We start from the raw sequence: 70873 nt of genomic DNA, 5'->3' as shown, positions 1-70873 counted from the left end.
GCATTAATGCTGGTATGCGTTTCCCTGTCTGCTTGTTGCCTATTAGCATGTCTTTTGGGGAGAATTTTCTATTCAGATCCTATGAGGATTTTTGCTTTTGTTTTTGGAGATGGAGTATGCCTGAGTTGCTTAGTCTGAAATCATGCTTTTGGTCTCAAACGATCCTCCTGCCTCAACCTCCAAGTGTTTCTAGATCTTTGATTTTTTTTCAACTTAAAAATTTAGCTTTATTTTTATATATGTGTGTGTGTTGTCTGCATGTATGTCTGTACACAAATGATGCAGTGCCCACAGAGCTGGAGGAGGACACTGGGTCCTCTGAAACAGACATTATAGAAGTTGTGAGCTGCCTATGGATGCTGGGAACGAATCTGAGCAGCCAGTGTTCTAACCATCATCAAGCCATGTCTCCAGCCCCGCTTTGATCACTTTTTAAAACTACATGTGTGCATCTGTGTCCCACAGTGGCCACAACTTGCAGAAGCCCAGTTCACCCCTTCCACAGGGTGCATTTAAAGTCAGGTTGTCAGGCTTGGCAGCAAGCACTTTTACCCATGGAGTCATTTCAATGGCCCTCTTTGTCCATTTTAAACTCGGGTCAGTTATCTTTCTTGCTACACTGTGAGTTTTTCAGAAATACTAGATACTAGTTCTTTATCAGGTAGAAGATGCTAAATCTGGTTGGGTACTCTTCCAATTTGTTTTTCTTCTTTTCTAGACGGGGAGGGGGGTGTCTCATGTAACCAGGCTGATAGCAAACTCATTGTGAAGAATGGCTTTGAGTTCCCAATCCACTTACGGCTCTTCCCTAGTGCTCGCAGTACAGCCAAGTACAGCCGAGTACCACCATACCAAGCTGGCTTTCCATTCCTTGATAGCATCTTGTGAAGTACAAAACATTTTGAGAGTAGCTGGAAAAGTTACTCAGAGGTCTCAGGCAGACGTGGTAATTCCACGTCTGTAATTCCTGCCTGTAATTCCAGCCTCCATTTGCCAGGCAAACTGGCTAGTCTTACTAGCCATATCTTCTGCTGAGCTTCCGGTTTGATTGAGAGACTGCCTCAAGGGCATCAATCTCTAGCCATTACAAGGATGCAAACACATGTGCACCACATAATTATACTCCCAAACATGTTAGAACATACAACACACACACACACATTTGGGGGGGGGAAGGAGGGAAAACACTTGGTAGGGAGAAAAATAGGTTTATTGAGTACCAGGTAAGGGGCAGCGAGTGGGTTGACAGTCCTGTAACTTGAGGTCCCTCTGCCTAAAAGTTCTAATCTGCTGGACCCCAATACCTTTTATCTCTTCTTCCTTATGCTTTTGTTGCTGAATCAAAAAAGTCATTGCAGAAGGCAAGGCCACGAATGTTTACCTCTGGGTTTTCTTCTAAGAACTTCACAGTTCTAGTTCTTAAATTTAGGGTTCTGATCGATTGTACACTGATTTTTTTTTTCCTATGGAGTGAGGGTGGGATCTAGTTTTATACATATGGGTTTCTGGTTATCTTAACATCCTTGTAATACAGTATGTTTTGGCCCAAACTGAATAATGTCTATATACTTGATGAAAGCAATTGCCAACACATGGGTTTACTTCTAGGTTCTCAATTCCAACGCACTGGTCTACATGCCTTCTGTTATGCTAGTACTATGATAGTTTTGTTTTAAAGATTTATTTTATATATGTGAGCACACTGTATCTTCAGACACACCAGAACAGGGTATCAGATCCCATTACAGATGGTTGTAAGCCATCATATTTGCTGGGAATTGAACTCAGGACCTCTGGAAGAGCAGTCAGTGCTCTCAACTGCTGAACCATCTCTCCAGCCCCTCCCCCACATTAGTTTCTGTTGCTGCTGTTTAACAGAACATACATTTTAAGAACAGTTTAATGTTCATCAAAAAGCTGAGCAGAAAGTACGGATTTCCTCTTGCGCTAATACTTTAATTGTTGCTGGGACAAAATGTCTGACAGAAACCTCTGAGGAAGGGTTTATTTTGGCTCACAGTCGGTGCCCGTGGGGAAGGCAGCTGGTTATGCTGCATGCAAAGCCAGGAAGAGATGAATGACGGCATTCGCATTGTTTTCTTCTTTTGATTCAGCTTGAGAGTCCAGCCCATGAAATTGAGCCACCTAATCAGTGTGAGTCCCCCCCACCCCCAGTTAAACTTTTCTATAAACACCCCACAGGCACATTCAGAGATGTGTTTCCACGGTGATTCTGAAGTCAGTCAAGTTGACAATGAAGATTAGTCACTGACCTGTGTAACCCTCTTTATCAACATCCCAAACTGGTGTGTCAGAGTTGATATGATTAATGAAGCAACACTGACATATCTAAGTCAGCGGTTTCCATTACTGTTCATCTGTAACGTTTTGTTGTCTTTTGGGACATGTTGTGTAGCTCTCAGAGTCCTACTCAGTTGCCCAGTGTTGCCCCTGAGCTCCCTGTGTAGCCCGGGGAAGGCTTTGGTCTTGTAACTTTTCTTTCCAAGAAGCTGGGATTACAACTATGTCACTGTGGATGGCTTGCCGGTGCTTCTGCTTCTTCTTTTTCTTCTTGTTCTTGTCCTTTTCCTCCTATTCCTTCTCTTCTTCCTCCTCCTTCTAATTATTTTATTTTGGGGAGGCTGGAGAGCCAACTCAGTGGTTAAGAGCACTGGCTGCTCTTACAGAGGACCAGGGTTCAATTCTCAGCACCCACATGGTGGCTCACAACTATTTCTAATTCCAGTTCCGGGAATCTGACGCCCTCTTTGGGCCTCCGAGGGAAATGCATGCATGGGGTACATTATAAATGTGCAAACAAAACACTTGCAAGCAAAAAACTTCAAAATTACTTTATTCTTTTAATGGTGGCGAAAGTGATAAAATGTATTAAATAAAAAACAATTTTTTCCAGTGCAGGTAATTAAACTCAGGGTAGTATACATCCTAGAAAGGCTCCAATTCTGAGCTGCATGCCCAGTGCCCTATCTTGACCATTATTAAGTTCATAAGCTGAATGATAGTAAATATACTATCTATCCATCTATAGTATTTTAAAAAAACAAAACTTCTAAAACTCAAATTCTGTACCCATCAAGCAATAGTTCCTCATTTAACTATGTTGGGGTCCACACTAGCCCCATGTTGGGGCGGCCAAAAAATGTCTCGGCTCAAGCAAAATGTTGAGACCCAGGCCGACCCACGTTTGGGCGGCCACTGTATCCCAGCCCAAGCTGCCGCTCCGGTCCGAGGGTCGGGGTTCAGCAAGAGCGAGAGTGAGGACGGACTCGAAGAATGCAGACCAGACAGTGTGTTTCAATCCCATTTATTCTTCAGTCTAAGTCCTAAGTCTTGAGTTCCTAGTGCGTAGTCCCTAGCTCCTAGTCCCTCCAAGTTCCAAGTTATTTCTTCCAAGTTCTCTTCCAAGTGCCTGCTGCCTGTCTTCTCTCTGTTGTGTCTGGTTCTCTATTCTGTTCTGTCTCTGCCTTTTATATGTCTTACTTCTAAGCCATGCCTTTTGGTCACACCTTTAATCATGCCCTTAGGTCTTGCCTCTTAACTCTGATCTCTATACTTCTAAGTCATACTCTTAAGTCACACACCTTTAATCTCACACACCTTTAACCTCACGCACCTTTTAATCTCAAGGTATCTAAACCAAGATTATCGGAGTGTGCTCAGCTGTTGTAGGCTATTGTAATCCAAGTCACATGTCAGGGCATATGGCTCAAGATGCTGCAAAGCTGATAGCCACTTTCTGCTAAAAGTCAGCCCCCAACAGGTCCCCCTTTTTAATTTTTTTTTTTTCAAAAGGGAAGGCTGGGAAAACTTACGGAAACTGTGTCTGTCCTAGGTTAGAGCAAAGGACCCCAGCCTCCCTTTCCCGTCCTTGGATATTCAACAGCCATTGGTTGAGTTCCTGTCTTAGGATGGTGAGGCCTCCCTTCTTTTAGGGGCAAGGGTCTCCGTATGCTCTCTTACCCATCACTGACTATCCGGCTTAGTGTGTAAGTTAGGGGTTAATCCTCGTCAGTCTTGATGACAGAGGTTTCAGAGTCCCCTACTTCCAGCCTGTAATAGTGGACCTGTGTGGGTTTCATTTGAATAGCATTTCATACAAAAGCCATCAGTTTGTTGAACCACATGGACCCAAAAGACAAGAGACTTAACAACACCTGAATAGTTAGTATGACAGTAACACTCTTTTTTAAGGGCAACATATAACTCCCTCTATCAGAGGAGTAAAAAGTGTAAGCCTCTTCTATTCTGTTTATAAATGTCTTAGATCAGAATCTAAATCTATAGAAATACAAAACTGATCATAGCTTTGATCTAAAGAAAACTAAGGAATTCCCTGTTCCTGCTCTAGTCAATCTCAAACCCAAAAAACAACTATAGTAACTGTGATAGTGTGTTTTCTCCTGTGTCTAAACAATCTAAATTCCCACTAAATCTAAAACAATCTAGTTCCCCACTAAATCATAAGTCAGGGAATCAAGAGTCCAATAGAGCCACCCTGGAGATTCAGGTGGTGATGTCTTCTTCAGCACTGATAACTTCCCAAGTCAGGTTTACTCGTTGATCTGTTCCAGTTTGAAGGCAATTGTGAAGCATCTTCATGTTTCCTGTGAAGAAAAAATACGCTTCTCAGGGGGTTTCTCCTCCCTGGATTTGTTATTGTTGTCTATTTGTTTAATCAGTCTCTCTGGCAGCCAATGTGCAGCATCTGCAGTTTGGGAATATATGCAAACAGAACCTCTTCCCCAGATAAGCACTGGATCTGGCCCATTCCAGGTTCCAGTTAATGGGTCTTTCCAGAAGACTGTTGCAAAATTCTTTTTGGTATCAGGATGCCAGAATCTATCTGCAGCAGATTTTCCTTCAGAATCCAAAGTTAAAAAATTTAAAATAAAGAGTGCATGATGAAGGATATTTCTGGGGGATCCCTTGGTAGGGTACCATTCCCCCTTTTTAATTTTTTCAAATTGACATTTAATGGTTTGATGTGCCCTTTCTACTATACCTTGGCCCTGTGGATTATATGGAATACCTGTTTTATGTAGTATTCCCAATTTCTCACAAAATTGGTGGAAACTGGAGCTTGTATAACCTGGGCCATTGTCAGTTTTTATCTGTTTAGGCACACCCAATACAGCGATTGTAGCAAGCATATGAGCGATCACATGCTTGCTTGCTTGCTTCTCCAGTTTGTAATGTTGCATAAATGAAACCACTGTATATGTCTACACATACATGTATATATTTTTCTTGCCAAATTCATTATAATGAGTAACATCCATTTGCCAGATACTGTTTGGTATCAGTCCCTTTGGATTTACACTCAAATGAGGAACTGGTAAAAGTTTAACACATGATTGACATTGTTTAACAATTTGTCTAGCTTGTTCTCTGGTAATTTTAAACATCCCTTTTAAAGTTTTAGAATTAAGGTGATGTAACTCATGAGCCTTTATGGCCTGATCCAAATTAGATTGCTGATCTGATAAAGTCACTGCAGCTATACGAGTAGCTAGGTCTGCCTTGGTATTTCCTTCAGAGAGAGGACCTGGTAGCCCAGTGTGGGCTCTCAGGTGTCCTATAAGAATTTACACTTTCTCCTCAAAATTAATTGTTGGCACTGTAAAAACAAATCAGCTGCTTCTGAGGAATGCTTTATTTGTGCAGCAGTTTCTAGCAGAGGGATAGACTGAGCTATATATGAGCTATCTGTATAAATATTAATAGTTTGATTTGGAAATGCTTGAAACACCACAATAACAGCATGTAATTCAACCAATTGAGCTGATACAGATGATGTAGCAAAAGAGATTACTTAATCCTTAAAGGCATAAGCAGCTGTTCCTGATGAGGAACCATCAGTGAAAACTAGCAATGCTTCCTTGATAGGTTCATGTGCAGTACGAGATGGAAAAACAAATTCATGATGATTACACAACTGAACCAATTTATCTGGTGGATAATGATTATCTATCTGACCAGCAAATGAAGCACATGCAATAGGCCAGACTTCAGAATTCTGCATAAACCTGTGAGAACAAAATTTGAAAGCAGCATTGTAACAATAACAAAAATTCATGGTCAGCAAAGTCATAAAATAAAGCAAAAGTCATAAAATATTATGACTATATTTAACAATTTGTTAAATATAGTCATAATAAAAATATTAAGCCCCTGCAGGGACAGGATAATCCAAATGAAAAGGCATGCTAAGACGTGCCCAGATAAGCCCAAGTGAGTAATGGGCCATCTGGTGTTTACTTTTCTCTCCCCCTTTCTGAGAAGTCCAAGGTTTCATGGTCAAAATAACTAGTCATCTGTCAGCTCACACGTAGCCACTTCTGCAAGTTGCTGATGTTTGAAATATCCAATCATATGTAAGCGCACCAAATTTTCCCGCTCCCCCCAACCCCTACCCATAACTATCCCAAATTTAATGGGTTCTGGGTCGGAACCTCTATCTCCTGCGTGAGATATGTTCTGGCCCAAGGGCCCTTGTCATTAAACCTCCTCTGCAATTGCATCAAGAAGGTCTCTCGTGTGTCCTTGGGTTCGTGCAGTTCCGGACTTGGGTGAGGGTCCCCTTGTGGGGGTCTTACAAGCCAATCAACGTGATGCCTTGTATAGGGTTATACTATGATATCAGGATCTTTTCCAAAATATTTTTGACTGTTATCTCTGCCTAACATAATCATATCTGCTACAGCTGCATAGTATGGATTAAGAACCTTCTTGGGGGATGAGGGAAGATGAACCCATAATATGGGTGCAGTTTGCCAAAAAACTGCAGTAGGAGTCAGTTTAGTGTTAAATGACTGAACTTAAATAGTTCCTCATTTCCCCTGTCACCGATGTCACCGATGCTGGACAAACACCACCTTCCTCTTTCCTGTCTGAATTGAACTACTTTATATGTCTCATATAACTATAGTTACATTGTGCTTGTTCCTTATGATGTCCTTAATTAACTTAAGATTTTCAAGGTTCACCCATGTTGCAGCATGTGTTAGCATGTCCTTGCTGCGTAAAACTGAGTGGTATGGCTGGTATGAACACCCACGCTTACTGACCTGGCAAAGGTCACTTGACATGGCCAGCAGGAATTAAGCCAGTGTTGCGGCCCGTACTGCCCGGCTTTGTGGGCCAAAATGTTGCGGCCTGCTCCGCTCCACGCTTGGCGGAGAGGATAAAGGGGAAGAGACGCGAAGAATGGAGACAAGACAGAGATTCTGATCAAGTCTCTTACCAAGTCTCTTTTATCAAGTTTCTCTTCAAGACTCAAGTCTCTTTTATTGAATCTCTCTTATTGACTCTTTTCTCAAGTCTCATCTCTTTTATTGAAGGGAAATCTGAGGTATTTATACGCTTTTGCCACGTGCCTTGTAGGCACGTGAATACCATGTGCCTTGCAGGTGTTGATATGACGTAAGCCTTAGAGGTGTCTATAGCGTGGACAGCACGTGCACCGCAATGCCTTGCAGGCGTGGATAGCACGTGCGCCTTACAAGCATGTATGGTGTAGATAGCACGTGGACAGCACGTGAACTGCATGCCTTGCAGGCGTGACTACCACGTGCACCTTGCAGCTGGGGGCAGTAAACAGCAAAACAAGCTATGTGGGATAAACAATATACTTATCAGAGTGTGCTTCAGCTGTTATAGGCTTTTGACAACCAAGTCTTTCGTCAGGGTATATGGTTCCAGATGGCTGCAAAGTTGATCTAGCCGCTTTCTACTAAAAGTCAGCTCCCAACAAACCAGGCTTGGGTTAGAGGGGCGACAGCAAGACTGAGGCTATGACAAGTTTATTTAGAGCAGTCACATTTTTTTTAATACCTTTATCAGAAACAGAATATAATGGCAATTGTCAGGATTGATACAGTTGTGGTTGCCAGGAAACAATGACGTTTACAAGCTATACAAGGTACATAAGATTAATGTCTAAGACCAATTGTCCTGTCAGGCTTCCATGCTTCCTTGGCTATTAAGGGAACATTGTTGGGGTCCATACTAGCCCCACGTTGGGGCGGCCAAAATAATGTTGGGGTCCACACTAGCCCCACGTTGGGGCGGCCAAAAACGTCGCAGCCCAGGCAAAATGTTGAGGCCCGGGCCGACCCACGTTTGGGCGGCCACTGTATCCCGGCCCAAGCTGCCGCTCCGGTCTGCGGGTCAGGGTTCAGCAAGAGCAAGGGTGAGGGCAGACTCTACCTAATGTCTGATGTGTCTTGATTCTCTGATCTCAGTCTGATTCTGTCTCTGCCTTTTATATGTCTTACTTCTAAGCCACGCCTCTAAGTTACACCTTTAATCATGCCCTTAGGTCTTGTCTCTAACTCTGATCTCTACACTTCTAAGTCATACTCTTAAGTTACACACCTTTAATCTCACACACCTTTAATCTCTCGCACCTTTAATCTCAAGGTATCTAAACCAAGATTATCGGAGTGTGCTCAGCTGTTGTAGGCTATTGTAATCCAAGTCTCATGTCAGGTTATATGGCTCAAGATGGCTGCAAAGCTGATAGCCGCTTTCTGCTAAAAGTCGGCCCCCAACAGAACATAACAGAGAAACACTAATTGGTCTGAATGCTTCACTGCCTGGGGAGTATGAAGTCACATAGTACCCCAGGAGCCATGCACTCTAACCTGAAAATCCTATAATGCCTCTCAAGGCAGCTAGATCAGGCCAACTCCATTATTCCCCACAGGGAGTGATGGTGCATGCCTTGAATTCTAGAAGTTGAGGGACAGAGGCACAAGGATCACTGTGAGTTTGAGACCAGCCTGGTCTACATAGTCTACATAGGACTACATATAGACACCCTGTATTGAACAAACAAACAAACAGGATATATGATATGATATGATATGATATGATATATGATATGATATGCATATGCGACATTTACTTTACCATTCCCACCAAAGAACAAACACTTGTAACCTTTTGGCCACTCTAAATAATGCTGCCACCAATACAGGTGTGCAAGCCTCTCTTTAATTTGCTGGAGTTGGAGCTGGTGAATCATACATCAGTTTTATTTTTACTTTTTTGAGGAACCACTGTTGTGCACCAGCTGTGTTTCCATACAATCTCCAGGTGATGGTGGCTCATGCTACAGTTTGAGAAGCACAGTGTGGGTTCTATCTTCTTTTGCATGAATCTAGCTGAGGTCCATATTCCTGTCCCAGCCTACGGGAAAGGGGAAGGAGGGAAAAGAGATGGAAGCAAGCATGGCTCCGCTAAGGCAGGACCGTAGTTGCTCTTCTTGTTCCTAGGAAAAAACACCTGACCAAAGCAACCTAGAGAAGGTCTTGGAGGGGAGATGACAGTGCCCAGCCATAGAACGAACCCCTGTTTTGTATTTCTAGTCTTGTTTGTGGTACTACTATACTCCCAGGAGTTTATAACAGAAATTTGGCAGTCATCTTGGACACCATCTTCTCTTCTTCTCTCCACGTATACCATTAGTTACATCTGGTTGGCTCTATTTCTTACATCTTCCTATTCCCACCGTCACTGCTTTGGGTCACATTGTCTAACATTTTCCTTGTTCATGACATTATTATAGGCTTCTGTGGCTCCATCTTCTCCAAAGCTATTATTCATACTGCAGCTAGAAAAAAACCCTAAAGTCTAAACCAAACTGTTCACATTGTAAACCCATATCTAATATTAATACCTCCTCTTCTTCCTTACCCACTCCCAATCTCTAGCGTTGCTTTTGTTCTGAGATAGAGTCTCACTAGCAGCTTAGGCTAGGTAGAGGCACGGGCTACCATGGCTGACCCGTATGTGACACCCGTAATCACTATGGTGGAAGGTTGTAGATAACTCCAAATCGCATTTTAATACCTGTCAAAATATTTAACATTAGCCAAGAGATTTAATTGCTTACCATTTATTTCTTTGAGACAGAATTTCACTAGGTAGTGCCACCTGCCTCTGTCTCCAGAGTGCTGGGATCAAAAATGTCTGTCTCCATGCCTGGCTATTTTTTTTTGTGCATATGTCTGTGTCTGTGTATGCCTGTATGTGGGTGCCCGAGAAGGACAAAGGCACCATGGTTCCCTGAATCTGTAGTTACAGATAGTTGTAAGCCACCTGACATGAGTGCTTGGAACCAAACCTGGGTCCTCAGGGAGAGTAGCACTCACTCAACCACGAAGCCCTGTCAATTATTTGCTTATGTATTTATTTTTAATTTAAAGATTTAATTTAGGGCTAGAGAGATAGATGGTTCCGTGGTTAAAAGCACTGGCTTCTCTTCTAAAAGATCCAGAGTGTTATTCTCAAAACCCACAAGGCATCTTAACAACCACCAGATCAAGGGAACCTGGAACCTTCCTCTGGCCTCTTTGGGTAGTGTACACAGGAGGTGCACAAACATGCAAAAAGCAGACAAAGCACCCATAAACATTAATAATAATGATAATAATAATAATGATTCAATTTAAGTTTGCTTAGAAAAATTACTGCTAATATTTAGGAATAAACTTACTTTCCACAAATGAACCCCAGCCCCAGCCAAATAACTTAAGTCTAAGTGTTGAATTTACAAAATACATTTTATGACTGAAAAATCCACAACTTTTTCTCTTTTAGTTTGCAACTTAGCTGAACTCTGTCTCTCTCCCTCCTCCCTTTTGTAACAGATGGAAATAAAAGCAACATTACTAGAGAAATAGGAATCTGAGGGACCTAGGACATTAAAACTTTCAAAAGTAAGGAACACTTTAGACACATGGAAGAGGTGTCATCTCACTACCAAGACTTCACTGTTACCAGAAAAATATACAGACAATTCAGCAAAAGCAGCCAAGGGCCAATGAAGCATTTCATCTGTCTCTAGCTTTCTGAAACAGCTGGAATTTACAAAGACAAACTGGTTACTCATACTTCCTATGTAAGGACAGAGATTTTGTACTTTTCTGCCTGCTGTGTTTCTCAAGTCACTTAAGAGGTGCTAATATTGGTTGAATAAGTACATTCTTCTAGAATCATCAAGAATCATTATCATGTCACAAACTCACGTGTTACTAGATGATGGTCAAGGTGATAAAGCAGTAAACATCCACAGGTTAATAATAATTTATTAATAATTTGACAGCCACAGGTAAATAGTAATTAATAGATAATTTTTAATTTGAAGATTTAATTTAGGGCTAGAGAGATGGTTCTGTGGTTAAGAGCACTAGCTGCTCTTCCAAAAGATCCAGGGTTTGACAAATAGGAGAGTACATACTTGTCTTAAGTTATTTTTCTGAACCAGGCTTTAGATAACAACCTCTTTAGCATCTTTTTCTATCACTACAAAATACAAAACAACTTCATTTCCAGGGTAGCTCAATTAGGTATAGCTCCAAGAATGAAACTGAATCTCAGAATCGACCTCATTCCAGCATTCGGTCCAGGACTGAAGATTCCGTCTCCAAATTTGATTTCTGTGGCCCAGATCATACAATGAATGCTTGTGGGAGACCTTTGCAAGATCTTTCACAAGCTCGTTGACAGTCTCCAGACACTGGAGGTCAGGCTAAGTTTAGATTCGGTGGCAGCGAAAATGCGACGCTGACCGGCTTCTGCAAAAGCATTTTTCAGATGTCTACAAGTGTTCTCCGGAGAGAGCGCCTTGGCTCGGGCATAGACAGGGAAAAACGACGCCCAGCACCCTCAAGTCAGTCCCGGGAGCCACCCCTCAATCCGCCATCCTGCTAGCCGGAGCCGCCGACGCGCCGAACTTAGGCTGGCGAGGAAAAGCCTACGTAGTACTGATGCTCTAGACACGACAGTGGCCCACGGGAGAGACTGATTGTCACCTACAGACCCGGGAAAGGGGCGTGGCGGAGGTGTCTTCCAAAGCGCCTGCGCAGAGAGTTGGTTTCCTGGGTATCGTTTGTAGAACTGCGGGAAGACCCGCCCAGCGCCCGGTGTGCGCAGGCGCACACCGCCTTGTAGGAGCTCGGTCTTGTAGGATCTCGGTCTTGTAGGAGGGCCGGTTCCCGAGCGGGTCTCGGGGCGGGGCCGGGGGCGCGGCTAAATGCGGAGGGAGGGTTCGCCTGTCACTCACAGCTCGCTGCTGTTCTGCTGCCACCAAGTTCTCTGAACGGCGAAGGTCATGCTGCCCAACACCGGGTAAGAGGACGGGGATGGGGTGGGGTCAAGGGCCAGTCGGCAGGTCGCCCGCGCTACCCCGAGGGCGCCGAGAGGATCGATGAAGCTGCCGCGCGCTCTGGAACTCCGGTTTGCGGAGAAGATAAGAGTGTCTGGGACCTGCGCGTGCACGGGAACCCAAAGTTGTGTGCTACAGGGACTCAAAAGTTGTCCACTGCAGGGGGCAGCGGTGTCAGATACCCCACCGGGAAAGGTCTCGAGGATAGGTGTTCCGGATGCCCCAGTGTGGCCCCTCCTTGTCTTTAGCTTGGCCTGGTGACAATATTGCTTTCATCTTCTAGGTGAAAGGTCGCTTGGGACAGTGACTTCAGATTTTCTGTTTTTCTGTATGCTTGATTGTAGAACAATTAAAGAATGGTGTTTTGAAAACGCTTTTCAAGTTAATTGCGAGTTAAAATGTTACAATACGAATATTTTGGGGAAGGGGTTAGTTATTTATTTTACTTAAAAATGAAGTGTATTTATCCCAGCCTAGCCAGGTGCGATGGCACCTGCTTTTAATTCCGTCACTCTGAGGCAGAGTCTGAAGGATCTATTGAGTTCAAGGCTATTCTGGTCTATATAGTGAGTGTGCTAAGTCAGCAAAGGCTAAGGAGGAAGAACCCTTCCCACACCCCCCCCCCAAAGCCCACTTATATATTGACACAATTGTGCAGCCAGCCAGTCATCAGGACTTTCCAAAATCAAAACAAATACCCGTTAAACAATGTTCTTCCCATTTCTTTTCGCCCTTAGTTCCTGCCAAACTCAGGTAGGTCCATTATGTTCTGTAAGTTTGTGTATCTTAAGTGGAGTGACAAGTAAATACATTCAGTAATTAGTTTGACACGTATAGACAGCTAAAAGACTTAAATACTTCAAAAGGGTATAAGTCTCCTTAAAACTCCAGTTTCTTTCTGTTTGTATTCTTGGCACTTATAAACATATTTTGTACAACCTTACAGGGACACCTTCTTTTATTTTGGGCTTGCTGTTTTTACCTGACATGTCTTGGGGTGTACTTAGGTTTCCAGTACATGCAGCTTGTCCTTGTCCTCTTGTTTTGTTTTTTATTGTTTTGAGACAAGGTTTGTTTGTGTCCTAGCTATCCTGGACCTCTCTCTGTAGACCAGGCTGGTCTTGAACTCAGGGAGCTCCTCTGCCTCCCCAGAGCTGGGATTAAAGGCATGAACCTGTCCTTGTCCTCTTTAATGGTTGTAAATTATTATTGAAGATCATCATGTATTTAACCTGTTCCCTGATGTTGGATACTAAATCATTTCCAGCTGTTGTGTTATAATTTTGTTGGCCGTGGTTTTATTCCATCTTTGCTTGCATTATTATTCTTTTATTTTGCTTTGGTTTGAGTATAACCCCTGCTGTCTTTGAACTTGTTATATAGACCAGGCTGGTCTTGAACTCACAGACATTTGCCAGCCTTTGCCTCCCAGCTGCTGGGATTAAAAGTCTGTGCCACCATGCCTGGCTTTATTATCCCCCTGTGTGTCTGTTTACACATAGGTGAATGTACCATCTAGGATAAATTCTTGAAAGTGAACTTGCTAAGGGAATATTTTTTTTAATTCTGATATTGCAAGACAGACAGATATTTACCACCAAAAGAATTGCTCCATCAAAACCGTGATTGAGAGTACTGAACCCAATCTAGTCAGTGTCTGGTTCTAAAGATTGAAAAATGGAAGACCCGAGAAGACCCAGAAAGGAAGGAAAGAAGGAAGGGAGGGAGAGAGGGAGAGAGGGAGAGAGGGAGAGAGGGAGAGAGAAAGAAACCCAAATGAGGTGAACTGGAGTTTCCAGATATTAAAATAGTTTATAAAGCTAGAGTAATTAAAAATAGTCCTAATATAGACTAAGTAAATAAAGTATTTGGTAACACAAATCCAGGGGCAGGGTGGGGGCTCCTCATTATTGTTAAAATTTGTATTATTTTTTCACTAGCGAAGGTGAGTCAGTTTGGCCTCCAGAAGCCATTTGGCAATATCTGAGAGGACCGAGTATCACAGTTGAAAGGGGACGCTAAGTGGCGGAGCCCCTAGATGGATATAAGCTACTTACAAGCAATAAACAGCCCCTGATAATGGAACTGTCTAGTCCAAAGTGTGAGCTCTACAGAGACTGAGAAAGTGTGGTTTAAAATCATTTCTGTATCTTCTTACTGACCTGGTTTAACCAGTGAGGTGTTTTTGTCATTGTGCTGTGAGACCTGGGACAGAATCCAGGGCCACGTGCATGTTCAGGCAAGCACCTTTTCAGGCTCCTGGTCCCAGTGGAGCTAGCACCACTACGATTTTTGCCTGATCTCTGAGAACTTGTATATTTATTTGATAAATTTTTATCCTTTATCATGTTTCACAAGTATTTTTTTGAGTTTTCTTATAGCATTTGGCTTTAACTATGGTACTTGTTGAACATGAGTAAATATGCTTCTAGAAAGTCAGAACCATTACTCTGTCCTTTTAAGGCTGGTTTGTTTTTCCGACGTGCCTGTAAGACCACACTAAGATCTTTTATTTTAGGTGGTATTCTGATGTCTTACAATCTTACACTGTCTTTTTTACTTACTTTGTGATGCTGGGGATTGAACTCAGGGATTCACATGCTTTAGACAAGTTCTCCTGAGCTACCTGCCCCCAGCCCTTACCTTTATACTTTTAATACGTATCTCATATTTTATGATGAATGTATATACGTATGTACTATATCCATCTTTTCTCATCCAGCTGAGATTTATTTTGGCCTAGGAAGTAAGTTAGTAAGCCCACCTCATTTTGTTCAGATGGCTTCCCCACCCTTGCAGCCATTAAGCTAATCATCAATTCCTTCTTTTCTATTTGTCCCACCATCATACATGAAGATTTTGTGTGCGTAGGAATCTGTCTCTAGACTCTCCTATGTTACCTAGTCTGTCTACTCATGTATCAGAATCAAATAATTTAAATTGCTCTAGCTTCATAAACCTTTAAAATCCAGAAAAGCCAATTCTCTCCATTTAGATATATGTTTTAGAATCTTCTTGTCTGTTCTTGGGTATTTAGTTTTTGAAACTTTAGAGCCTGAGACTTGCTTGTATATATTTTTAATTATTTTTTATATGGTTAAATTTTTCATCACATTTACTCTAATTTTGAGAGGATCTTAGTGAGTCAAATTATGGGTTGTCTCTGCATTTGTGAGCCCTGGTTACCTACCAATGGCATTGAGAAGAATGCCCTTGCCATTGGCATTCTGATCCTCATGTTAGAGTACCTTCTTAGTAGGACAGATCTGGCTGCCTTTGCCAATCCTGCATCCAATGCCTTGGACTCTGGCTGAGGAAGAATATGCCCTTTATCCTGCTGGGAGTCAGTCCAGCTGGATACCAGGTAAAGGGACATGCCCTGCAAGTCAATAGTTGGCAGACATTTTCATGTGACTACTTAACATTAAAGATCTCTGTATTTGGGTTTTTTTAAATTTTATTTTCATGTGTGTGTATCACAAGTGTTCAGTGCCCTTGGAGGCTATAAGAGGGTGTGAATAATGGCTGATTATGACCTGCCTGATGTGGGTGCCCAGTATTGAACTCTGGCCCTCTGCAAGAGCACAAAGCTCTCTTAACCTCCAAATCATCTCTCTGGCTTCTAAACATCTCTTTAGTTCTATATATATATTTTTCAGAGTCTCACTCCTAGCCTGGGACTCAATATGTAGGCTGGCCTTGAACTCACAAAGATCCCTCTTGCAGTATGCACTACCACGGCTAGCTTTGTATGTAGGTGCAAGGTATGGAATTCGTATCTTGATGCTTGTGTGGCAAGCTCTTTACTGACTGAGCCATCTCCCCTAGGCCTCTACATATCTATCCCTTGTTGTTCTGTCTTATTAACAGAACAGACAGGATCTTTGTTCTTACTTTTAACATGAGACATTCTTTTTATATTCTCCAAAACAGTTCCTAGGTCCTTGTCTTCATTTAGAGGGCCCATGCCTCTGTCAGTGTCTAGATTTTATTATCTGAAATCTCAGTGGTTGGACTTTCTCTCGTCCTTTCCTTTTCCCGCCCTCCCTCCTCCCCATCTCTGTCCCTTCTCTTCCCCTGCCCCTTTTATGTCTTTCTTTCAGGTGGAGTCTCTGACACAACCTGGAACTTACTGTATATCCCACACTGGCCTTGAATTTTTGTTAACTCTACCTTAACTTTCCAAGAGCTGGGATTCCAGGTGTGTAACCACACCAGTATGGGGTTTCTTTTGCCACATGATTAACCTAGCCGGCTTATTGTTTCCCATATGGTACTAAGTATCAAACACCTAGGGCTTCATGCACACTGGAGCATGTCCTGTACTATTTACATATACCCCAACCTTTTCATTTAGACTTAAAAATTATCCGTGTATCTATTTTTTGAGACAGGTTCTCACTGTGTAGCTCTGCCTGGCTTGGAACTTGCTATATAGACCAGGCTGGTCTTGAATTTACAGGGATCTACCTTCCTCTGCCCCCTGCCTCTCAAATACTGGGATTAAAGGCAGGGACTCCCTTGTCCGACAACCTTCGATTGTCTTATATCCTTAATTTCAGTATTCTATTTGGGAACACTTTGTCTGCTAAAGTAAGTTAAGTGTAAGAAGGGGAACGTGTGTGAGTTGGACTGAAGCAAAGGATGCTGTCTCATGTGGATGATATCATTTTCTGTATAAAAAGCTAAAGTAACTTCTGCCATTGACTGGCAAAATTGGACTTGAGTGGATGCTTCATTTATCTATTGTTATGTAATAAACTACCCCATGTTCACTGGATTAAAATGGCTTATTATTCACAATTCTTTGGTATGCTTAGAGTTTTCTACCTCATGTACATTATGTTGAGGTCAAACACACTTCTCACCACGCAGCTTGCCACACACAGGCCTTATAATTGAGTAGAGACCATTGTCGTAGTTAAAGTTCCTGTTTCTGTGATAAAGTACCACTGACCCATGTCACCTCCAGGAGGAAAAGAGGTTTCCTTCAGCTTACATCTTTCAGGAAGAATATGCCCTTTATCCTGCTGGGATTCAGTCAGTCCAGCTGAATACCAGGTAAAGGGACAAGCCCTGTAAGTCATGTGACTACTTAACATTAAAGATCTCTGTATTTGGGTTTTTAAATCAGGGGCCATCACTGAGGAGTCAGGCGGGCATTCGGGCAGGAATGGAAGCATACGCCATGGAGGAGTCCTGTTTTCTGGCTTGCTCTGCATGGCTTGCTCGCCATGCTTTCCTGTAGCACTCTGAACCACCAGCCCAGAAGCGGTATTGAGAAAGAAGGGGCACTTTCTCAACTGCGGTTTCCTCTTCTAAACTGACTGTACCTGACGTCTAGTTGGCATCAACCAGCCAGCACATCGTCTATGTTATGTCTTATGGCTTGGAAGTCTAAGAGTTGGATGGCACTTCTATCCCAGTCTTTTGTTCAACAAAAGCTAGACAACTAAGCCAGAATCTGGGAGGAGAGAATATGTTCCTTTCCTTGATGGAAGGAGTGTCCCAGAATTTGTGGTCACCTCTGAGATTTTTGTTGATCCATAACAGTGTCGTTTAAGCTCAGGTGGTTGGTGTGTGAAGGAAGACACATATTGGCAGCACACCCCTCCCCTTTCTGATGGTGGAGGATGAACACAAGGTCCTGTGCATCTGAGGCAATCACTGCCACTGAACTGTGTGCACTCCCCCCACCCTCCATTTCAATTATTTGGTTGGATTTAGAATCACCTAGAATCACAACTCTGGGTGTTTCTGAAGGGGTTTATAGAGAGGTTTAACTGAAGATGGGAGACCCGTCCTCAGTACAAAGAGAAGTACCATAGCATGGGCTGGGCCTGAACTAAGCACAAAGGGGAAAGGAAGAGTCAAGCGAATTAGCAGCAATGTTTGTCTCTGCTGGCTTCCTAGTTGCAGTCCCACTGTGTGCAATCCCACTGTGACCAGACACCTCACTTTGCCACCACCATGCCTTTCCTGCCATGAATCCCCTCAAACTGGAAGCCCAAATAAACTCCTCATTGATTTAAAACATTTTCAATTTTATTTTATGTGTGTATAGCTGCTTCTATGTTTCTGTGTATCCCTACAGAGGCCAGAAGGGGGAGTAGGATCCTTTGAGCCCAGAGTTAAAGGCATTCATAAGCTGCCTGAAGTGGGTTTAGGGATCCAAATTCTAGTCCTCGATAGAACCCTTAGTGCTATTAACTACTGACCCACTCTCCAACATCCTTCACTGCTCTTAAAAGGCATTTACCAGACTAAGGAGACCAGAAACCAATGTATAAGGAGCAGTCTCACTGGTGGTGTGTGTTCTATAGAAACCCTGGCACGAGTGACTGGGAGATGAGTCCAGCAGCATGTGTGTGTTCTATAGAAACTTTAGTGTGTGTCTGGGAGATGGGTTCAGCAATACTGTAGCTCCATTCTTCCTAAATGGTAGGATGGATAACTTATACATTCATGTGTGGAATTTCATGGATTGATGAAAAATAAATACTTTATGAATCTATTATATAGAATTTCAAAATTAGGCAAAAAAAAAAAAAAAAAACCACCAAAAACCTAAATAGTGTATTGTTCAGTACATAGTTAGACAGGATTTTTCTGTAAAAGGCCAGCTAGTAAATACTTGGTTTTGTGAACCAAAAGGCAACATTGGAGATAGGTGTACTTATGTAAAAGACATGAAAATCAATATTTTTGTTGTAGGTATTCAAAATAATTTGGCAGGATTTTTGTAGTATAGTGTCTGGTGAGAACTTTTGAGGGATTGCCAGAATGATACAACTTTCCAGGATATTATAACAAAGACCACACTCTGGGGCTTAAGATTAGTGTTTTCTGTCTTTAAATTGATTATAAATAAATGTTCATTTGTAAAGGTCGTTCTTAGCTCTAGGCACTCCCCCTACACTCATGGGTAATAATTTGGACTTACTTACTTGTGGGCTGTAATTGGCTGACCCTTGGTTAGTCATAGATGCATAGATATTTTGAGTAATTTCAAAACAATGACTGATAATATTTAAAATCCTTTTTACTTTGTGGGTGGGAAAAGGAAGCATGTAGAATGTTTTAGTTATTTCTTCATTGCCATGACCAAAATACCTCTCAGAAACAAGGGAAAGGAAGGTTTATTTTGATTAATAATTTCAGAGTCTCAGTCCATCATAGTGGCTGGGGGACAGCAGGGACATGTGGAGGCTCTGTATCATAGTGGAACCAAATGTAGAGCAAGGGGCAGAAAGTGGCCAGGCATAACCTTCAAGGGCCTGCCCCCAGTGACCTTCTTCCAGCTGGTCCCCTCTTAAAGGAGCACCCCCAAAAACTCCACAGTTAGGAACAAGTGTTAAAAACGCAAGGCTGTGGAGGATATTTTATTTTCAAACCAGAGAGGTGGGCTGGTGGCTTCTGGAGTATTGGTACTACTCTCTTTCTTGGCTTGGATAGTAAGTACACCATTGGAGAGATGGTTCGGTCAGTTAAGAGCACTAACTGCTCTTCCAGAGGTCCTGAGTTCAATTCCCAGCAAACACATGGTGGCTCACAACCATCTGTAATGGAATCTGGTTCCCTCTTCTGGTGTCTCTGAAGACAGCTACAGTGTACTCATATACATAAAATAAATAAATCTTAAAGCTGTATATGCTCATTTTACATGCTCTTTGTATGTTTATTATATTTTACTAAAAATCACCTTTCTGTCTCTTTCCCACTTCCCTACATTGGTTTCTTCCTATCAACATGATTTATGACTTGAATGGCAGTGTCCCCATAAGCTCAGATGTCTGGCTCCTTGGTCCCCCAGTGCTGGTGCTGTCTGAGTAGGTTTAAGATATGTGGCCATATTGGAAGAAGTGTGAAACCTCAGAGCCAAGCCACCGGTCCTTTTTTGAGCTCTCTGCTTCCTGCTTGTAGCTAAGGTGTGACTTCCCAGCTTACTGAGCAGCCTCTCCATCTCTGCTGAGATGGTGTTGGAGTTTCTCCCTCTGACACCGTAAGACCAAATAAACCCTTCATCTTCTTTCAGTTGCTTTGGTCCTGGTATTTTATCACAGCAATAGAAAAGTAACTAAGACATGATTGTTCCTTATTTCAAAACTACCTCTACCTGCACCTACATTGATTGCCCTACTTCAGGACCAGCTGTTCATTTGTTAATGAAGTCACCTACCTTATTATCACCTAACAGTAGAATAGGTAGAAAGTTTAAAGTTAAGATGGAAAGTGTATTAGTTTGGGTTTCTGTTGCTGTTAAGAGACACCATGACCATGGCAACTCTTATAAAGGAAAACATTTAATTGGGCTTGCCTTACAGTTTCAGAGGTTTAGACCACCGTGGGAAGGATGGCCATGTGCAGGCAGACATGGTGCTGGAGGAAGATCTGAGAGGTCCACATTTGGATTGGCAGGAAAAGAATGAGACACACTGGGCCTGGCTGGAGCTCCTCAAAGCCCACCCACAGTGACACACTCCCTCCAACAAGGCCACACCTCCAATAGTGCCAGTCCCTGAGGCTATGGGGCTGTTTTCATTCCAACTCCCACAGAATGAAATGAGATCTAGGGATGACAGTTTTTGATTCAGGGCCATTTCTAGTCAGCCTAGTCTTGCTCCTTCAGGCTTGTTTAACAGCTTTACTGAGATGTAATTTGCAAAGCAGTTAGTCAGTGGCTCTGCCTCTGCGTTTGCATAGAAAATACTGTCACCACACCCAACTCAGCAACGCACCCAATTAAAAACCTTTTGTTTTGTTTTGTTTTGTTTTGTTGTTTTTCAAGACAGGGTTTCTCTTTGTAGCCTGGCTGATCTGGACCTGTGTAGACCAGGCTGGTCTTGAACTTAGAGATTCACCTGCCTCTGCCTCCGAGGGCTAGGACTAAAGGCATGTACTACCACTTCTATGTGTTTTAAAACCTTTATCAGCTCAAGAAAGAAGCTTCTACCTGAGCTGTCAACTTCCTTCCCTCCTACTCCCGCTCCAGGGAGCTGCTGATTTTGAGTCTGTAGGTTTGACTCTTCTGTCCAGGCCATGTAATCGAGTCTTAATAATGTGATCTATGCGACGGCTTTCTTTTTCTTAGATCGTTTATCCATACTGTAGTATATCTTAGTAACTCCTTCCATTCCATTACTGAGCGCTATTCCATTTTGAGGAATTTATCCACTCATTAGTGGATAATTGATCCATATTTGGGATTTTTCCATTCTGGCTACTATTTTTAGAGAATTTCTTCAAAGATCAAGTGTTACGCATTTATTGTAGAAAATTTGAAATGCACTATAGAATGTAAAGGATAGGAAAAATCTATGTGTAAGTCTGCTACTCGAAAATACACCTTAACAGACATGGTAGTAAGTACCTGTAATCCTAGCACATGAGGATTAAGGGGATCAAGGCTGGCCTGTGCTGCTTGTCTCCACACAGCAACAAATCCAAAAATCTCAAGGTGGGTCCTAAGTCCCTGGGTAAAAGTGCTTGCCAAGTAAGCTTAAGGATCTTGAGTTTAAGTCCCCAGCTCCACTGTAAGAAAAGCTGGGTATGGGTATGCTAACTTGCAACCCTGATACTGTCATGGGCAGAAACAGGAGGATCCTTAAGGTTACAGGTAGTTCGTTGTAGGCTAGGTTACAACCTAACTCCAGGCTCACTAGAGACCCTGTCTCGGGAGGCTTGGATCAGAGGCTGATTAGAGAAGGGAACCTGGTCCTCCTCTGCTCTCTGGGCATCCACTTAGGTACGTAATGCCCACACACATAGATCCTCTATACCATAGCGCCTTCTTAACACTTTTTCTATGGGAAAAACTTACATTTCTTCTCCTTAGGATTTACTCTGTATTTGAGCAGATTTTGTTTGTTAGATCTCAGTAAGATTGCCCAACTGCGGTTGTCATAAATAATTTATCAGTCATGTACAGTGGCAGTATAGTGGGTGGAGGTATAGAAGAAATCCTGAAAATGTGTATGAGCCTGTGTAAATAAAACAGTGTAGTTTCTAATGAGGTCGCCTTTGCTCTGTTTAGGAAGCTAGCGGGATGCACAGTTTTTATCACGGGTGCAAGCCGAGGCATTGGCAAGGCTATTGCATTGAAAGCAGCAAAGGATGGAGCAAATATTGTCATTGCTGCGAAGACCACTCAAAGACACCCGAAACTCCTTGGCACAATCTACACGGCTGCTGAAGAAAGTGAGTGTGACAACTACCATTGCATGGGCTGTCCTCACAGTGGGTTCAGTACATAATTTGCTGTAGAGTTTTATTTAAGCTATTTGAAAGTTACTCTAAAAATAATTGCACTTAGGACCAGTGAGATGGCCCAGAAGGTAAAGAAAGGATCTTCTGCCAAGCCTGACAACCGGAGCTAGGTCTCTAAACCCTCACTGTGGGGAAAATGGCTTTTGCAAATTGTCCTCCAGTCTCAACATGCATGTTGTGGCAAGTACATTAAAACAGACTAAAGAAACAGTGGTGCACATTTTTAATTCCAGCACTCTGGAGGCAAGGGCAGGTGGATATCTGTGAGTCTCAAGATAGCCTGGTTTACTGAGTGAGAACCAGACCAACCAAGACTACATAGACCCTGGCTCAAAAAATTTAAAAAAATTGTACATTTAAAGAAGTATTTATTTTGTTACTTGAGAGAGGTAGTTCTGACGATTTTTCACCTCTAGCTCTTTTGAGCACTATGAGAAATTCTAATTAAATCCTAGCTTAGGGCTGGGACTTTAAGTTAGAGGGACAAAGGCCCTAAGTTCCATTCCCAGCACTGGAAAAAAAGTAATTTCTTAGGAGAGTTATTCTTGCGTGAGAGGTGGAGGTAGATTGGAAGTGAAGAGGAGACATCTGAGGTAGGACCGAGTGAACATGCTAACTGATTTTAGATGTATTTATTTGTGTGAGCGTTAGCATTTTGCCTGTGTGCATGTGTGTACACTGTATTTGTTCCTGATGCCCACAGAGCCCCAGCTGGACTGAAACTATATTTAGTCAGTCTGTCTGTTGTGGTTGTAAGATCTTATGGTTTATCACTATTTCTCTGAAGAGGGGAACCTTTTTACTATCATGGCATCAGAATGAAGGTGTAATCCTGAATACGTGAATGCTTTTTATTTGCTTCTCTTTAGTTGAAGCAGCTGGAGGGAAGGCCTTGCCATGTGTTGTTGACGTGAGAGATGAACAGCAAATCAACAGTGCAGTGGAGAAAGCTGTGGAGAGATTCGGAGGTAATCCCTTGATTCTGAAAGTTATTGAACATTGATAAGATACAGATGTAACAACTTCCAGTTGATGCCTGAAATCACGGGTAGTACCCAACCATATTTGTGCTCTTTCCCCTATCCCTTCATCCCCGAATAAATGTTACATAAATTAGGCTCAGTTAGAGGTGACAGCATCAGTACAATGAGCAGTGAGAACATGCAGTGGAGGGAGGGTCACATGACTGTAGTCTCTTCCTCTCTTGTCACCGACAGTTTGGGGTACATAACTCACTGAAGCAAACTGGTATGTAACAAGTCACAAACAGTTGTTCCCACCCTCGAGCTAATTAGCAACCTCTGCATAGCAGTATTTTCACTGAAGTAGAGAACTTTTACCTTTTCACTGATATTTTCATTTAATCTTATTTTTATTAAGCATATCACTAAAAACAAGATATATTGCATTTACATAGAAACTGGATAGAGTACAGAGAAATTGGGATTAGACAGTGTGTGTGTGTGTGTGTGTGTGTGTGTGTGTATTTTTGTTTGGGATTTAAAACTCAAGATCATTTTCTTTCCCCAGTTTCTAAGACCAGAAAGGAGCCCTTCCCTTTAAGAACAGGAGCTTTGTGGAGCAGGGGAGTAGTATGCTTGGACAGGTCGACCATGAGTCCTGGGTTGTACTAGAGAGAATTCGGCCCAAGGTTCCTGGAGTCAGTTAGAGAAGACTGGTACATAAGGGTTGGAGTTACAACTTGTAAGGACTCAGCCTCCTTGCAGTTTTCCCTGGAGTGCTGGTAATTGGCTGTAACTCTACCATGCCAGTGAGAATCAGAAGCTGCTGTTTTGAAAGAGTAACTGAGTCTGGCATTGGTATATTGATCAGTCATAGAGTCTAACTGTGTGTGTGTGTTATAGACCGATATGACTTTATATATGTATCTATGTGTATGTCTGCATATGTATGTGTATTTGTGAATCAACTGAGGAGTCAACCATACAAAGGAAATGCTTTTGTGTGTATGATGGGGGAAGGGGAGAAGGAAAGGGAGAGAGATCAAGATTAAAAACTCTGACTTGCATTAAAATGGAAGTATTTCCTTTGGAAACAGGAATTGATATTTTGGTGAACAATGCCAGTGCTATTAGCTTGACCAACACATTGGAAACTCCGACGAAGAGAGTGGACTTGATGATGAACGTAAACACCAGGGGCACCTACCTTACGTGAGTCACAGTGGGAGCGTGGGGAAGGAAGTCCCAGTGTGTCCTCAGAGAACTTAACTACATAGAAACAGAAGGGACCAAGCAGTAGTTTAAAATCTAGTTGGCATATTTACCTATCTGATTAAGTTAACGATATTAGTATTTGTCCTAGTTAGGGCCCATTTCTGTCATGAAACACCATGACCAAAAGCAAGTTGGACGAAAAGGGTGTATTTGGCTTATACTTCCACATCACGCTCCATCATTGAAGGAAGTCAGGACAGGAACTCAAACAGGGCAAGAATGTAGAGGCAGGAAGTGATGCAGAGGCCATGGAAGGCTGCTGCTTACTGGCCTTCTCAGTCTGATTTCTTACAGAATCAAGACCACCAGCCCAGGGGTGGTACCACCCACAATGGACTGGGTTCTCCCACATTGATCTTGTGGAGGCATTTTCTTAACTCAGGTTGCTCCCTCTCAGATGACTTTGTTAAGTTGACATAAAACTAGCCAGCACAGTATCTAAGAGTTGTGATGGGAGTTTTCAATAGGATGTATAAGACGGAGCTCGTTTTTATGAACAGTGGGATGGGGTTCGTAATGGTCATGGCCCTCCTCACTAGCAGAGTGCCTCTGGCAAGGTGCTGTCTAATAGACTGCAGGACCACTGATGCTTGCACTGTTCGTGAGAGGAGCTCCTTTCTCTGAGGGCAAAGGTTGGTCTTATTGCCAGAGTGGACTCTATTTTTCCTATTGATTGGTTGAGGTACAGATTCAGTTTTAATGAAAATCAGCTATAATATAGTTTACCTAATTTCACTCTTGTAAAAGTGAAACACCTTTGGGAGAGAAAGTCGACTTACACAAAACTCTGTAGTGTCTTGTTTGTAGTCAATGTGTAAAGTTAAAAAGATGCTGAAGCAGTCAGACCTGGTGGCACTCACCTTAATCCCAGCACTTGGAAGGCAGAGGCAGATGGATTGCTGAGTTCAAAGCAGCCTGGTCTACAGAGTGAGTTGCAAAACAGCCAGGGTGACACAGAAAACACCTGTCTCAAAAAACCAAAAAGGCCGGGCGGTGGTGGCGCATGCCTTTAATCCCAGCACTTGGGAGGCAGAGGCAGGCAGATTTCTGAGTTCGAGGCCAGCCTGGTCTACAAAGTGAGTTCCAGGACAGCCAGGACTACACAGAGAAACCCTGTCTCAAAAAACCAAACCAAACCAAAACAAAAACAAAAAAGAAGGAAAAATGTTGGAATTGGTAACAGAGTTTTATATTTGGAAATTAATAATAATAATAATAATAATAATAATAATAATAATAATGGCTGTAGAGATAGCTCAGCTGCTCTTCCAGAGGACCTGAGTTCAAGTCCCAGCAACCACATGGTGGCTCACAACCATCTGTAATGGGATCCAATGCCCTCTCCTGGTGTGTCTGAAGACAGGGACAGTGTACTCACATGTGGGGAGCCGACAGAACGCAGCTATCATCCTTGCAGCCATCTTGAGCCACATACCCTGACAAGAGACTTGTTTTCAACAGCCTACAACAGCTGAGCACACTCTGATAACATCTTGTTTTAGACACCCAGGATCTTCCCTTGGGTGTGACTTAAAGATGAGACTCAGAACCGAGACTTAAAGGTGTGACTTGAGAAGTCAGACTTATAAAAGGCGACAGGCAGACAGAAGAAGGGGACAGGAAAACTTGGAACTTGGAGGCACTAGGGACTAGGAACTTGAGACTTGGGACTTGGACTAGGAACAAGAAACTTGGAAAGAGAGAAAAAGAGAGACTTGAGAATAAATGAACCACATTCTGTCTGGTCTCCATTCTTCACATCCGCCCTCACTCTCTCTTTCTTGCTAAACCCTGACCCGTGGACCGGAGCAGCAGTATGAGCCGGGACAATTTAGCCCCCAAAGCTTGGGGCAGTGCGGGTTCCAACATTTGGCAGAGCGGTCCCCAACACTCACATATGTAAAATAAATAAATAAACCTTTAAAAAATTAGATTCAGGCAGTGTTGGCACACACCTTTAATCCCAATACTCAGGAGGCAGAGGCAGATGGATCTCTGTAAGTTTGAGGTTAGCCTGGTCTACAGAGTAAGTTCCAGAAAAACCAGGGAAACACAGAGGAACCCTGTCTTCAAAAACCAAAATTAATAAATAAAAATAAACAATAAATAAATAAATAAATATAAAAATTAGCCATCACAGGGGCAGATATGTATAATCTTAATACCCAGAGGCAGATGCAGTAAGAATGCTTCATGTTCAAGACTATACTGGGCTATATAGTAAAGTCTAGGCCAACTTGACCTATGTAGTGAGACTCTTGTCTCAAAAAGCAAAACGAAAAAACAGTAATCAACATGAAACCTCTGGATCACATATTGCTTTCAAAGGCATGTTGCGCTTTGTACTGGTAAAATAACTAGCATATGCAATGGTGCCCATAGCAACTTTTAATTTCACATCCAGCATCTGCACTGTCTGAAGCTTCTCATTTAAATCCTCGGATCAATCCTAGATGGTAGTGGGTAGTCCTCATTTCATAGTAACAATTCTGAGAACTAGAAGGCTGTGACATACAAAGGGGCAGAAGCAGGATTTGAACCTATGACTCACAAGTATATTAACTGCTAATGGAAATTATGAGTGTGTGTTGGGGTGGGAGAATTTGGGACCGTTATGGTTGAAGATATCCTCAGTTGAACTTAAAGCTAATATAGAAAAGGATTTTTTTTCTATCAAACAGATCATGGGGTCAGGACATGAAGCATGATTTCAAAGCATAAAAATCAGTTCCTTTTATTATCCTCATTCTAGAAAACAAAAGTACTCCACAAACAAGTTTTTTTTTTTTTTCTTTTCGAGACAGGGTTTCTCTGTGTAGTCCTGGCTATCCTGGAACTCACTCTAGACCAAGCTGGCCTCAAACTCAGAAATCCGCCTGCCTCTGCCTCCCAAGTGCTAGGATTAAAAATGTGCGCCACCACCGCCCGGCCACAAACAAGTTATACCAGACAGCCAGACAGATCACTGTACAAGTTCAGTTACTCTGAAGAAGTCCCGTGAAATGTAAGCTATTGAATTGACTTGCATTTCTTTCATTTTCAGATCCAAAGCATGTATTCCTTTTTTAAAAAAGAGCAAAGTAGCTCATATTCTCAATCTCAGCCCACCCTTGAACCTAAATCCACTGTGGTTCAAACAGCACTGTGGTAAGTGTTAGCCAAGGGGATATTTTGTCTGGCTTCAGTGGGAGAGGGTATGCCTAGCCCTGCAGAGACGTAATGTACCAGGTGGGGGGTAGCTAGGGAGTCCCCATGCTCTTGGAGGAGAGGGGATGGGGAAGGATTGTGGGAGGGGGTGACTCAGAGTGGGGCAAGATGTAAAGTGAATAAACAAACAGAAACAGAAAATTGGTTGTTTCTACTCAAAAAATTAGTTTCTCAACTAAATTATTATTCTTTGTGATTTCTTTTAGCTTATACCATTGCCAAATATGGCATGTCTATGTGTGTGCTTGGAATGGCAGAAGAATTTAGAGGTGAAATTGCAGTCAATGCCTTATGGCCTAGAACAGGTTTGTACCTAAAAGAAATCACTTAATTAGATTTGCATCCCTTGTCCGTGCCATGCTCAACCCAGGGACTTAGTCGTGTTAGGTGAGCTCTCCACCAGTAGGCTAGTCCCCAGCCCTATCACTGACTCTTGTGAAGTATCTCAGGTCACCTGAATCTTTTGGGAAACAAGGCCAACTGTTAACTGTGCAGCATAGCAGCCTTGCTGTCCATCTCCCCACCTTAACTTGAACTAGTGGCTGACTCTCTGGCAGCAGCCATGATGGAAGCATCACACTAGAACATATGGAGAGTCTCATGAAAGCCAACAGAAGTGGTGTCAGCAAGTTCTGTTAGATTTTTAGGTCAAAAGGCTTATTCAAGAAGTGGTAGTTATAGGTGGGTATGTGAACATGCCTGTAGTTGCAGCGATATTGAGGCTGAAGCAGAAGGATCACTTGAGTACGGGAGTTCATAGTTAGTACGCCAGATGGTAGTAATGCTTGTAAAAATGAGGGAAAATAGCATGTCTCTAACCCTGGAGAGAGACACTTTTAACAAGCTTTGTTTGTTTGTTACTTTTTTTTAGACAGAATCTCTTTATTCTGTAGCTCTGGCTTTCATAGAACACACTATGTAGATCAGGCTAGCTTCAAAGTCACAGAGATCCACCTGCTTCTGTCTCTGAGTGCGGGATTAAAAGGGTGCAGCACTACACCCTTCCAGGTTTTCACTTGTACGAGGGTAGAAAGGTCTCAGCTTTCTGAGAATGTGGCTTTTGAGCATGGAGTTGGAAGTGACTGGACTTAGCCTTGTTGCTGAGAGAAAAGTGTTCAAGGTTGCAGCCTGAGCAAGGATCCTGCGGACGGAAAAGCCCGGTGTCGGGATCCAAGAACAGGAAGAAGTAGAGAAGTGCAGTGTAGCTGAAGCGAGCAAGAGTAGTAAATGATATGTTGATATCAGGGAGGAAATGGAGGCCAGACAGGAGACTTTGCTGAGTGACGTGAGTGCTGCACCTAGATTCCGAAGAAGCAAAAGGGAAAACCACTTAGAGGTGACTGAAATAAGAGTCACTAATGCTGGCGGCCATGACTAGGATGGTAGCAGTAAAGCGCAGGGGGGTGGGGGGGGTTGGGGGGGGGAGGGCCTGATGCTGAGAGCATCCTGGGCAGCACCAGCGGGATCTACTGGTGGATTGGATGTGATACAAGAGAGATAAGACGACGTCAGTGATGACTGCAAGGCTGGAGTAACCAGAGCAGTGGATTACATGACTGGGATGAAGCCGGCTAAAGATGGAGCAAGATTATAACTTAACTAGAGACATTGTGTTAGAGTGTCTAGGTAGAGATTGATGGTAGGCAACTGAGCTTAAGAGTCTGAGGGTTAACTGTAAAGTCTTGTGGACTATCAGCAATGAATGATAATATAAAGTCTCAAGATTAAGTGCCATCTAAGTAGAGAAAGGACTATTGTCATTGCAACATGATGGTTTGAAAAGAAGGAAGCTCAATAGTATGAAGTCTTGAAGGCAAGCCAGCCACAGGAAATGTAACGAGAGCAAACGCTCAGTTGCACCGGTGCTGCTAATAGTTCTTACAAGATCATGATTCACCATTAGTCTCCATAATCTGTCCATCTCCTTATGTCACTTACAACATTCATGATGCATGATAAGTTTATAAGTATGGTTGTCTAGTGCCTTTCTTACTAAAATGAAAACTGGAAGATGAAGATGATGTCTTCTGAGTCTGTCTTACTGTAGTCATTGTAGGTTTCAGTGAGTATGTTTTTAAAGATTTATTTGTGTATTTTATATGTGTGGGTGTTTTGTCTGCATGTACATCTACACACTAGAAGAGGGCATAGGATCCCACGAGATTACAATAATAGACACTTGTCAGCTGCCATCTGGGTACTGGGAATTGAACTCAGGACCTCTGGAAGAGCAGCCAGGGCTCTTAACCATTGAGCCATCTGTCTAGTCCCAGATTTCAGTGACTATTGATAAATAGTAAGTGGTGCTTGAGCGTGTAGTGTGCCTACTTCTGTTAGTTCTAGACTAGACATTCTGCATGAGCTTACGTAATAGATAGACTGGCAGGAAGGATTGAGGGCATTCTCAGGATTGACAGGATTTGCCAAGGCTTTGCTTAGGCTCTGAGGTATTTGTTTTAGGTGTTTTACCTGACACTTCAGAGCCAGTGGTATTATTAGGCCCTAGACATGATAATATTGAATTTACAGTTGAGTTCCTTGTGATGCATGGAATGAGGAATTAAATACAGAGTGCTTTTAACACACAGCGGAGGGCCATGTAGCCCATGTTAAAGAGTTAAGAACCAGTTTCAAATGGAGATATAAATGAAATAAGATCTACAGGGGATGTTGGAGTTAGTAGGATGAAAACTGGGCACAATATTCATGGGCAGCAGGAACAACAGGCAGTGACATGCAGCACAGGAAACCTGTGTGTGTGGTGGACATCAGGAGATTGAGGAGGTGCATTACGATAGGCTCTTGGCTGTCATTTCCCACTGCATCTGGGCTCTCCCGATACCTGAGCTTCAGGTCCGCTGGAATGTTGGGTAGAGGGTGCAGGGATGGGGAAACCCAGACTGTGGTCTAATTTGCCAATTTAAGCAACCAGATTCTGTTCTCACTTTTTGGTGCAGAGGTTTGAACACAGGCCTCACATATGCTGGGCAGGTCCTCTACTGGAGTTCCTCCCCTGGGCTGGCAGCTTGAATTGCAAATTATACTCAGTGGAGAGCTATTGGAAAGATTTTAAGAAGAGTGATAATAAGCAGAGGGAGAAATAGGAGTAATGAAGCCATACCGTGTTTATATCAGACATTTGATTGGCAAGGTGGGTAATTAGAGCGAGGAGGTGGGGCTGTGAGTTAGACTGCTGCATTCTTCCTGGGGGAGGGAAAATGAAAGTAGATTCTGGAGGGAAGTGAAGCTAAAGGCAGGGGTGGGGTGGGGCAGTGGTGGTGAGGTGTCTGGTTCTGTTCTGGTTTGGGTTTTTTGAGACAGGGTTTCTTTGTGTAATAACTCTGACTGCCCTGGAGTCTCTTTGTAGACCAGGCTGGTCTTGAACTCATAGAGCTCCACCTGCCTCTGCCTCCCAATTGTTGGGATTGCCTGGCAGCCATGAGGTATCTGCTTTTAAAAACATCCACTCCTGTGTAAAGACTATGTACGTCAAACCAGGAGAAATCTCCCTCTGTGACTGCCTTTCAAGGAAAAGGAGATTCATCCTAATGGTGGAATGGATACTTGTAACATTAAGTCAGAGCCAGCGCTGCCTGCTTGCCTCTGCTGGACTCAGTGTCGCCTCTCCACACTAGCAGCTGTGCCCTCGTTCCTGGCTTTAGTACTCTGACTCTGATGAATCCAACTCATACAGAGAAGGGACTGGGAGCAGGGAGTCCTTACTTTCCCCCCCTTATAAGATCTTCTCATAGTTTCTTCTGAGCGGAGGGAGCGACTGCCTCTTCACTCTTGGCTGGTCTAGACCAGGGTGGGAATAGGAAAGTTTACTTTGGAGCAGATTTTCCACATGAGACTGTCAGCTACTGATTTGGTAATGGCTGCAGAGAGAGGGTCACCTCCAGCCTTGACATTGTTTTAGACACTGGGAATACTGTGACAATTAAGAAATATCATCTGTGTTTTCTAATGCAGAGAGCAGAGACAAAAACATTGGAAAAGGAGCTTCATATTTTAGAAACAGGAAGCTGAGGCCCAAAGGTGTGAAACCTGCCAAAAGTGACGGCCCAGTTAGTTTAAAAATCCCAGTCACCCACCTTTCAACTCAGTGCTTTTTTGTTAACCTGTAACTGGCTTCTTCAACTTGCAAGACTACTGTACAAATTCTTGAACATTCTACAGCAGAAATCAAAGCAGGTTTTCTGTGCTTCTCATGAAGGACTTCTGCACGTGTAGTCTGTGTTGAGTAGGGGAGGGGTTTGCTTGTCGTCTCCCTGGTTCTGTGTTGAGGAACAGAGTATTTGTTTCTGTCTATAGAACATTTAGTGAGTTTTCTGACCTTACTTTCCTTTTCATCACCTTGGTAATTTTGACCCATGGTACTGGCATGTTGTTTCCATGGTCGTATGGCGTCATGTGTGTGTATGCGTTTTCTCCACAGCCATACACACTGCTGCTATGGATATGCTGGGAGGATCTGGTGTTGAAAGCCAATGTAGAAAAGTTGACATCATTGCAGACGCTGCATATTCCATTTTCAAAAGGCCAAAAAGCTTTACTGGAAACTTTATTATTGATGAAAATATCTTAAAAGAAGAAGGAATAAAAAATTTTGATATCTACGCAATTACACCAGGTAATGCTATATTTGTTGAAAGTATTAATGTTTTCTCACCTTCTATACAATGAACACACCTGTTTTGTATGTGTTTGAGCAATAAAATGACTATATTCTTTTACAAGCTGTTTTCCAATGAGAGAAAACCTCACACTATCTCTACTTTAAGAGATAAAAAACCAATAGAAGTGGGGTCAGGGCTTTTAAAATGATGTGATGATGTAGAAGGTTGTTCCAGTTATCCGCTTCCAAATTAGGAAACGGAACGTTTAAAAGTTAGTCTTAGAAATCAGAGTAGAATAAAATCTGAAATGTAAATATAATATCCAATAAAAAATTTTTTTAAAAAGGAAATCAGAGTGGAGATTTTATTCAGATGTATAACACATGATACTGGAGTAGAGTTCTTTATTTTTTAAAAAGAATAAATTATTTATTTATATATAGGAATGCTCTATTTGCATATATACTGGCATGACAAACAGAAGAGGGCATCAGATCCCAATACAGATCATTGTGAGCCACTGTATGGTTGCTGGGATTTGAACTCAGAACTTCTGGAAGACTGGAAGAGCAGCCAGTGCTCTTAAACACGGAGACATCTCTACAGCCTCCTTTTTATTTGTTTGTTTGGCTGTTTGATTGATTTTTCAAGATGGGGTCTCTCTGTAACCCTGACTTGGAACTCACTCTGTAGACCAGGCTGGCCCGAAACTCACAGAGACCCACCTGCCTCTGCCTCCTGAGTACTGGGACTAGCGGTGTGCACTACCACCGCCCAGCTAAAATGTTTGTTTTTTAAGAGCAATATCTTAGACTATGAAGATGAATGAGCAGCTCTGTCTTATAACTAGTGGTCTGATTTGAGAATTTCTAGAACTCGCCAAGGTTCATTGTTTACAAATAATTTCCTTTGAAATTATAGATGACTATGATAATGGGTTTTTACTTCATATGAAATATATTTAGACTAAGCAGGTTGCAGTGGTCTCCACTACACTCCCAGCTACTCAGGGATCCTGTGTCCTCTTCTAGACTCTGTGGGCACTCACATGCATGTGCACACACACACACACACACACACACACATACACAGATATACACTGAAAATAAAGAAATCTAGCTGGGTGTGGTGGCACCTGCCCTTAATCCCAGTACTCAGGAGACAGAGTAGGGCAGATCTCTGTGAGTTTAAGGCCAGCCTGGCTACATAGTAAGACCCTGTCAAAAAAAAAAAAAAAAAAAAAAAACCCAAAGATTAAAAAATTAAAATAAATGTAGAAAACACTTGGCAGGTCAGCTCAGACTGAGAGTGCCCGTCTGCTTTTCACCAGCTTGGTGGTAGTCAGCATGCCACCTGCTTTCACTGAGCCCTGATTTCCTTATTATTAAAATGGGCAAACAATTTTTTCTATACAGGATTTCAGAACTATGTGCAAAAATATATATAATGTTCTTGCCAGAATGCCTAGCATATGCAATATTCAACAGTTAATATTTGCAAGCAGTAAAAACAAGTTCAAAGCTGTTCTGGTACTGTGCCTGTGGGTAGATGGGTATGTGGGAGAACCCGGATGAGACACACTCAGGTCCTCTGGATTTGGACCACTGTAATAATTCCTTTGGGGCTTTTGTGTCCGTGGGTGTTGTTCTAGGCCCACCTGTAGCCTTGCACATGCTGGCAAGCACACACTCTTACCCTTGAGCTGTATTTCCAGCTCTTGGCTTTCTGAGTCAGGGTCTCACTATGTAGTTCACATGGGTGGACTCATGATCCTCCTGGCTATGAGTCCTTAGCTCTGCACTGCAGTGTATGGCACCACACCTGGCTCATCTTAGGTTTTGAGATATGATGATATTATATATAGATTTTTAAATTTGTGGCTGGCAATCTTAGCACTTGGGGATGGAAGCAGGAGGAACGCAAGTTTGAGGTCAGCTTCAGCTGTATAGCAATATCCCGTCTCCTCACCCCAAAACCCTCCCAAGCATCAAGAACTAAATATAATGGGGTACTGGGATTTGGGGATATAACAAAAATGAGTTTACTTTCCCTAGGTGGGGAGGGGAAGCCTACAGTTCTGAAGGCTCTGTGACCCTCAGATTCCTCATGTCAGTTCTCAGATGTCAGTTAATAGTAAAATAATATTTAGATGGTTAACTTACTGTCTAACCACAACTGTTAGCTGAAAAAAGGCCTAGTGAAAGAAAATAACTTTGCTTAGTTCTCATGATGGCAGACAGAGAAAAGGAGAAAAGATCCAAACACATGGATACTTAGAACCAAGACCTTAATCAGGGCCCCTGCTGTCAACATCAAGGGGGAAACTAACCTTAAGCTTGTTAGAGGGATGTAGGATGACAGGGTTATAAGGATGATAAGCACACAGCCTCCTGGGATTATAAATAACAGCTTTGCAGAACAGCGGCTACTTGTTTTGTTTTATAGACAATCTTAGCTAGCAGGTCAATGAGCGACATGGCGGGTAGGTGTAGTGGTTCACACCTTTCATCCTAGCACTCAGGAGGCAGAGGCAGGCAGATCTCTGTGAGCTTGAGCCTAGCCTGCTCTGTATAGTGAGTTCAAAGACAGCTAGGGCTATGTAGAATGACCCTGTCTCAATAAAGGAAAACAGTAACAGCAGCAGCAACAACAATCATATAGTGACATATAAAGTCATATATAAGAACATAGTCTGTTCTTAGTGCTGTAGCACACTCCCTTCCCCACCACTCTATACAGCATCAAAATTCTCAGGGAAGCACAGAGACCCCAGATAGCAACAGTGCGGAGGTATGACAGCACTGGACCTCAAACTATACTGCAGAACAGTAGTGACATCATGGTTCTGGCACAGAAGCTGACATGTGGGCCAGCAGACTAGAATTGGGGATCCCTGGATAAGACCACATAGCTGCAGTTGCCTAATTTTTGACAAAGGTTGTAAAAATTACGAGTGGAGAAAAGCAGCCTCTTTATCAGATGGTGCTTAGAAAATAATAAACACCCCCCTTAATAAATGGGTTAATGAATTGATCGGACAGTTCAATAAAGAGGAGACAGTTTAGTTTGTACAAGTCAGATCTGGTAGATTGCTGCCAGTTCCCTGATCTTTAGAGAGAGTTCCAGGCTAGGCAGAATTAGGAAGGCTTTGTCAGAAAACGAAGTGAAACAGAAAATTAGATCTTAAGATGAAATCTGTCATAAGGGAAGAGGTAACTTATTTACATAAAAATAATCAAATATATTAGATCAAATATAGTTGCCTAGGGACCAAGGACCTCCTCTCCCACCTATGCCCAACAAGGCCATCCTCCCCTACATATACAGCTGGAGCCATAGGTCCCTCCCTATGTGCTCCCAGGCTACTGGTTTAGACCCTGGGAGCTCTGGTTGGTTGGTATTGTTGCTCTCCCCATGGGGCCTTCAGCTCCTTCAGTCTTCTCTCTAACTCTTCCATTGGGAACCCCATGATCAGTTCAGTGGTTAGCTGTGAGCATCCACCTCTGTATAGGTCAGACTCTGGCAGACCTCTAAGGAGACAGCTATCAGGCTCCTGTCAGCATGCACTTCCTGGCATCCACATCACTGTCTCCCTTTGGTGATTGTACATGGGATGGATACCCAGGTGGAACAGTCTCCAGATGACCTCTCCTTCAGTTTCTGTCCCACACTTTGTCTCCATATTTGCTCCCTTGAGTATTTTGTTACTCCTTCTAAAAAGGGCTGAAGCACCCACACTTGGTCTTCCTTCTTCATGAGCTTCATGTGGTCTGTGAGTTGTATCATTATTATATAATTATTATAACTTGATTATTTGGGGGTTAATTTTCAGGTCATCCCTTGTTACCAGATTTCTTCTTAGATGAACAACCAGATGCAGTTATGGAGGAAAAAACATCAAATGGTAAGAATCTAGAGCATATTTTATTTTACTCTTTCTTTTTATGTGTATGGGGATTTTGCCTGAATGTACGAGTCATATTAGAGTGTATCCAGCACTGTTTTCACAGTTTGTTCTATGTGACTATGTTATCAAGGGAATTAATTTCAAAGACATTTTGAGCATACCTCATTTTTTAAATTTTAACTAAGAGACAATGGGCCTTGAATTGGTGTGTGTGTGTGTGTGTGTGTGTGTGTGTTATATTTTAATCCTTATGACCTGTATAAAATAACACCTGTAGTTTACTGAAATACATGACATGAACCATTTTATAATAAAAAGTTTTTAGGAATAAATTTTTCTCTGTATCTTTGATATCTGTAGAACCTTGATGCATTTACAGGCAATCATTATTTCCAGATTAACCATACCTTTTCTGTGTCTATGCTTTACCTAAATTTTTGAAGAAGTTAAAAAATTAGATGATAAAAGGACATTTTTTTTTTTTTGTACAATGAAAAAAAAAAGCTATTGGAAAAAAAGTAGTGAGGCCTACAATCCAGAGACTGCTGGTGTAGACGTTAGATGTTTAATTCACCAGGAGGGAAAAACCAAGGAAACAAGATCATCAATCCTTGTCTCAAAAGACTTCTTAAAGAATGGCAGAGGCCACTGGAACTATTCAGTCCTTGAGTCTGGTCTTTAAGGGCAAGAGGCTCAAGTCCTGTGTTTTGCCCAACACCCTAAGATTGGGTTTGTCTTTGGAGGGAGATACATAACTTGAGTTTATCTAAGTTCCCACTTTGCAGTAAGAATCATTTAGTTGGTCACCTTCTCTCCAGTATGTACCTCCTGTGTGTCAATGATATGGCAGCTTGCTTATGTGCATTGTTTAATACCGACCTGACCAGAGCTGTGGTCGGTCACACAGCTGCCAGCTAGCAGAACCAGGAGTTAAATTTATGTTCTTCTGGCTCCAAAGCCTGTGTCTTAACCAGTTCAATAACCAGTGTTCCTAAGGTCAGAATTCTTAAAAGCCCTTTAAGATGTTAAAAGTGCCCCAGTACTACCATCTATTAATTTATAAGGAGGAGTTGCCACCTTAGGGACTAGATGCGTAGTTGCTATGTTCAGCACTTTCTCCACCTTTGGGCATCATTGACGAGGAGCAGTTTCATAATGAGATAGTCATGTGTGAGCGTGAAGCAGAGCAAAAGGGGTGAGGAGACTGGAGGGTGAGACCCTGACGTGAGGCTCTGATGGGTGGGGTTGACTGAGCAGCTTCCCTTACAGAAATGCTCACTCTTCTCTCCCTTGAAGTCATTGCCTGTCTCATGTCCTCATGAGCAGTTATAACTGACACTTCCTGCAGGCATGGCTGTGTACGTACACAGCACTGCTTAGTGTGTCTGGCCTGGGGTAGAGTTTACCTATGCCAGATGGGTTTTCATGTGCACATCTAGATCCACTATATGCTCACTGTATATTTGAACTCAAAAGGCTCAGTGTGTAGCCCTGTTTCCTGGTGAGAGGTTCATATTTCTTTTGAATTCTCTACAGATAATAGCCACTGCTAACAGTTCACTGTACCTCTTCTGGAATTGTGTGTGTGTGTGTGTGTGTGTGTGTGTGTGTGTGCATGTGTGTGTGTATGGTGTAAGCATTGTACACAACTTTAAATGAGTTCTACTGTTTACCATAAGTATGGTGCCATTTTGTTGTTTCCTTCTCTCTGCTCCCTGCTGGAACACAGGGGGCCTGCTTGGTCTTTTGTAGTTTCCTTTTTATTTAGTTACAGTTTTGGTTGCTTATGTGTAGTCTCTGAGTTCTCAGAACTAAGCATTCCTAGTGTGGCTTCCCTTTTTCTTCCCCCTCTAGTTAACAGCACTCTTCATTATTTATAATTTTGCATTTTCTTCTGTATTTGGAGAAACTTGTCAAGTTTATCCTCAGTATTATAAAGAATAATGTGTCAAGATATGCTAATTTTATTTCTGGTCAGTTGTCAGTTGTGTACATTAAAACAGTGTCACAGCTGAGTGCTGGTAGTGGTGTGGTGTGCACCTTTACAGAACCTGGGAGGCAGACATAGGTGGGTCTTTGAGTTTGAGGCCAACCTGGTCTACAGAGTTGTTGGGAACTGCACTAGCCCACGTTTGGGCGCCAAAAATGTTGGGAACCGCATTAGTCCCTGTTCGGGTGCCAAAAATGTTGCGGCCCTCTCCACTCTCCACTCTGCGCTTGGCGGACACTGTTTCCCGGCCCAAGCTGCTGCTCCAGTCTGTGGGTCAGGGTTCAGCAAGAGAGAGAGTGAGGACAGACTCGAAGAATGGCGGCCAGACAGAGTGTGATTCAATCCCGTTTACTCTTCAGTCTCTCTTCGTAGTCCAAGTCCCAAGTCTTGAGTTCCTAGTTCCTAATTCCTAATTGTACTCCTTCTAGTTCCTAGTTGTACTCCTTTTGTTCTCTTCCGAGTGTCTAATGTCTACTCCTACTCCTAGTGTCTGAATCTCTGTTACTCCAAATTGTTCTCCTAAATTCTTCTCTCTAAAGTGTCTGATTCTATGATGTCTCTTCTGTCTGCCTCTCGCCTTTATATGTCTCACTTCTAAGTCATGCCTCTAAGTCACACCTTTAATCATGCCCTTAGGTCTTGTCTCTAAATCTGATCTCTAAGTCACACTCTTAAGTTACACACCTTTAATCTCACACACCTTTAATCTCACACACCCAAGGAAAGTCCTGGGTATCTAAAGCAAGATGTTATCAGAGTGTGCTCAGCTGTTGTAGGCTGTTGTAATACAAGTCTCATGTCAGGGTATATGGCTCAAGATGGCTGCAAAGCTGATAGCCGCTTTCTGCTAAAAGTCGGCTCCCAACACAGAATGAGTTCTAGGAAAGCCAGGGCTACACAGAGAAACCCTGTCCTAAACAAACAAGAAAGAAAGGAAGAAAGGAAGGAAGAAAGAAAGGAAGAAAGGAAGAAAGGGAGGGAGGGAGGGAAGAAGGAAGGGAGAGAAGGAGGGAGAGATGAAGAAAAATATGTTTATTATGCTGAATCTGTGTGCCATAGAGTTACTTCCTAGATTCATACAGTAGATTATATGTGGGCCTGGGTAGTGTGTACGTGTGTACATGTGTATGCACATGCTTTTGTGTGTGTGTTTTGTGGTACTACCAAAATTAAAGCTAAGGCCTTGTACATGCTAGGCAAAAGTTCTAACGTGCTGAATCTGCAGCCCTATTTCAGCACATTAGAAATTATTTGTTGGTGTGTGTACAAGCACATGCAAGCATGCAGACATATGGGTATGCATCTTGTGTGGCACACATGTGGAAGTAGGAGACTCCTTGGGAGATGGTTCTCTACTGTCACCTATAGGATTTGGAGATGGAACTTAGGTTCACGATTAGGATTAGGTGAGGGAAGGATTAGGTGAATACACTTTATTTATAGACAAAGTAAAATTTACTTGTGTACTAATTCAAGCCAAATTTTCCAGATCTCTGTCTTTCTTATTGTGGCATCTTTTCTTTCTCATTTGGTTTTACAACTTAGATGAGCCATCCAAAAAGGTGATTAACATTCCTCTAATTGCAGTTACTTTGTGTAAACATTGTATTGTTTAGGTGTGACTTTGTTTTGGTTGTTGTAACCTATTTTAAAAGCCAACCTTTTACTTAGAAGAGATAGCTTTTTAGCATTCACAGCCATAACTGACATGGTTGGCTACTTTTCCTATCAGTTATATTTATGCTTTTAGATGCCACTTACTGCATTGCATTTAAAATCATTTGGCCTTATACTGCCAAAACTTTAATGTTTTTTATGTAAATTATATTTTACAGACCCTGTGCCAGAAGTGAAAGAAGAGAAGCTGCAGCTGCAGGAGCAGCCTCAGCAGCAGGAGCAGCCTCAGCAGCAGGAGCAGCCTCAGCAGCAGGAGCAGCCTCAGCAGCAGGAGCAGCCTCAGCTGCAGGAGCAGCCTCAGCTGCAGGAGCAGCTACAGCAGCAGGAGCAGCCTCAGCTGCAGGAGCAGCTACAGCAGCAGACACAGCAGCAGGAGCAGCCTCGGCTTCAGGAGCAGCCACAACAGCGGACACAGCAGCGGACACAGCAGCGGACACAGCCACAGCCGCTCGTGCAGTCAATGCTACCACCAAAAGCACACTTTGGAGCTGTGGAAGAAACCTTTAGAATTGTTAAGGACTCTCTGAGTGATGAGGTTGTTCGAGCCACACAAGCTGTCTATCAGTTTGAACTTTCAGGTGAAGACTGTGTCTCATGATCTGGAGCTTTTAGGAAGCAGGGGGGACACTTTTTGTTAGAAGAAAACCAGCCTTTAGTACCTAGATAGTTAGCTATATCTAGGGCTATGGAATATAGATACTCAAAAACAACAAGTAACTATCAATTTATATTTTTTGAGTTAAGATTTGTTTACATGGAAACATATATAGAATACATTGTCATGGCATATACTTTCAATGTTAAATAATTGCTTGGCGTATATAATAGAAACATCCTACATAAATGGACAGGTACTGTACAGGTAACATAGAAGTGATGTAGAGGTAAAATACAATAGTTTATCAGTTGTGGATAGCTATCCATTTTTATCTTTGACTTAGGTCAGTCTGAATTCAGTCTAAAACCTCTACATATGAGCTGGGTGCGGTCACACACCCCTTTAATCTTAGCATTCCCTGGTGCAGGGGAGGGGTCAGCAGAGGCAGGTAAATCTCTGTGAGTTTGAGGCCAGCCTAGTCTACAGAGTGAGTAGTCAGGGCTACATAGAGATACTTTGTCTCAAAAACCAAACCAATACAAAGTCCTCACGTTTTCCTATAATAAAAGTAACATGGACTAATGGTAGTTTCAAGAGCTACTTTAGTTCTGTTATGTGCAAACTTTGTCCCCCTTTATGCTGTTCTCTGTCTAATTGTAAGTGGACCTTCGTCCTTTTTGTTTCTGAGCTCATGGTCTGCTGCTTCTTATATTTTGCTGATGTCCTAAACTTGCTGAAGCCTCTGTGCTTATGCCGTGACCTCTTGTCAAAGGCTTAGTTCTGGATGACTCAAACTGCCTGGTTTTCCCAGAGCTGCATCAAGGCTACCAAATCTTGTTAGATAAAAACCAAAGCAGTAACATCAGCTGGACTGGTGGACTCCTCTGTTATCCCTCTTCACATAGGGCCACGCAGCACCTTAGACTTCTCTTTTGTCACCTTACTGCCTCATTTCCCACAGCAGATTGTTTTCAGAAACCTGCAAGTAGCAATGACTTCAGCTTTCTGTCATCAGACGTACATAAATCGGCCGTCATAGGCCCTCCTCTTCCTCCCAGGTAGATGGAGCTTAGCTCCCAGCAGTGCCTCTCCAGCTTAACTAACTATATGTAGACCCTTCCTTACATGTAGAGTTTGATCCAGTCAGTCGGGGTTGGATCTGACGGACAGTAACAGCGAAGTAGTCCATGGGTGACACTAGCAGTATCCGAGTTACAGATGTCGTCTCCTCTGGCCTCCTCAGGAACTGCTCTGCTAACTGTGCCTTTGATTCAGCTTGTGTACATGCAGCCTCCTTTCCAGTGGTTATTTTAATGTTCTCAACTATATTCTATCTTTAGAACAAAATGTAACAATAACCTCAGACCATGCTCCTGTCTTTTTCTTTCAGAGTCACGCATGCTTTTATCTGAAGCCCACTCTATGGAACATAGTTTTCCATATGTTTCCATAGTTTCGCTCCAGTTTTCTTTGTTCCCCAGGGTTTGTTTTCCCAATGGTCCTAGCTGAGGGCTGTGTACCAGTGGGTTTGTTAGTCCTCCCTGTTGCTCTTCCACAGAATCCAAGGTGCTTGGGCACTTCTTCCTTCTGGAAATGCCTGCTTTTCTTGGCTTCCTCTTTAATAGCCTCTGTTTTCTTCTCCACTGTCTGTCTACAAACTGAAGAACTCAAGTGTTGCATCTGATAAACCTGAGCCGTTTCCTTTGCCCCAGCCCTTCCTAAGCACTGCTGTAAGTTCTGTGTGAATCTCACGACTCCAGCTTTGCTGGCCCTATCAGCACACCCACCTCTGTTTCCTCTGTGGAGAAGAACCTGGCTTTTCTTTTTGTTACTGAACGATCTTCAGAACCTAGCACAGTGCTTAGACCATAGTAAGTACTGAGTCTGATGGGAGCCTGAGGATTTTAGCCAGGACAGCATGTTAGGAGATTATTACAACTGTAGTAATACAGTCAATACAGTTGGGAATTTTCACATATCTGGCTGCAGGTGAAGATGGTGGTACCTGGTTCCTTGATCTGAAGAGTCGAGGCGGGAAGGTTGGGCACGGAGAGCCCTCTGACCGGGCAGACGTGGTGATGAGCATGGCCACTGAGGATTTTGTCAAAATGTTTTCAGGTGAGTTTTCAACTCTCTTAGTTCACTTGTTTCAGTTGGAAAATTTTGGATATTCTACTTGTTTCTTTTCTAGATAATCAAGGTTCAGAAACATTCCCAGCAGTGGGAGCACTCTGTGCTGAAAAGCACATGGTCTTGGGAGGCCGCTCTTAGGCTGCCTCTGTCCCACCTCTACCTCATCTGACAAATGGGAGACTGAGGTAGAGCTCTCTTGTCACCAAGAAGCTAATGATGTAACATTGGAAACAGAGAATAATCCACAAGGATTGCTAAGTAGTCTTTATTCTACCCGAACTAAAGTACTGTATTTTCAAAGTGTAACCACTGGAGGCTAGCCGTCAGCAGTACCTCACTCCTGCCTCACCAGATGCCATAAAGCAGACAGGAGACAGGAGTCTCTTGTGCCCTGGTACCCTGCTTTTGTGGGATCTCTATCTCAGGGAATCTCGCATGATTTTACATTCTGCCCAGTTAGCTCTAAAAGTGCCAAAATAATTTTAAGGGTGATTGTTCTATTTTCTTCTATTAGAATACTATTCAAACAGGTAAGTTAACACAAATTCTAAAAATTAGCAACAATACTCTGAACTAAGGCATTATAATATTCTAACCTAAAAATATTACATGTAATGAAATACAAAGTACCACTCATATGTTTACTTTTCTTAAATCTTGTTAAATGGTATCTAAGTATATTCTGTGCCCTCTAAGCCCCCTTTTCCAGTTCTAATAAGGGATGCTAGTGGTCTACACTGTACATGAGGTAGTTTGTGTATGATGTCTCAGTGACTAAAGTGGAACTTGTGTGTGTGTGTGTGTGTGTGTGTGTGTGCTCTCTAGACGTGTGTGCTCTCTAGGTGTGTGTGCTGTCTAGGTGTGTGTGCTATCTGTATGTGCTCTCTATGCATGTTCAGGTGCAAATGCACAAGCATATACACACATGTAGAAGCCAAATGAGGACGTCTGGTATCCTGGTCTACTATGCTTTTCCATATTCCCTTCTGACATGGGCTCTCCTGAATCCTGGAGCTAGGCTGGCAGATAGCAAACCCTGGCAATCCTCCTTTCTCAGATCCCCACTATGATGGAGTTACAGGCATGTGTGTAGACACACTCAGCTCTTTACTGAAGTGTTGAGGATTTGAACTCAGGTCTTCAAGTGTGTGCAGCATTCTTACTCACCAAACCATCTCCCTACCCACTTTAACTTTTACGGTAGTATTAAGTGTTTACCGAACAAAACTAGAGAAAGCAACTTAAAAAAAACATTTTTTTACTACACCATTGAAAGGACAACCATCAATTCATTTGGATTAGCATCTTATACGCATATATTTATGTCCATAAACATATATATGTATATATATGTTTATAAAAGCAAAATTATATCATTATTATATTTGATCTTTTCAAATTGTACATTATATCATTTTAATTAATTTTTGCCTCCAGTCATTTATAGCAGTTTAGAATATCAAAATCTATTTTTTTAAGATTTATTTATTTTATGTATATGAGTACACTATCATTGTCTTTAGACAACAGAAGAGGATATTGGATCCCATTACAGATGGTTGTGAGTCACCATGTGGTTGCTGGGAACTGAACTCAGGACCTCTGGAAGAGCAATCAGTGCTCTTAACCGCTGAGCCATCTCTCCAGCCCTCAAAAACTATTTTTTAAGCTGGGCAGTGGTGGTGCACACCTTTAACCCCAGCACTCTGGAGGCTGAGGCAGGTCGATCTCAAGAGTTTGAGGCTGCTGGGTCTATTAAGTGAGTTCCAGGACAACAAGGGCTACACAGACAAACCCTGACTTGAAAAACCAAACCAAACTAAACCCCTATATTCTTATTTGAGATTAAGCAGCATTTTGATACATTTAGTGATCAGTAAATGTTTGTTTGTTTGTTGAGACAGGGTCTCTATGTATTCCTGGCTGTCATGGATCTTGTGATGGAGATCAGGGATCGGCACTGAATTAAAGATAATCAATGCCTCCTAAGTACTGGGATTAATGGTGTGTACCACCATACTCAGCCTAATGTTTGGTAAAAATGAATCATAGATTTTTTTTTAATTAAGGACAGTTTCGATTACAAACACATTATGTTGGTCAAGGTGGTACATGCTTATAATCTAAGCACTTGGGAGGCTAAGGCAGGGAGATTGAGAATACAAGGCTCTGTGTAGTGAGTTTGAAGTCATTCAGAACTATTTAATAAGATCCTGTCTCAATAAACAAAATGAAACAAAAGGCATTGACAGTGTCTAATCTGAATAAATTAAATATACTTAATAACTATTGTGTAATTGCTGTGGTTTAAGAATGCATTTAGGTGCTGTAAATATGGCTCAGTGGTTCAAAGGACTGGCTGCTCTGTCAGAGCACAAATCTGTGGCTGACAAGTTTCTCTGACTCCAGTCCCAGGAGATTTGACACCCCCTTTTCTGGCTTTGCAGGCACTATATGTACATGTTTCACAGACATATATGCAGGCAAAACCCCATACCTATAAAATAAAAATAAGTAAATCTTAAAAAAAATCATTTTCATCATTTTATAGAGGTGGTGACTGAGACTCTGATAAATTAAGTAATAATCCCAAGATGAGATATTGACTGAGTAGATGTTGGAGCTAGGATATGAATCCATATGTCTCCATAATTATCTCTAAACTTTATTATTTATGTGTGCGAAGGTGCTGGGTGGCTAGGGTGTGGGGGAGCATGTGCATGCCACAGCAAACTGGTGGAGGTCAGGATAATTTTGTAGAGTAAGTTCTCGGTGTTTAACTTAGGTTGTTGGGCTTGAACAGCAAAGACCTTTACCTGCTAAGCCATCTTGAAGGCCACTTTTGACTGACCTTCTAATCAATGGACAGGACCTCACGTAGTCCAGGCTGGCCTGGAAAACTGTATAGCTGAAGATGACTTGAACTAACCCTCCTGCACACCTTCAGAGCTGGCAGCCCCACTCATGGCTCAGTGGCTGCTTGAACCTTTCCTTATACATAAGCTTGAGCCCATGGGCTTTCTGTTTCTTTTATGAGTGTGCTCTTGCATTTGCTAGAGTCCCCCAACTCATGAGTTATGGGAGGCTCATTTAGACTGGGAACATCCTGCCTTTGTCCTTGCATTGTACTTATGAATGTCTTCCTTATATGGATACAGCTTAGACCTTGGAGCCTAAGATGTCTCTTTTAGAGATCACAGCCATTTCTATGTCTATTTATCTAGAAGCACATACACTGTAAATACAAAAACCTAAAATAACAAATTTCTCTCTGTGGCCAGTAGAGGTCACTGTGTAGCAAAACAGGAAGTAATAAACTGTTGATGGGTTCGATGGCACATACTTGTAATCCCAGTTTGTTAGGGAACTGAGGCAGGCTGATTGCTTGACCTAGAAGTTTGTGGCCAGTCTGGACAACAAGGTGAGGTCTCTATCATTAAGAAAAAAGGAAAGCAAATAAATTGTTTAAGACTAGCTTATTGACGGGCGGTGGTGGTGCACACCTTTAATCCCAGCACCTGGGAGGCAGAGGCAGGAGGATTTCTGAGTTCTAGGCCAGCCTGGTCTACAGAGTGAGTTCCAGGACAGCCAGGGCTACACAGAGAAACCCTGTCTTGGAGAAAAAAAAAAAAAAAACCAACAACAAACAAAACAAAACAAAAAGACTACTTTATCTGAGGAAGGGTACATATATTGAGTACATTGTGATTAGTAACTTTCTTTGAAAGTTTGTTTTTCCTCTATCAATATTGTTTGGGTAAATTTTTTGAAAAAATATTTTTACCTTGTTCACATTGGTGTTTTGACTGCATGTATGTCTGTGTGAGGGTGTCAGATCCCCTGGAATTGGAGTTGTACACAGTTGTGAACTGCCATGTGGGTGCTGGGAATTGAACCCAGGTCCTCTGGAAGAGCAGCCAGTGCTTTGAACCACTGAGCCATCTTTCCAGCCCCCTCATTTTGGTAAAATTTTATACTCTAAAATTTATTAAAATAAATGAACATGATTCTTAATATATTTTTAGAGTTAGTCATCTACCAACAAGCTTGACTGTTGGCAGTATTTATTATTTTGGAAAATTCTCCTTCTATAGTCAGTTCCTATTTCCATCCAGTCCATAGCAAAATATTATTGCTTCCTGTTTTTCCATTCTTTTGTTTGTTTTGTTTGTTTTGTTGTTTTTGTTTTTTGTTTTCCAAGACAGGGTTTCTCTGTATAGCCCTGGCTGTCCTGGAACTCACTCTGTCAGAAATCCACCTGCCTCTGCCTCCCAAGTGCTGAGATTAAAGGCATGCGCCACCACTGCCCAACTCCATTCATTTTTTATAAATGGAATAAAAGTGTATAGTATTATGCATCTGGCTTTTTTCAGCTTAAGGCTTTAAGATTCATTTATGTATCAGTAGTTTTATTCTCCTTGTTGCATATTTAGTCATATGGCTATACCATATTATTTTCTTTTTCAGACAGGTAGCCCAGGCTGCCCTCAAATTTGATGTATAGCTGAGGTTGGCCTTTAACTCCTGAGATTCTTGTTTTCACCTCCAAAGTGCTGGATTACAGACACATGCCGTCATGCCCTCACAGCACACACTGTTTAGCATTCATCGACTGGCAGGCTGTGGAGCTGGAGACTGTTGTTCTGTTTTGGGCTATTCTGTGGTGGTATCGTCATTCCCATTTCCCCAGGGAATGTAAGACTTTGTTGCTTAATTCTTGCCCCTGACAGCACTAGGGTTTAGTTCTGTTGTTTTTAAAAAATGATTACCATCCTACAAGAATCTTAAAGTTTTGGTTTCTATTTCCCCAATTGCTAATGGTATCGAACCTTTTAAAAAAAAATGTGCTTATTGGTTATCTGTGTAATGTCTTAGAGAAATGTTTATTCAGTCCTTCTTTTTACAAGTTTTAGTATTATGTATATGGGTATTTTGTTTGCATGTATGTCTGAGCACCACTTAAATGCCTGGTGCCCATGGAACCAAAGGAAGGTATCAGATCCCCTTGAAGTGTAGTGGAGTTATAGACTGTTGTGAGCTCCCATGTGGTTGCTGGGGAACAAACTCAAGTTTTCTAGAAGAGCAGCAAGTGCTCTTAGCCACTGGGATAGCTCTTTAACTCCCCCCTTTAAATTGATTTGTGTTTTGTCCATGAATTTTAAGAATTATTTTTATATATCAAGGTATATTGTATGCAAATACTTCTGGTTTTTTATTCACTTTCTTTTTAAAGATTTGTTTATTTTCTGTGTATAAATGCATGAACTCCTGCATGCCATAAAGGGCATCAGATCCCATTACAGATGGTTGTGATCTGCCTTGTGGGTGCTGGGAATTGGACTCAGGTCCTCTGGAAGAGCAGCCAGTGCTCTTAACCATTGATCCATCTCTTCAGCCCATCATTCATGTTCTTGATGGTGTATTTGTGTATTTTGAAGTAACATTTAAAAAATTTTGATAGGAGTATACATTTACATTTTTGTTGTTGCTTGTTCTTTTAGTGTTGTATCCAAGACTCCCTATCAAACTTAAGGTTACAAAGCTTTACCATTTGTATTAGTTACTTTCCTGCTGGTAAATGTGATAAAATGCCATGGCCAAGGCAACTTACACAACGAAGAGTTTATTTGCATTATGGTTCCAGAGGAAGTGTCCATGGCTAAGGCAAGGCAGCAGGTGCACAGAAGCTGAGAGCTCACATCACAGCTGCACATGGCGGGGGGGGGGGGCAGGGGGAGAAGGGAGGCAGCGAGTGGGATTAGACAGAGCTATAAATTCTTCCTCCAGCAAGCTTCCCATCTGACGAATTCTGTACCCTCATACCTAACCAACACCACAAATTGGGAACCAGGTATTCAAATATAGGAGCCTACAGGGGATGTTTCCATTTAACCCATAATATCTCTGTATTAAGACTTTAAAATTTTACTTCATACATTTAAGTCTAGAACCATTTTGAGTTAATATTTTACAGTATATGTGTGAGAGAAGAGAAGGTGAGGGGTGTGTGTGTGTGTGTGTGTGTGTGTATGAAGTGCATGGGTGTGTATGCCATGGCACTTCTGTGGAGGTAGTGAACAACTTTGTAGATTCTGTTCATTCCTTGAACCTTTATATGGGTCCTGAATATTGAACTCGGGTCACTAGGTTAAGTCATGTCTTTAGCCTCAATATTGTTATTTCTTTATTATTATTATTAATCTCCAAAAGCATTGATTATTTTAGTTTTTTTAACTGTGTTTTGAACTTGCATATGTCACAGAGCTGAGAGATGGGATAAGTCACCAATGTAACAAACAGATGTTGTTCCTATAGGAGATATGAGCAATGTCTAAACTGGCAGAATGTTAGAAGTCACAAATGGTAGTTGGGCATACATGAAGCACTGTCATATGAGCTGTGTAACTTTGGCCAAATTAAAATCCTCTTTGAGCCTCAGTTTTCCTATTAACATTGTGCTTCAGATTAAACTGACAGTGAATTAATAGTAAAAAGAAAAAAGAAAGGTATTTTTCTCTATAGACTATTTTGTTTTGTTTTGTTTTGTTTTTTCAAGACAGGGTTTCTCTGTGTAGCCCTGTTGTCCTAGAACTTGTTCTGTAGACCAGGCTGGCCTTAAACTCAGAGATCCACCTGCTTCTGCCTCCCAAGTGTTGGGATTACATAGCTATAATTCTATTTGTAATGCCTACATTTCTCTGGTTGAAAAATGATAACATGAACTTTTGTGTTCATAGACTATACTTAAAAAATAATTTCTTAAATAGTGTGTATGTGTGTGTGTCTGTATGTGGGTATGCCATGTGTGTATAAGCATCCTCAGATACCAGAAGCATCAGATCCCCTGGAACTGGAGTGATGGGCATTTGTAAGCCACTGGACATAAATACTAGGAAACAAACTCAGATCTTCTTAACGGCCTCTTAATCACTGAGCCATATCTCCATCCCTACATATATTATGCTAAAAAATAAAAATGTTTAGTATATTTGTTTCCATGTTTATGAGTACACATGTTCAGGTACCACTGTGCAGAGATGTCAGAGACATCCTTGGGTGTCAGCCCTCACCTTCCAGCTTTAGACAGGGTGTCTTTGTTATTCATTACTGTATATGCCATGCTAGCTTTCCACAAGCTTCCATGGCTTCTCCTGTCTCTGCCTCCCATCTCAAAGTAGGACCAGTAGAATTGCAGGTGTGCACTATAGTGCCCAGCTTTCCCTGGGCTCTGAGGATTTGCAGTGAGATACTAACACCTGCGGAGTAAGTGCACACTGAGCCATCTCCCCAGCTCCTAACCACTGTATAGTTAATGGTCTTCATTGTTTGTCTTGACACAATGTCACTGTTAAGCTCAGGCTGGCTTTGAACTTATGATTCTCCTGACTCAGCTCCCAAGCGCTGTGGTTACAAGATGTATGCCGCCATGCCCAGCTTAATAATCATTTGTAAATATTTTGTACATTTTTATACCATTTGATTTTTTAATTTAAACTTGAAGTAGTTAAAGAGTTTAATGAGCTATAACAGATTGGAAAATTAAATAACATAGTATTTGCCTACCAGAATTCATTGGGGGCTATGTTTCTTTACTACTGTAACCGGCATATGCATAAATGTAGCATCTTTAGCTTCTTGCCATTACTTTCTGCTGACTGTTTCTTATGTTATCTTTTGTATTGTAGGGTACTGTTGACATCCAAGTCAGGAAGTAAGATTCCCTAGATAGTAATATGAAGAACTGTGTAACATCTTTGTGCTCTGGGATTTATGTAACTCTGGGACTTCTTCCTAGAGTGTGTGTTCTTCAAGTAGCATATTCCTTAGGAGACTAATGCTGCTTTCTCTGTCCCATTTCTCGTTTTAGGTAAATTAAAGCCAACCATGGCATTTATGTCAGGAAAGTTGAAGATTAAAGGAAACTTGGCCCTAGCAATCAAATTGGAGAAGCTAATGACCCACATGAATTCCAGACTGTGAAGGACAGGAAGTACCAATGTTGACTCTTCTCCTCAGAAGTAAAAAGCTTAGCAGTTAGAAATCTGTTGCCTCCCCCACTGTCTTATAAGGACATATACATTTGTTCTGGAAAAAAAAGTAGAATTTCTGTATCTATAAGACTTGAAATTGTAACTAAAACAACTAACCAATCAAGTACAAGTTTAATTAAGTGACATCCTAATATATTGTGGTTTTTCCCCAATTTCCCCCTCTATGCCTTTATTTCATTCATTACCTTCTTGCAAAAAGTATGTATCATGAACAACCAATTGGTATCAAGCAATAAAATTAGCTGTTTACAAAACTTCTTATGTAAAAATAAAGCTACTTTATCTCCACAAATACATTTGGGTGAGAGTTGGGTGAGGGACTGCAGTATCATTTCTTTCTGTAGCCCTGACTGGCTTGGAACTCACTCACCCTGTAGACCAGGCTGGCCTTGAACTCACAGAGGTCTGCCTGCCTCTGCCTCCTGAGTGCTTGGATTGAAGATTTGCCCTACCACTACTGGCCTGTTTTTTTTTTTTTTAAGGACTTTTGTTTTGCCTGGCAGTGTTTTATAGACTTTTATAGACTTCAGTGCATAATACCTGCAAGCAGAATTTTGTTTAACTTACAAGCATTTTATATTATTGATACTATTCTTGATATCTTAAAATTTTTAGCTTTTCCTTTTTTTTTTTTTCCAAATGAGTTAACCCAACTGGCCTTAAACTCAGGTCAGTCCTCCTGCCTCAGCTTTCTTAGTGCTATTATTATAGATATGAGATACAATGCCTGGCTTTATTGAGTTTTCAAGTGCTAACATACAAAAATATAATTAATGTGAGTATGCCTTATGCCCTGAAGTAGTTATACCTACTTATTACCTTTAGCAGCTTCTGAAAAAACAGATTCTTTAAATCATGTTATCTTCAAATAAAGGTGAATTTATCTCTTTTTTCCATTCTATGTGCCTTTTATTTATTTTTTCTCATCATATTGCACTGATCCACCAATATAATGGTGAATACTAAGAACAGATACACCAATCTGAGGAATAAAGTAAGACCTGCCTCAAAAATAGAACAATACAAAACAAAACCAATTTTATTTAATACATAAATCACTATGTAATTTATTCACTAAATACATAATACAATGTTTTCCCCCTAGAGTTAAGCAACCATCATCACAATAAATTAGAACCTTTAAAAAAAAATTACCTTTCCCTCTCCCTCTATCCCTTCTTTCTTTTGTATCCTGTGTGGAGTCAGTGAATGACTTTTGGGGACTCAGTTCTCACCTTCCACTGTGTGGGTCCTCAGAATTGTACTCAGGTCATCAAGCTTAGAGGCAAGTGCCTTTACCTACTGAGCCATATTGTAGGCCCCAATCAGAATGTTTTATCACCCTTCCCCAAACATATACTTCAATGTATGTCCCCTATCAACCAAAGACGTCAGTCCTATGCAACTTCCCCTTGCTACTGACTCACCTGTTCCGGATGTCTGTGGAGAGTCACACTTCACCTCCTTCCTAATAGGCTTCCTTCGCTTGCTGTAATATTCTCCAGGTTTATTCATGCCATATAGATGTCAAATTTTGTTTGATATATTTGTTACATTGACATGCATTTGGGCGTTTACCATAAGTTACTTGAAACCCTGTTGTGCCCTATCGTCTTTGGCTGACTCAAACCTTCCCAGGAATTCATGCCAGGTATAATGGTTCTGCTAAAATTCTGCTCTCTATAGTGGTTTATGATATAGTCCACTTGTTTTTCATACCTATGACTCAAACCAAACATACTTGACAACTACTAACCAAAATTAAAACAAAAACAACAAACCTAATAAGACACCATCATAGAGTCTTGGAAAAAAAAAAATCTCTTTGCTAATGTTTTCAAAAACCACCCAATCTGTAACCTGTCCTTGGACCTAATGAACAAACACAGTACCAAAGATATCATTTCTTTTTAAAAATTATTTAATTTCATGTTTATGAGTGCTGTATATATGTGTACCGTGAGTGTGCTTGGTGCCCGTGGAGGTTAGAAGAGAGCATCAGGTTCCTGGAACAAGTTACAGGTGGTTGTGAGTCAGCATGTGGGTGCTGGAACCAATTGTAGGTCTTTTGCATGAGCAGTAAGAGCCCTTCACCACTGAGCCATTCTTCAGCCCCAATTTCATTTCTTTCTTTCTGCTTCTTTCTTGCCCACTAGTTAAGTGTCCTGCTCTCTCCAGATGTGTTAGCCACCTGTCAGCACCTCTAACCTTCTTGGTTATACACCTAGAAGTTAGCAGATCTTGGAGTTCAAGACCAGCCTGGGACAGAACAAATTCTAGGTGAAGAAAAGCTTAAATACAGGCATGGTGGTGCACACTTTTAATCCCAGCATGCAGGAGACAGAGCCATGCAGCTCTCTGAGTTCAACGATAATCTACAGAGCAAGTTCCCTGACAGCCAAATTTAGGCAGTGAAAGAATTGGAAAACAGAAAGCTGGTAATAGAATAAAGGGGGCCATGTTCCAGCCCCAGCAAGCAGCAGAACCTGGCAGCTTCAGGCATGTGGCTCTGGCTTTTGATCTAGAATAGAAGGGACTACTGTGACAATTGATGCTGGTTAACTGGAGCTAAGAAAGCAGTGATTAAGAAGAGACCAGCAGCTGGGCAGTGGTGGCGCACACCTTTAATCCCAGCACTTGGGAGGAAGAGGCAGGCGGATTTCTGAGTTCGAGGTCAGCCTGGTCTACAGAGTGAGTTCCAGGACAGCCAGGGCTATACAGAGAAACCCTGTCTCGAAAAACCAAAAACAACAACAACAACAACAAAAAAAAAAACAAAAAAAAACCAACCAACCAAACAAACAAAAAACCCCCAAAAAAAGGCTGTGGAAAGGAACTCTAAAAACATGAGTTCGAAAATATATAATTTCTCAACTCTGCAAAAATATAAGAATGCAGTATCAACTGTATAGGAGCTTCACAGATCTAAAGGAACAAAGATACTGAGGAGATAAAGAGAGAGATTTAGGGAGTGGTGAAAGGTGAGATGTCTCCCAGCTAAATTTTTTTGTTGTTGATGATGATGATTACAAATGCAGGGAGCTAATTTAGGTCCAGGTGTGGTCGTTATGCTAATCTCAGGATAAGACCCCACCCAACTAAATTTACAAAGACAGGCATATCTCTGAATTCTTTTGCAATGTTAAAAAAAGAAACAAAATGTACTTGTCCTTTTCCTAAGAGTCAAGGGGCTAAGGTCATGAAATGCTGATTCATGGGGTGGTCAAGAGGGAACTCGGAATAAATAAATAAATAATAAATAAAATAAATAAAGGAATTGATATGTAAGTAAAAAATGGGATTTTGGTCTGCCGGAGGTAAGCTAACAAAGCAATAACAGTTCTTATCTAGAATGTTTTCTTTTTTTTTTTTTTTTTCTTTTTTGGTTTTTGAGACAGGGTTTCTCTGTGTAGCTCTGGCTGTCCTGGAGCTCACTCTGTAGACCAGGCTGGCCTCGAACTCAGAAATCCACCTGCCTCTGCCTCCCAAGTGCTGGGATTAAAGGCGTGCGCCACCACTGCCCGGCTAGAATGTTTTCTAGAGTGAGAGCTGAACTATCTGGAGATCTCTGGAGAGCAAACACAGCTCTTCAAGAATTATTTTCTGGACTGGAGAGATGGCTCAGTGATTATGAGCACACTGACTGCTCTTCCAGAGGTCCTGAGTTAAATTCCCAGCAACCACATGGTGGCTCACAACCATCTGCAATGGGGGTCTAATGCCCTCTTCTGGTGTGTCTGAAGAGAGCAATGGTGAATACGTAAATAAATAAGTCTTAAAAAAAAGTTGTTTTTTTTTTTTCTAACAGGATTTCTGATTTTACTTGGAAAATCCATGGAGATTGAATACAGCTCTTTTAGAATTTTCATGGGTCTTTTAGAGTTTTTTTTTCCTAACAGAATTTTGTCAGAAATTCTAAATTACTCCGCCAAGCGTTTAGAATGTTTTCTAGCAGCTATCCAGAGAAGGCTGTCTGAAGAGCGAACACAGCTCTTTTAGAATTTTTTCTGGCTTTTCTGATTTTGATCAGAAAACCCAAGAATTACTTTTAGAAGTTTTGTAACAGGATTTTTGATTTGGTCAGAAGATCCAAGACTTTTTTTTTTTTTTTAATAGTAGTTTTTCTTACTTTGGTCAAAAGATCTATTGAGCTATCCAGAGAGCTTTTAGAATTATTTACTAGCAAAGAGAAAGCAGAAAGCTAGCTGTCTCAACCAGAGAGTTTTTTCTTTCTTTCTTTCTTTCTTTCTTTCTTTCTTTCTTTCTTTCTTTCTTTCTTTTGAATAGCAACAAAAAGCTGAAAAGAGCAGAACATACATAGAGCGAGAAAGCATTCTGGAATGCCATTTTGGACCCATGATTTGAATTTGAGTCGTTTGTTTTCAGTACTTCGAGACACTATTCTCTCAGGAACTTGGACCTAGCCAAGGCTGGTCCTTGGCACATTTTTGTTTTGTTTTGATTTTTTTTTTTTTTTTTTTTTGAGACAGGTTTTGTGTGTATGTGTGTGTGGCCTTGCCTGTCCTGGAACTCACAAATGATTTTTAACAGATGAGTAATATTTGCATTTTCATTATTCATTACCTCTCAGGGGAATCTGGGCTGCTTCCACATCTTAGGATACTGTGATACTGACACCTCTTTAAGACTTTGTCTTTTGGACACATACCCAGAGGTGAGATCACTAGTTCATATATTTTAACTTTTTGTTTTTTGAAGATTAGCTATGTTGTTTTGGATAGTGGCTGCCCCTTCTTATATCAGCAACATATAAGGATTCCAATTTCTCCACAGGAGCACATTTTAGGAAGATGTAGAAATTAACTATGTAAGGCATTTTGCTTTACTTCATGTAGATTTCACTGAGTCAAAGCATTTACATAAATGTTTTTATTTAGCTCAGACCAGAGTGTTGATAATGTACAAGTTTAAAATTGTCATCAACCTGCGGGGCTGGGGAGGTGGTTTAGCTTTGGGGAGGACTCAGGTTTGATTCCCAGCACTTACATGGCAGCTTACAAAGGTCTGTAACTCCTGCTCCAGTGCCTTTTCTGACGGCAGTGGGCCATCCTGCATATGGTACACAGACATATACAGGCAAAATATATGTAAAATAAAATACTTAAAAAATAAATATCAGGTTGGAGAGATGGCTCAGCTGTTAAGGGCACTGGCTGCTTGTCCAAAGATTGAGAGTTTAATCCCCAGCAACCACATGTTGGCTCATGACTATCTGTAAAGGGATCTGATGTCCTCTTCTGGTGTGTCTGATGACAGTAAGAGTATATTCACATACATAAAATAAATTAATTAATTAAAGAAAAAGGAATATCAGCCTTAAACACCTCAAGATTGTGAGGGGCTGGTGGAAGCTGCCATGCAAGAAAGAACTGACTGAGGTGGCAATTAAAGTTACCTAATATGTCCTGGATGACCCTGGATCCTTTGTTTACAATCTGTCACATTCTCATCTCTCACCTACCTCTGAGGTAGGAATGACAGATTTCCTATCACAGGAGGGGTAAGACCAAGATGTAGATAGTACCTAAAGCTAATCAGGTTATTCTAAATATGACTTCTTCCCATTATAAATGTTTTGGAAAGGGCTCAGCACTGTGAGGAGAAGGGAGTCTGAAGCCAGACTGCTTTGGATGAATCTGAGCTCCAACAACAACCTATGTATTCAAGATTTCTTAGTTTCTCCAAGCCCCAGTTTCTGAAAACTAAAACTATAACCACCTTATGGGCTGCAACATCACTTCTCAGTATGTACCTGACAATGTGGGGATGGAGAGATGGCTGAATGGTAAGGATCACTAGTTGCTCTTTCAGAGGACCTGTGTTTGATTCCCAATACCCATGAGGGAGCTCACAACCATCTGTAACTACAGTTCCAGGGCATTTGACACCCTCTTCTGGCCTGGGAGGACACCTAGGGCATCGCTGGTACAGAGATACTCATGCAGACAGAACACCCACATATATAAAAACAATTAAAATTTGTATCAAATTTTCTATGGACTAATAATGTTAATAGGACTAACTGAACTAACAACCTACTAAGTGCTTGGCACAAACATATCTGGTAGGTGCTATGAAAAGGTTTTTTCAACATGCAGCCTTGTCTCAGTAGTGCCATGCTGTGTAGGTAGCTTTCAGTCCTTTGTGTACCAAAGCACCAGTCTGAGAATTTTAGCTGTTACAACGGCCCCACTCCCTAGGTGGGATGAATGTGTGGATGCAAAAGTACAGCTCTGAGCTCAGTCAGTCTATTCTTGAGCCAAATACGAGTGATGGCCCAGCAACATGGATTCAGATTGCCCTCAAAGACATGCTCCACTGGAGAAGTAGTTACATTAGCTTTTTAAATTAGTTACAGAAGAAATAAAGTCATAAAATCAAGGCATTTACCAAATGGCAGGGACTGCAGGTCGGTGGATTACAGCAAAGTGGGCCAAACTTACAGGTTTCAGGTACTAATGAGATTTGTAGCTTTTGACTCGGTGGAAGCTAGCAGTCAGCTGACAATACAGTTCTTCTTTTTATTATTACTACTACAATTATTATTACTAATGGTCGTTTTGTTGTTTTTATTATTATTATCATCATTATTATTAATGGTCGTTTTGCCTGCATGTACGTCTGTGCGCCACTGTGTCAGCACTGAGAGGACTCCAGACTGTTGTGAGCTACTGCTGGGACTCAAACTTAGGTGTTCTGGAAGAGCAGCCAGTGCTCTTAATCACTGAGTTGTCTCTCTAGCCACTGCTAAAGACATATTAAAGGTTTTCCTAAGGTCATGAGGGTATTAAGTGTGATGGGTGGGCAATAATTGACTTCCAAAAGAATTAAAAAAAAAAAAAGCCCAAGATAATTTGGCTCTGGTCTACAACATTTTAACTCTTGACAGTCTTGAAGTTAAATTATCAAGCCTTATAGAATCTTAAACACCGTGCAATATTATTTTTTTTCCCCTGAGAATTCCAGTTTATTACAGGTGTGTGGGTGTGATGCGGTGTGGCATTAGGACACTAGGGAGTAAGTACATTGTGGTCCCAGGCCACCTGGCTCAACTCCGGCTGAGGTGTCATGCACCTCTAAAGCGATCAAGCTTTGCTTACTTCAAGTGTTTAGGTTGAAGTGCGTGGAGACCGGGACAGCCGACACGCGTGGAAAGCGGCAGAGACCGTGGGTTCTGTATCTGTCGGAGCGGCGGGGGCCGAGCTCGGCGGGCTCCGGGCTGCGCGCATCGGTGACGGGAGCTTGGCCCGTAACCCCTGAGAGTAGCGAGCGCCGCGGGTCGAGTGCCTTCCGCGGGTGTCGCTACACACTTCCTGTAGGTCCCGCTGCCTGAGGAGCGCTTCCGGTGCCGGCTGAAGCCGGGGTCCGAGCCCCCGCCCCGCCCCTCTCCGGCCCCGCCCCGTGCGGCCCCGCCCCCGCGCTCCAAGCCGGGCGCGCGGAGCCTGGGGCGCACCGAGCGGCGCGCGCCGGTGGCCGAGCCAGGCTGGCGCCCGCGCCCCCACCACACCACCACCGTCACCCACCGCTCAGCCCGCGGGGCGCCCTTTCCGCTTCACCGACTCGGACCCCGGGGCCTCCGGCCGTGGTGCTGCCGCTCTCCGTCCCGCCGTCCCTCCCCGTCCAGCTCGGGCCGCCGGGCTCCCGCAGGCCCCACCGCCCGCGTTCCTATGGACAGACGCACAGACACCTGCAGGTGGGTGAGAGCGGGCGCCGAGCTGGGGAGCACGCGGCCGCGGGGCCTCTTTGTGTGTGGGCGGCCGCTCCGTGACCCTCAGAACCTTCCTTTTGTCTGTTCCGGGCCAGCGAGGCGGGAGGGCGCCAGGGGCGGAGGGGTCTGCGGGTGCAGAGACGGGTGCGACGGGTTCGCGGCCCGCAGCGTCTTGGCGGGGACTGTCCGTGCGCCGGCGTCACCGAGCCGGGCAGGAGGGCGGGACGGAGGAGGAAGGGTCTGCCCAGCTAGTTGCAGAGTCTGAGGCGCCTCGGGGCTCTGCCGGACTAGCTTGGTACCGGGAGGTGCGTGTGGGGCGTGTTAAGGAACATGCAGCGCTTTGCTCTCTTATTTATTGTTTCTAACGGAGGAGGGCTTTCTCCCAAAGGCTACCCCCCAGTCTGAGGCTGCGCACAGTGATTTGTGTTTGTTATCAAATAGATCAAGAAACCTAGTGACCTGGAGAGAGGAGGTTGAGCTGACCAGCAACACATCAGATCAAACAAACAAACAAAAATGTTTGTGGTTTTCTTACGGCTGTCTTTAATTTAAGATTTTAAAGATCAAGTAGTGACCTAAATGGAGAAAATCGAACATGGTTGGTTTAAAAAAAAAATAAACAAAACCAATTTATTTTTGTTTTGAAGTTTTGGAGTAAAGTTTTTTTTCTTGTGGTCGTTAGGATTATCACTGATCGTCTACCTGTTAAACAGTTAACTGGAGTGTCATGTAGTGACGGCTTTTACGTAGGGCTTGCATTAGAGAGTAAAGCATAATGATAGTCTTTTCATGCAGACTAAAACCTTTGTTTTCCGTTTTAAGATAGGAGGGTTTTTTTTTTTTTTTTCATAGCATATGAAGAGAACGTGATGTTAGAAGTGATTTTCCCACCGGTGTTTCCATATTTTACACGATGCATTTATATATTCCATGCATACAAATCAAGGAATGGGTTGTTGTATGTTAGATATAGTGTTTTGAAAGGTAGAAGGTAGTAGCTCTGATTTTTCTTGTTTGATTAGCTGGCTAACTTCGGGAACAGTTGCTATGTATTCATAGATGATGAAATAATAAATGAAGTCCAGTAAGCATTCATAAGATTCATTTCACAGACTCAGGTTTTCTATGTAGGTATGGGGTTATGCCCTATGTTAATCTGTTTGTTCCTCACTTCCAGAAACTTTATTTTTGTCTACTGTGAGAATTCATATTGACATAAATAAGTGACTGTTACATGGGAGTGGTTTTTGTTTTTAATAGTTTTGAGGAGCACTAAACAGCCATTTGGAGAAAATGGACGATTCCTTTAAAAATTAATTTGAAGGGAAAATTCTGTGATATGAAAGCTCCTTAAATTTTTATTAAGTTGTTACAAATTTAAGAAAAAATGCGATTCAATGTACTTTATTCAAGTACCCTATTTTTCGCATAAAAGAATTTAATATGCTTAAAATAGTGACTTTTTTGTGAGAGAAAAATTTACCCTAGATTTCTGCCCTAGTTACATTAGATTAACGATATCGTATACTGAATTTTTATGTTATCAGACTATACATTTATACATGCTTAGAAGCATGTCTAGAAGCAGCTTCATCTACAGTAGTTGATCAGGTTTTGTTGTGACTTCCGGTCTAGATTAGGTAAATGGATTTAAACTACACAAAGGGACAGAGTTTAGTGTGTAGCTCTGGTCCACCCTGGCCTAAACCTTTCCGCCCTCTCTTATAGTTGGCTTAAAGAGGAGTCTTGAATTAGGCCTGGTGTTATCAGGAACAGGGAGTTCTAGAACAGCGTCAGAGCTACAGCTCTGTGGCACTGGTTGAAGTACTCAAGAAGACAGGCTAGCAAACTGAATTGCTTGTTTGTGTATTTATTAGACCGTCAGTGGCAGCGATAAGACTGTAACAAAGCATCTCTGTGAAATGGGGGAGACGTTAACAGTGCCTGGGTTGTGCTGGGAACGCCTTGGGTCAGCACATGGTGCCTTTATCTGTGCTGGCTGAGAGATAATACCTTGCCTTTTCATTTCTTTTTGACTGGTGTGTCAATGTTAATTTATTTTCTGTATAACGAATAATGGTGTAATCAGAAGCATTCCAGAGTGGCTTATATACTTTTTACTTATTTCCCTTTTGGTCAGTTGGTGTCTATGAGGGCATATAAATTAATTTTTGTCCTGATGGTTTTTTTTTTTTTTTTTTTTTAACCTTACAACAAGTAAATGCTCCTTGCAGAACATCTGCGTCAGTTGGCTTTTAAAATGAAGTTGCCATTTAGTTGTTTTTTGTTTTCCTAAGCAACACTAAGCTGTCCTCAGTTAAGTCTGGGAGACTTAAAAGTCTACAGGCTTTTCAGTACTTTCTTATGCTTGGTACTATCATAGTAAGATAGAAAACTAGGAGGTAACAGATTTGCTCTTTAGAGACCTGTGACTTTTCATTTCATCCTGTCCTTTTTCTATGATTTGTTCTTTCCTGTGACAACTTTTGGTCATGGTTGTGTCATGTCTTGCCTGTATTGTCCCCGCCCCTTGCACCCCCTTGACCTGGTGAGAGGTGTGATAGGAACTGCTCCTTGCAGGTTTTGTCATTTTTGCACTAAGAGCACAAGCCCGCGTGGCTTGCTGACATGCAAAATTCATTCTTGGATTGATGTCCTGGTACCAGATGTATGAGGCTGGCTCTGAAGAAGCTTTCCCTCCTAAATACTGTCAAATAAAGAAGCTGAAGATTGGAGAGAAGCCATTTATTTGGAACAGTTTATTTTATGACAGTTTGTGTTTATAAAGAAACCTGCCCATAATATTTACTTGAGGGATCTACACAGTACCCAAAGAAGCCCCACAGGTTTCCCCCCTCCCGCGCCCTCTGCGCGCACCCCCCCCCCCCTTAAGTTTCCACAGAGCTTAGCTGTTCTGTGATACTTCTTGAGTTTGCTTCTGATTAGTTGATTTATGGACTTTATTTACCAGCATGATTGGAGAATTCTTTGGCTAGTCTGAAATTGCACTCTGTCTGTGCTCTGGTCGGTTTCCTAGGAAACAAATGTACTGCATAGATTCCATAATGAGGACTGTGGTTGGCTAGTGACTGTGTAAATTCTCTTGTTTGGTAAAGCTTAGTCTTAAATTCAAATAAAGGTCAAGAAAGCAAAAGTAGTGAAAATGCAAATTTGGGGATTTTTTTTTGTATCCAATGCCAACACTGTTTTAACAGGCTTCTCTGGAAAAAGGAAAGTTCCCCAGCAGTGTTCATTTGTTTTGCAAAGTCTTACACTTGAAACAGTTCTTGGTATCTCACACCAGAGATGCTGGTAGCCGAAGTGACAACAGCAGTGTATTTCAGAAACGTGTTTGTACACTCCCAAATCATGTAGACAACAAAGGGACAGGGTGTAGAACATCAGAAATAGTTTTATACCTAGAAGGTAGTAACATGTATATTTCAAAAAAAAAATTAGAGAAACTTCTAAAAAAATACATTAAAATCATACCATACACTGATGTATTTATAATCCAGGTGTTTCTTCTGATCTGTCTGAACTTTGCCCCAGAACTGCAAGTTGGAGACCAACTTTCTTCTCTTCCTTACTCCCCTCTGGAACTCTGGCTTCTGTGGCTCTAGATATAGGGTGAAAAGCAAAGACAGAGCAGCTGCTGGTAGGCAAAAGAAAGACATGAAGCTTACAGAGAACCAGACCTACTAAAACCACTTTGGATGTTTTTTCTTTTTTTTAGTCTTTCTTTTTTTCTGCTCTACAAAGTGAGTTCAGGGACAGCCAGTGTTAAAAACAAAAAGATTTATGTCTAAGTCACAGTTAATGATGTTTGTGAATTGTTGCTCTGCTAGGACATGGCCTCCCTCTATATAGCTTTTCTGACAGCATCAAACTGTGGGTGGCTTGAACAGGAGTTTCTTTTCTGATAATCCTTCATGGTAGAAGCTTGAGGTCTGGGTTTCTGCATGGTTGGGTTCTTCTGAGGTTTCCTTGGATTGGTTTCCTTCTGCCTGTCTATGTCTTTATCTTATAAAGACATCAATCATTGGAAGGATTATATAGATTAGACTACCTGTATGATTTCATTTTACCTTAGTTACTTCTTTTGAAGGCCTTAGCTCCAAAGAGAAGTTACTTTTCTGAGGTGCTGGTGGTTAGGACTTGAAAGATGAATCTGAGGATACAATGTATTCATAGCCCAGCCTGCACTTGTGCTTACAGGGAGCCCTGCGTACATAGTCACTTCATTCTGTTTAGTGATTTCTAGAGGTTTTTTTTATATATGTATGTGAGTATGCCTGCATGATGTACCACATTTGTACAAAGCCTGTAGAGGCCAGAGAGGTAGTTGGGTTCCCTAAAATTGGGGTTAATCCATGTTAGTACTAGTTATTAAACACTAGTCCTTTGTAAGAGCAGCAAGTGCTCCTAACCATTGAGCCATCTCTCTAGCCCCAGAGTTTACCTTAAAAGAATGGGATGTGCATGTGCTTCTGTGAGTGTGATGTGTGCATGCACACATGTGTGGTTTATATGTATGTATGTGTGTGTGTGTGTGTGTGTGTGTGTGCATGTAGGTGGACATGAACATGTGGGTCCAATTGTATGTGTTCACCTGTGGAGGCCAGAAATTGATATTGTTTGTCTTCCTCAGTTACTCTGCATCCTTAATTTTTGAGATAGGATTTCTTGCTGAACCGAGAGCTTTTGATTCAATTTGGCTGACAGGGCAGTGTGCTCCATGACACTGCTATTTCAGCCTCATCATAGGGCTCGGGATACAGCCGTGTACTGTTGCACTGACTGTTATGTGAACGCTAGGGCTCTGAGCTCAGGTCCTAATGTCTGCACCATCTCCCTAGTTTTAGGAGTGGATTTTGAGAGGTGAAAAAAAAATAAGACAGGAGTGTGGGATAGAAAATAAATATAAATGTAAGATGTTTTACTAGTTGCTTTTATAACAAACTAGTACAGCACAGTACCTTTACAAAGCACAGAGGGTTCTCACAGCAAGGCTGTTGGTTCAGCCTCTGGTGTGTGGAGTTTGACTGTAGGCCTTACATTTGAATGCCTCTGAGTGTGTGGCCTAGTCTGAGTGTGCTTTGTCAGCATTGCACAGAGGAGTGGACAGTTGGCCCAGAGAGAAGCTGATAAAGTGTTTGGTTTTTGTGCAAACTACCAGAGCTGCTCCCTGGGATTCACTGCCAGGGGGATTTCTTTGTGTTGTGACAGCAGTGTTCATTTCTCATTTGTACACCTTCAGCATCCAAGTAGTATGTTCCATTGAGTCACTCACGTGCCTTCTGGCATGCTGGCACTTTTGATCCTGTATTGTACATGGGTTCCATAGGTCAGGGCTGCTGGCCAGCAGGAGCCCTGTGCTTACCTAAGCTTTGGGTTGGGTCTTTTTACCCTATTGATTTGTCACTGAGTACCAAGCTCAAATAAGGAACAATGTGTCAACTCTATGGTATTAAAAATAAAGTAGTTAAAGGCTTTATTAAATACACACTTCATATTTGTTATTAATGGTTAAATTAGAGATTTTTTTGAATACCAGAGGATTATGTGACCAAATTCAACGGAAGTGTGAGTGCTGCTGATTTGTGACTTCTGAGGACACGTTTCCTTTGGTGGTCTGTTGGGTACTCTTGTGCTGCTTTCAAGGGAGTTATGCACCACCCTGCGGTTAGTCATCGAATTTAAACAGAAACTTAGGAGGTGATTCTCCTCGGTCCTATCTTCTGTAGTAATCAAGTCTCTAGATTCATCAGTTACTGTTTCCAAGATTTTATCTAACTTTTGCAATTGCTCTTAAATCTACAGTTAAATACCTACAGGGTAGGAGGTGTAGCTAGTGATACAACACATGCTTACCATGCACAAGGCCCTGGGTCTCATTCTCAGCCTGCATGTACACAGTTTATTTGCATTCTTCATGTGTAACACAGCCCTTAGACAGCAGTGTAGTTAGAAGTTCACCAAATCCTTATAGTTGACTCATGTGAAAGGGAATTTTTTTTTTTTTTTTTTTTTTTTGCTTTTTAATAAGTTAAGCTGTTTATGCATTTATACTTTAAAGAAACAGTGTTGGGTTAAAGTGTGGGTCCCGTGTCTGTCTGGCCAGGGCCACTGGGGAAGACAGAGGCACGGGAAGTCTGACCGTGTTCTTCTCCCTATGCTAGCGCAAGGCAGGTGTCTGGCTATGTGAAGCCGTGGAACCCTGCTCAGGTTGGGGAAGTGCAGTCTGAGGTCCCACGTTGCCTTGGGGAATCCCCAGAGCCAAAAGGCGGAACCGCTGGTTCTCAGGCCCTTGGGCCCCCCCAGGCACTGCTGGGGGGGGGCACGGAAGGGCTCAGAACGAAGTGGGGGTTGTATGGGCTGGATTGGCCCTCAACCGAAGGGGAGAGGAAGGGAGAGAAGCTCCGGCTAGGTCCCTGGGGGGGGGGGGGGAATGAGAGTCTCGCTTGGCTTGGTTGGGTTGATCACGGCTGGCTCTGCTTATTTTCTTGGGTAGGTGGACTTCTCCATGGCAGGGAACGCAGAGAAGTCTTCTATGTGAGATTAGACAGGGGCTCTATAGACTAAGGCCTGTTGCAGTGTTTCCCACGGGGAAACAGTCTATGGTCTTAAGATGTTTATTATCATGGCAGAAAGTAGATGAAAACTGTACCCCCATTTCCTCAGGGCGGGCCTGAGGTTAAATACCTTTTGTAAGGAAGAGGGTCTGGGAAGGAACGTTTAATTGACTATGCCCCTCTCTGGTCTTTAGGTACCTCATTAACATGGAGATCTGTCTTGAGGCTCTATGGCCTGTAGTCTACCTGTGGAGGGGCTAGGGGGAGTTGCCCCAAAGGACCCAAATCTTTGGAGGGCTGCGGCCTAGTGTCAGGAGCCTGGAGTCTGAGGGCAAGGCAAAATGCATTGTCTCTTGCAGGGGACCCTGCAGGGTCTCTGGCAGTTTCTAGCTAGTGCTTGACAAGAAACCAGGCTGCCTTTCACGATGCTGTAGTATAGTTTGAATAAAAATTCTTGTATTTGACTCACAGTTTCTTTGCTCAAGTATCTTTAAAAAAAAAATGTTACTTTACTATTATGATGGGCAAACATATGAAAGGTCAGATATAACCATTTTAGTTTTTCAGGTCATAATTCTGAATTATAGTTATTAAGTGAGCATCTCAGAAACAGCCAGGGGAATATGTAAAGTAAACACACTAGCGCTGTTTGTGCTCTGTTAAGAGGTATTTGATTGGTAAGCCAGGCTGTGAATTGTAGTTGGTTACAAATCATAGTTTACAGAACCTTACTCGATTGTATTGTGGTGAAATGGACTATGGTCACAGGAAGACTGAGGATTGGACCCAGTGCCTTATGAGTACTGTGTGGGCAGTGTGCCGTGGAACCCTGTCTCTAGTTAGGATGTTCTTACAGGCAAGTCATCTCTGTCTAGATACCTAAAGGCATTTTCCCCACTCTGAAAGGGTAATACTTTTACTGGAATATGCCAGAGTATTAACTGCTTTTTGTTAATTTTCCCAGATACATAATGTATTTTGCTATATCAGCCCAAATATGTTACTCTATTGTAACTTTTAGTATTAACTGTATTTTATTGTTTTCATTAAGCTAGATCGTCCCTGCTTATCTTGTATACATATACCTTTTCTTTCTTTCTTTTTTTTCTTTTTTCCTTTTTAATTTTAAAAGCAAGGTGTCAGTATGTAGCCAAAGCTGCTGTAGAACTTGCTATGTAGACCAGATTGGCCTCTAAGTCACAGATCTGTCTGGGCAGAGATTGAATATGCTATAATATCTGACCAATTACATTTTTAAAAATAATTGTCTTCATACTTACTTGTAACTGTGAAGTGTTTCTTCACATGTAGAGGGCAGAGGGCAGCTTTCTGGGTAGGTTCTCTTCTTACTGTGGGATTGAACTCAGCTCGCACCCACTGAGTCGCCTTGCTAGCCATACTTCACTTTTTCTTTGAAAATAGTTATTAATTTACTTATGTGTGTGTGTGTGTGTGTGTGTGTGTGTGTGTGTGTGTATACCATGTGTGAGGAGGGAATTGGCTCCCTTGGAGCTCTGCGCTTACAGACAGTTGTGAGCAGCCTGGCATGCTTACTGGATGGATGCTCTCATCCAGAAGAGCTACAAATGCTCTTAACTGCTGTGCCATCTCTTTACTCCCACTCCACTTTACTTTAAAAATAAATAGGTTATTCTTGAATGTGTGTGTGATGCTTGTCTGAGTGAGTGACATTGTGCATATGGAGGTCAGAAGACAACTTTGTGGAGTAAGAGTCCCACCTCTGCTGAATGCTGGGATAGCTGTGTGTGCCACTCTGCCTGGCTAGTCTCCATCCTTTAGTCCCTTTACTAGCTTCCCGGGACAGACATCCATCTACTGAGCTTTAGTGTTTCCTTCAGTGTTTCTGGTCTTTGTTCATTTCTTTCTTAGTCTGTTCTGAATTTTCTTTGTATATCCTTTGTCGTCTAGCTAGTGTATGTTTTTAGCTTTTTTGTGTCTGTCTGTCTGTCTACTCCCTACCCTAGCTGTGATGTTCTTTCTGTGCTGTGTCTTTCTGGTCTCATGTAGCCCAAGCTGTTCTCCTGTATAACCAAGGATGGCTTGAACAACTCCTCCTTGCATCTCCCAGGGGCTGAAAGTACAGGCATTGAAATACTGGGCTGTGGTGCATCTGCTTTATACCATGTTTTGTGGTAAGCCTTTATTGGCTTCATTATTCGGTTCTTGTTCATTATCTTCATGGTAACTTTCATGGGCTAGCTTGGCTCTTTTCTCATATTTATATTAAAATAAGATACCTATGCCTATATTTTAGAATGAGCTTGCTGTGCTAAGGATAAGACATCGTCTTAAATTCATGGTTCAAGACTTTTTTTCTTTATTGCTCTTGTGAAGTACCTTTAAATATGGCCACTCAAAAATCAAAGTGAAGTACTGTTGTACACACATTAGAATGAAAAAAGATGAAAATTTAGCAAGTGTTGTGAGAAAAAACAGCAACTGAAATTCTGTATTGTTGTGGGAATTATACATTGGTATGAGAATGTAAATTGGGAAGCTCGTTGGCAGTATCTACAAAAACTAACACTTGTACAACTTGCGGTTCAGCAGGTCCACTCAGAGATACGTGTCACCAAAGTAAAAGTACTAGAATGAGTGTTCATAGCACTGTTTATAATATCCCCACACAGATTCTTCACAGTGACCATCACTACAGTATATGGTAAAGTGTTACATTGATATAACCAAACAAATCACACGTCACAGTATTGATACCGTTGTCTCCTTACTTAGTAGTTTGCTTTGGTCAACTTACTGCCATAGCAGCTTAATAAATGCTAGACATTGAAAAGTGTCCTGAGACTATAGCCAGAGCCCTACGCCAGAGGCTCTGTATGTGTGTGTCTGTCTGTCTGTCCGTCTGTCTATGTGTCTATGTGCGTGTGTCTGTGTGACTACCTAAGGGAAGTGGTAAAAACAAGGAGAAATGAGGGCTCCTTGAATGTAAGGAATGTTCTGTGATCTGCTTGTAGGCTCTGTTATAAAAAGTTGTGAAGTAGTAGGAAGATACTCATTATTTTGTGATTGCATATCATGTTAGAACACAAAGGGAGGTAAACTGAGCCTTTCATGCAGCTTCTTCTCTATACTGTCTGGGATTGGCTCTTTCTGGTATCAGTCCCTCCTTTGTGTCACCCAGTCCTCTTTGGTTGGTTGACTCTCATGTTAACAGTTTTCTTCCCAAGGTCTCTTAAGTCAGTGTTACAGTTGGAACATGAAGTGTCTGCCGTAGGCCGGTGTGTTTAGTGTTTGGTTCATAGCTGATGGTGCTGTTTGGAAGTTCTGGGGACTTTTGAGGTGAAGCCAGCTGGAGGCAGTGAATCACTGGGGATGTGTTGTTGCTCTTGGCCTCTTTGTTCTTTCTCTCTGCTTCCTGGCTGCTTTGAAGTGCGCTGCTCTGCTCTGCTCTGCTCTGCTCTGCTCTGCTCTGCTCTGCTCTGCTCTGCTCTGCTCTGCTCTGCTCTGCTCTGCCAAACACTCTCCACCATGATGGACAGACCCCCTAAAATGAGCCAAAATAAATCCTCTCCCCTTGAGTTGTTTCTCTCAGCTCAGGGCAGCAGCAGAACTAGTGTAATGGTGTGGGTGCTTTGTGATGCCCGGAAGCTTGAGCAACTCGGTTGGTTGTTTGTCGATGCAGTGTTACTTAAATGAGGCCGATCTTGTTAAGAATAAAACTTGGAAATGTCACATTTTCTGTCTTTTAAAATGAGCAGAACTGAACTCTCATCCTCATACACACATCCTTTTGATCTATCTAGATGACCAGTTTTTCTATTTATCTTAATAGATGTCTAAATGATATATCTCATATCTCTAGTGTCTAAATGATAAACCAGTACTGAAGGCAGTTTAATTCTTTTTACAATGACAGGTTTGTTAATGTTTTGTTCTTCTTCTTCTTCTTTTTTTTTTTTTTTTTTTTTTTTTTTTTTTGGTTTTTTGAGACAGGGTTTCTCTGTGTAGCCCTGGCTGTCCTGGAACTCACTCTGTAGACCAGGCTGACCTCGAACTCAGAAATCCACCTGCCTCTGCCTCCCAAGTGCTGGGATTAAAGGCGTGCGCCACCACCGTCTGGCTTTGTTAATGTTTTCATGGCAGTTTTGGTTTAGAAATTCACTTTATCTGGCAGTTTTCAGAAAACTAGGAGCTCAACATTAGTGGATAATTTTCACTCGAATAGTGAAAATTAACTGTGGGAAAGGTTCACTGTCTTAACTTTTTTGTGAATACATCTTCTCAATGAGTTTAAATAGAAGCCTTCATGCCTTCATTTGCCTTTGGAAATGGAGATTAACAAGCAGAAACCTTTGAAATTATCTCTTTCTCTGGACAGTGTTTTACCTTTGAAGTTTTGTATCTTTAGTCCTCCTGTTTTCTACAGCCAGTTCCAGAAAGCATCAGTCAGCCCTACTGACAAGGCCATTAAACTGACTGATTTACCCAAGTCTTATTTGACTAGCCTTTGATGATGTACCTATGAAATGATAGCTGAAGTCTTTCTGTGCTTCCTGCAGAGCAGCCCTTGAAAGATAAGCATTGTCTGATAGCTTAGTCTTGCAAGTGTCTTCTCTCTTGAACATAAGGAAAGATGTGTAGTCTTATAAATAGCATTTCGCCTATGAATATACTGTACTTGTGAACATATTTGATACATGAATTTTTGATTTGTATGTATCCTACTCAAATTGCATTTTATCCAACTGGCTGTGTTCTTTCTGGCAGTCAAAAGTCTTACCACAAAGTATGTTTTATATATACACTTCTTTAATGATGTATACATTGATATAAAACCTTTACCTTCCATAAAGGAATTGATTTTCATATTAAAAATTAGTTTTAAAGCCAGGTGTGGTGGCATATGCCTGTAGTGCCAGCACCAGGGACAGTGAGGCAGGGAGCTTTCTAGCTGGAGGCCAGCTTACAGGCTGCATAAGGACATCCTGCCTATACAAAGTAGTAATAATTTTATACATTACTCTGTTGTTTTCTCTTTTTTTGGTCTTTTTTTTTTTTTTTTTTTTTTTTTTTTTTTGCTGTTAAACATTCAAGTATGTGCTTTGTATGTGTCACATTGATGAGGGTTGCACATGGATGTATGTGAATGTTGGAGATCAGAGGATAGCTCTGAGTGTCATTTCTTAGGCACTATCAACCATCTTTTTCTTGTTTTGAGAAAGGGTCAGTCAATGGCCTGTAAGTAGACTAGGCTGACTGGCTAACCATACCAGGACTGGTTTGAATAAGAATGGCCCCATAAATTCATATAGGTTAGGAGTGGCCTTGTTGGAGGAAGTGTGTCACTGCTGGTGGGACTTTGAGGTTTCAGAAGTCTAGTCTTGATTTCTCTTTCTGCTGCCTGCAGATCTGGATGTAGAACTCTTGGCTACTTTTCCAGCACCATGTCTGTTTGCATACTATCATGCTCCCCACCGTGATGATAATGGACTAAACCTCTGAAACCAGAAGCAAGCCCACAGCTAAATGCTTTCCTTTATAAGAGTTATCTACCTTGGTCATGGTGTCTCTTCACAGCAATAGAATAGTGACCAAGGGAATGGGGTATCACTGTCCATACTGTTTTTTGGCAGAATATAGAAGACATTGAGACTTGGGACTAGAGAAACATTTACCTGGGGACGTGCTTTCTTTCAGAAGAGTTGCCTTGGT

At 42.0% G+C, this 70873-nt stretch overlaps 2 protein-coding genes across 5 annotated transcripts in view; both read left to right on the top strand.

The window, feature by feature from the left end:
* The first annotated feature begins 11838 nt into the window (after positions 1 to 11838).
* Positions 11839 to 51774, top strand: Hsdl2 (hydroxysteroid dehydrogenase like 2). The gene is made up of 11 exons (XM_034504002.1): positions 11839 to 12156; positions 22227 to 22390; positions 23329 to 23427; positions 24519 to 24633; positions 27740 to 27843; positions 28110 to 28208; positions 32342 to 32536; positions 36355 to 36426; positions 40255 to 40674; positions 42684 to 42812; positions 50695 to 51774. Exons 1-11 carry the CDS (start codon positions 12140 to 12142, stop codon positions 50805 to 50807), a joined length of 1527 nt encoding a protein of 508 aa, XP_034359893.1. The 5' UTR covers positions 11839 to 12139; the 3' UTR covers positions 50808 to 51774.
* Positions 51775 to 58318: 6544 nt separating this feature from the next.
* The window catches only part of Kiaa1958 (KIAA1958 ortholog), a 131221-nt gene continuing 118666 nt past the window's right edge, over positions 58319 to 70873 (top strand). The window contains exon 1 of one of the 4 annotated variants that reach the window (XM_034502718.2): positions 58319 to 58592. The gene's annotated coding sequence lies outside the window, so the exon portion shown is untranslated. The remainder of the gene's footprint in view (positions 58593 to 70873) is intronic. The other 3 variants (XM_076934883.1, XM_034502717.2, XM_034502720.2) reach the window with 3 other exon arrangements.

This window comes from Arvicanthis niloticus, chromosome 5, assembly GCF_011762505.2.
Source record: "Arvicanthis niloticus isolate mArvNil1 chromosome 5, mArvNil1.pat.X, whole genome shotgun sequence".
In the NCBI taxonomy this organism is placed as follows: Eukaryota; Metazoa; Chordata; class Mammalia; order Rodentia; family Muridae; genus Arvicanthis; species Arvicanthis niloticus.
This window is presented reverse-complemented; position numbering and strand designations above follow the sequence as displayed.

Coding starts and splice junctions, on each gene's coding strand:
- Hsdl2 (XM_034504002.1), top strand. Junction 24,634..27,739: donor ACCAGGGGCACCTACCTTAC/GTGAGTCACAGT, acceptor TTTCATTTTCAG/ATCCAAAGCATGTATTCCTT. Junction 40,675..42,683: donor CTATCAGTTTGAACTTTCAG/GTGAAGACTGTG, acceptor ATCTGGCTGCAG/GTGAAGATGGTGGTACCTGG.